Source organism: Marmota monax, unplaced genomic scaffold (assembly GCF_021218885.2).
Source record: "Marmota monax isolate L192 unplaced genomic scaffold, Marmota_monax_Labrador192_F-V1.1 WCK01_AAM20220418_F8-fsc00043, whole genome shotgun sequence".
Classification (NCBI taxonomy): Eukaryota; Metazoa; Chordata; class Mammalia; order Rodentia; family Sciuridae; genus Marmota; species Marmota monax.
Genome location: NW_026691982.1, coordinates 8018460 through 8090548, shown reverse-complemented (window position 1 = coordinate 8090548; position 72089 = coordinate 8018460). Strand labels below are relative to the sequence as shown.

Genomic DNA, 72089 nt, shown 5'->3' with positions numbered 1-72089 from the left:
TGCCATTCATGGTGTTTTTTGACAAATTGTCATATTTTCATGAGAGGCTGCGCTAATTTGCAATTCCAACAACATTTTTGAGTGCACCTTTTCCCCCCAACATCCTTCACCAATCTTATTATTATTTGTATGCTCAATAATTTCCATTTTGACAGAATTGTGATGAAATCTCACTTTAATTTTGACTTGCATCTCCCTGATTGCTAAAGATGTTGAGCATATTTCATACATTTGTGGGCCAATTATATGTCTTTATTTGAGAAACATCTGCTTAGATCATTTGCTCATCAATTGATTGGGTTATTCCTAAAGAAAATGTGGTATCTAAACCTAATGGAGTATTAGTAAACCACAAAGAAGAATAAAATTATGGCATTTTCTGGTAAGTGGATGGAACTGGAGACTATCATGCTAAGTGAAATAAAATAGGTTTGAAAAGTCAAAGGTCAAAAGTTTTCTCTGACATGTGAAAGGTAGTCCAAAATAAAAAGGGGAAAAGGGAAAGTGAGAAAGAAAGAAAAAAGGTATGTGTGGGGAGGAGGATTCCATGAAAGTAGAAGAAAGATCCATGGATTAGATGAAGGGGCCTGGGGGTAGTGGAGAAGATGGGATAAGGGAAGTAAAGCAGAATAAATCTGACATAAGTTTCTCATGTCCATATATGAATATACCACAGTGAATCTCAACAGTATATATATTTGCAAGACAATAATATAAACAAACAAACAAACATAGTCAGGTGTGGTAGTGCATGCCTGTATCCCAGTGGCTCAGGAATAGGAGATGGAAGGATGGCACTTTTGAAACCAGCCTGAGCAACTTAGTGGGAGTGAGAGTATAAGCAACCTAGTGAGATCCTTTCTCAAAAAGTAAAAATGCTGGGAATGTGGAAATCCCTAGTACCACAAATAAATAAATAGACAAGGTAAACAAATAAATGCACAAAATAATAGAATAAAGGGGGGGAAAAGGAGACCTAGGAACAGGGGAAGAAAGTCAAAAGGTAAAAGTAAAGTACAGGGACACGAACTAGAGCAAAAAAATATTCTGTAATTTCGTAATTGTGTCTAAATGAATCCCAAGTTCATGAAAAAATAAAAACAGCCAATAAAATTTAAAAAAATAATAGAAGACTGATGGTGAATCTTAGTGGCAAAGCAGCTATTTAGTTTGCAAAATAAATTGTATCAATCCCCACCATAGAAATCAAAAAACAAAACAAAGAAGTAATGACAAAAATGAGAGGAAAAACATTAGTGGTACACATAAGTAACTTTGAATTTATCACTCATGGTCACTACTCAATGACATAAATGATTGTTCTCTACAAAATACAATACAATTTTAAAGGTCTGAGAAAATTAAATAGATATATACAATATGTTATTTGATTTTCTAAATGCAGTCCTAATCACATAAGTGTTATGAGCATCACATAAAGTGTAACACAATATACAACACCCCAGTGCAATTACTCAATAGGCTGGATGTTATAATGGAAATAAAATCAGTTATTTAAAGAGATAAGTTTTCCTGCTTCAATCTCATGAGAAGCTAGGATTACACTAGGTCTCACTGCCTACCCAAATGTTAAAAATATTTCAACATGGAGAAAAATATTGGCCCAATAATACACCTTTGTGAAGCACTAAAATGTGTAGTGACTTCAATAGCAGAGCTTAAAACATAAATATCTGAGATAAATGTTACAACTTAAAAATCTTTCTTATGCTTATTAATATCTACTTTTTATCATAGGTGCCAACATAGGCACTGGTCATGATTGTGCAAAATCATCATTTCAAATGTGGGGAAAAAAGAATTAGGAATAGAAAGAGCATACCAATTCACATGTTTTAATATAATTCATTTTAGAGAATATTTACTGTGAAATTTACTGGGTTTGAATGACCTTATATCCTTGATCCCTACTGCTACATTTGGAAAAGAATCTTTCGTGGAAGTGGTAGACTGGATGTGTTTTAAAAAAAGATAGTAAATATTGCATTCTTCATACCATGTGCAATCACTAATTCAAGATACAAATAAAAATTGAATTACCTTTACCTTAGAAAATTTCTCTTGAGACACTGAAAAGCAAAAGGGACATATATCACTAAACATTAATAGGACAAAAATCACTCCTCCATTCCTGCTGAATTAGTATGGAGCTGAATCACTGTGCTTAGGTGATATAATGATTATTATATTTTTGGGTGTGTCTCCTTTTGGGGGTTGGTAGAGTCACATGACCTAAATGTACTGAAGAACACCAGGAATACGTAGTTAAGTTTCCAAAAGTGAGATTATGTTTCCGATGACCAAAATCAATTAGGAATGTATGTTTACCATTCTAAATATGCAGACTGATGGAGAGAAACTTGACCTCTAATCAGAGGACAAAAGCAGGACCTTGACAGGCTAAATGTGAAAGTGATTTCAGAATGTAATAGCTTGTATCTTTAATGTAACACAAAAAATTATTTAATCCATTATATTATATTTGTGTGTCATGTCCCTCCATTTATTCTACAAGTTTAGTAGTACAAAGTTGTCATAAAGGTCCAGGGAATTGTACAATTCACTGCTAATCAAAGGAAATTCTCTGCATTGATCAGCTCAGACATTCTTTTAGAATGCCAGCTTATGAAAATATTCTTCTTTTTCCATACATATATGGGAGACATAGGTACACTTATAATTCTTATTTCCTCTATTTTAGCCATGTTATCATTACTTGATCCACTCATGAGGGAAGAAATAGGACCCACATCTGAGAAATAAAGTATAATAAGCTTAAAATACTAAAATGTGGAAATCACAAAGAAGAAAGCATGTGTCACAGAATTATCATATATCAAGAACAATTATGATTCAAAATCATTATATTTAAAATGACAATTTTTGTGTTCAAGGTCTTAAATCTACAAAGTCTTCTGCTTAAAAAATTAATCTGTTTTGGTACATCATGTTAGTCTTTAAAGGATCTTATCAGAAAATTAGCTATGTAAGAATGAGAATGTCAGTCACAAAAGAGTATAACCATAGCAGGCCCAAGGCCATGGGGTCAGTTCATAGTACCATCACTACCCAAAATGAAAAAAATAAGCTATCTTTAATAAGATAACCAAAGTTTCTGAAATGATATGTATCTCATGTGAACAAATACATGATGCAACACCCATTCCCAATGGCTGGTCATTAAAGCAAGAGGAATGAGTAGCTGTAGATTACACAATATTAGCAGCCCCACCTCTTCCAATAACTCAGGACCACTAAAATCTCATCTTTTATTGATGCAAATATACTGAAGCCACATGAAATTCATTGTCTCAGTTTCTTAATTTTGTCTTCCTTCTCACCTGTCAAGAGACATACTTAGATTATAAACAAGATTGATGTTTCCCCATGATCTGAACTATATCCTGAACTATGATTCAATGGTCCTTACTGACAATCTCTCAAGAGAGGTCCATTCCCTTGCTACCCGGTATGTGGTCTAGGGAGCTGGAACATTGGAATCACCTTATGTTGTATCAGAAAAGGTAGAATCAGAACCTTCTGAATCTGAATGTATATTCTGGACATAGTCCCCAGATGATGACTCATTAAATGTTGAGACTCTTGGACTATACTGATTCATTTCCAAGTTCTCTACCTCAAAACTTCAAATAAATTCTTGGGGAGACACTAGATGTTATCAGATCAATGCACACAAGCATCTCAAAGATTCACCACTCAAGACAAGTGGAAAGTTCTCAGAAACAAAATACCATAGAAACATGAAGATCCACACAGTTTACTATGTTCTACCTCAGAATATTAACTTTTAAAAAATCCCTTTCATCACCAATTGTTTTCAAATTGACAGATATTTCCACCCCTTTATCAATGATTACACTGTCCTTTATTTCTGAAATAATTTTGTCCTCTAATATGAAAAATTTCCTTTCTTCTTTAGGACTCTTGTCTGCTTTAGAAAGTCTTCCTTGAGTATGTCTATCATTCTTTCTTAAAAAGTGGTGTTTCTTTTCTTCACGTTTCCTTATCACTTTATCTGTTTTCTACTGTACATGTATGACTTAAACTGTACATTATTTATTGCATGTAAATCTCTCTTGATTGTGAACAGGAGACAATCAATCAGCCACTTTTCTCCAAAAAGATTTTATTGTTGGATGCCATAATTATTCTGTGAGTTTCTAGTAAGTGCTAATGTAGATAATGGTGTTGGAGATGACTTTTCTAGAAATAATAGTGACCTGAGAGTTCAAGTATGAGGATAGCAAGTAGAAGGAAATAAAGAATGAGCAGATGGAAGGCAGTTACAAGATAGGATAGCATCTCTAAATGGGGTCTGTATTTGTCTAAAATATTGGGATTGGTGAGGAGGAATGCCAGACAATTGGACAGACTGAGGAAAGGGATAAAGATAGTTGAACAGAACTCATCCTATCAAAGTTTTCTGCTCATGATGAAACCAATCAAAGTTATCAACTGAGATGGAGAATGAACTCCAGGAACTGTTTATGAGGATTGTGTTCACCATGTAGTTCCACATTTACACATCTTTCTATGTTAAGGGAAATCATGTAGGTATTTTATTTGGAACATTATGAGAGTAGGATATATGAGACTCCTCAACCTGTAAGATAAGTACAGTGGTAAATCTTACTAGTTAAGCAGATGCTTAGCATCTGGGAATGGGATTCAGTTGTCACTGTGTAAACAAAAATCAAACAAGGAAAAAAAAGATACAAAATAAGAGAAAAAAGGAGCAGAACACATAGGCTACTTGGGATATATCAAGTCACTACTCTTGGAAACGAATAATTGCTGCCTACAAAATACAATGCCAATTCATTCTACTGGAACACAGTGGAATGAATCTGACATAGCTTTCCTATGTGTATATATGAATACATCATAGTGAATTTCAATGCCCTGTACATCCACAAGACTGGGTTTCCAATTAGAATATGGTATCTTCCATCCTTTTATAAATATATTCAGATAGATTCTACTGCCATGTGGAACTGAAAATATTAAATAAAATGAAAATAATAGCAATATAAAAAGATATATAACAATATATTGTTTGATGTTCTAAAAGCAGTCCTGATCACACGAGTAATTATGGGTATCAAATAATCTTTGACTCAACATACAACACACTCAATGCAATTGCTCAATAGGCTGAGTGTCATATTGGAAATAAAATTGATTATTTTAAGAGATGAGATTTCAATATTTCCCAGATTGACATTGAACTCCTGGGATCTAGTAAAACATTTGTCTCAATCTAATTTGTAGCTGGGATTATAGTTTTGTACCACTGAGCATTCCATTTTATTTATATATATATATATATATATATATATATATATATATATATATATATATAAATTTATATATAATTATATATAAATTATATAAATCAATTATATAATTATTATATAATTATTTTTTTTGCATCAGGGATATAACCACCCAGGGGCTCTTCACCACTGAGACATATGTACAGTCTTTTTTTTTGTTCTTATTAATTTGCTTTCTATTTAGATGAAACTGAGTGCTTTGAGGGTGCTATGGTGATAGGCTTGTATTCTCTTTAGAGACAGAGTCTTGCTGAGTGGCTTAGGGCCTTGCTACATTGCTTGTAATTATCTGTTTTAATCATTGGTACCAACATTGACACTCGTCTTTCTTATGCCAAATCTTCCCCTCAAATTTTGAAGAACCAGAGAAGAATTAGTAATGTGATAATTGCTACAGTATCATACATTTCATTATCCCTCTTTCTAGAGAATTTTTACTGCAATATTTACCCGATTTGAGTGTCATTATATTCTTCTTCCTTACTACTTTATTTAGAAGGGAATGTGTTCATGTAGTGGTAGTCTATATGGGTTTGGAAAAAGATAGTAAATATATATATATACACACACACACACACACACACACACACACACACATACATTTCATTCAATATGCTTTTAATAATTCAGGATACAAATAGAAATGTAATTACCTTGAAGCCAGGAATTTTCTCTTGAGATAGTGAAAAACAAAAGGGACATACATAACCAAAGGTTCATAGGACAAATCCACTCTTATATTCCTGCTGAATTAGCATGGATCTGAAATACTCTGTTTAGCTTTGATAACGATTGTTTTTTGTGTGTGTTTGCTTAGTTGTGGTTAATGAAGTCATGACTAAAATATATTAAGGAGCACCAGTAATATGGGTTTCATACAGTTTGAAGTAATATTTCAAAAGTAAGATTATGTATTCAGTGATAAAAAATAAAATAGGAATATGTACACAGATGAAAGTAAACATGCAGATTAGTGGAAAGATATGTGACCTCTATTCAGAGAACAAAAGCAGGACCCTGGGAAGATAAATGTCAAACCTGATATAAAAATGTAACAGAATGTTTTTTTTTTAAATTTTTTATTGTTGGCTGTTCAAAACATTACATAGTTCTTGATATATCATATTTCACAATTTGATTCAAGTGGGTTATGAGCTCCCTTTTTTACCCCATATACAGATTGCAGAATCACATCAGTTACACATCCATTGATTTACATATGGCCATACTAGTGTCTGTTGTATTCTGCTGCCTTTCCTATCCTCTACTATCCCCCCTCCCCTCCCTTCCCCTCCCCTCTTCTCTCTCTACCCCCTCTACTGTCATTCATTTCTCCCCCTTGTATTATTTTTCCCTTTCCCCTCACTTCCTCTTGTATGTACTTTTGTATAACCCTGAGGGTCTCCTTACATTTCCATGCAATTTCCCTTCTCTCTCCCTTTCCCTCCCACCTCTCATCCCTGTTTAATGTTAATCTTCTTCTCCTGCTCTTCGTCCCTACTCTGTTCTTAGTTACTCTCCTTATATCAAAGAAGACATTTGGCATTTGTTTTTTAGGGATTGGCTAGCTTCACGTAGCATAATCTGCTCTAATGCCATCCATTTCCCTGCAAATTCTATGATTTTGTCATTTTTTAATGCAGAATAATACTCCATTGTGTATAAATGCCACATTTTTTTTATCCATTCGTCTATTGAAGGGCATCTAGGTTGGTTCCACAGTCTTGCTATTGTGAATTGTGCTGCTATGAACATCGATGTAGCAGTGTCCCTGTAGCATGCTCTTTTTAGGTTTTTAGGGAATAGACCGAGAAGGGGAATAGCTGGGTCAAATGGTGGCTCCATTCCCAGCTTTCCAAGAAATCTCCATACTGCTTTCCAAATTGGCTGCACCAATTTGCAGTCCCACCAGCAATGTACAAGTGTACCCTTTTCCCCACATCCTCGCCAGCACTTGTTGTTGTTTGACTTCATAATGGCTGCCAATCTAACTGGAGTGAGATGGTATCTTAGGGTGGTTTTGATTTGCATTTCTCTGACTGCTAGAGATGGTGAGCATTTTTTCATGTACTTGTTGATTGATTGTATGTCCTCCTCTGAGAAGTGTCTGTTCAGGTCCTTGGCCCATTTGTTGATTGGGTTGTTTGTTCTCTTATTGTCTAATTTTTTGAGTTCTTTGTATACTCTGGATATTAGGGCTCTATCTGAAGTGTGAGGAGTAAAGATTTGTTCCCAGGATGTAGGCTCTTTATTTACCTCTCTTATTGTATCTTTTGCTGAGAAAAAACTTTTTAGTTTGAGTAAGTCCCATTTGTTGATTCTAGTTATTAACTTTTGTGCTATGGGTGTCCTATTGAGGAATTTGGAGCCCGACCCCACAGTATGTAGATCGGAGCCAACTTTTTCTTCTATCAGACGGCGCGTCTCTGATTTGATATCAAGCTCCTTGATCCATTTTGAATTCACTTTTGTGCATGGCGAGAGAAAGGGATTCAGTTTCATTTTGTTGCATATGGATTTCCAGTTTTCCCAGCACCATTTGTTGAAGATGCTATCCTTCCTCCATTGCATGCTTTTAGCCCCTTTATCAAATATAAGGTAGTTGTAGTTTTGTGGATTGGTTTCTGTGTCCTCTATTCTGTACCATTGGTCCACCCGCCTGTTTTGGTACCAGTACCATGCTGTTTTTGTTACTATTGCTCTGTAGTATAGTTTGAAGTCTGGTATCGCTATACCGCCTGATTCACACTTCCTGCTTAGCATTGTTTTTGCTATTCTGGGTCTTTTGTTTTTCCATATGAATTTCATGATTGCTTTCTCTGTTTCTACAAGAAATGCCGTTGGGATTTTGATTGGCATTGCATTAAACCTATAGAGAACTTTTGGTAATATCGCCATTTTGATGATGTTAGTTCTGCCTATCCATGAACAGGGTATATTTTTCCATCTTCTAAGATCTTCTTCTATTTCTCTCTTTAGGGTTCTGTAGTTTTCATTGTATAAGTCTTTCACCTCTTTTGTTAGGTTGATTCCCAAGTATTTTATTTTTTTTGAAGATATTGTGAATGGAGTGGTTGTCCTCATTTCCATTTCAGAGGATTTGTCGCTGATATACAGGAATGCCTTTGATTTATGCGTGTTGATTTTATATCCTGCCACTTTGCTGAATTCATTTATTAGCTCTAATAGTTTCTTTGTAGACCCTTTTGGGTCTGCTAGGTATAGAATCATGTCATCTGCAAATAGTGATAATTTAAGTTCTTCTTTTCCTATTTTTATGCCTTTAATTTCTTTCGTCTGTCTAATTGCTCTGGCCAGTGTTTCGAGAACTATGTTGAACAGAACTGGAGAGAGAGGGCATCCCTGTCTTGTTCCAGATTTTAGAGTGAATGCCTTCAATTTTTCTCCATTCAGAATGATGCTAGCCTGAGGCTTAGCATAGATTGCCTTTACAATATTGAGGTATGTTCCTGTTATCCCTAGTTTTTCTAGAGTTTTGAACATAAAGGGATGCTGTACTTTGTCGAATGCTTTTTCCGCATCTATCGAGATGATCATATGGTTCTTATTTTCAAGTCTATTGATGTGGTGAATAACATTTATTGATTTCCGTATATTGAACCAGCCTTGCATCCCAGGGATGAATCCTACTTGATCATGGTGCACACTTTTTTTGATATGTTTTTCTATCCGATTCGCCAGAATTTTATTGAGGATTTTTGCATCTAGGTTCATTAGAGATATTGGTCTGTAGTTTTCTTTCTTTGAAGTGTCTTTATCTGGTTTAGGTATCAGGGTGATGTTGGCCTCGTAGAATGAATTTGGAAGTTCTCCCTCTTTTTCTATTTCCTGAAGTAGCTTGAAAATTATTGGTATTAGTTCCTCTTTAAAGGTTTTGTAAAACTCTGCTGTATACCCATCCGGTCCTGGGCTTTTCTTAGTTGGTAGTCTTTTGATGGTTTCTTCTATTTCCTCAATTGATATTGGTCTGTTTAGGTTGTCTATATCCTCCTGACTCAATCTGGGCAGATCATATGATTTAAGAAATTTATGGATGCCTTCACTATCTTCTAATTTATTGGAGTATAAGGATTCAAAATAATTTTTGATTATCTTCTGTATTTCTGAAGTGTCTGTTGTGATATTGCCTTTTTCATCCCGTATGCTAGTAATTTGAGTTCTCTCTCTTCTTCTCTTCCCTAGCATGGCTAAGGGTCTGTCGATTTTGTTTATTTTTTCAAAGAACCAACTTTTAGTTTTGTCAATTTTTTCAATTGTTTCTTTTGTTTCGATTTCATTAATTTCAGCTCTGATTTTCATTATTTCTTGCCTTCTACTTCTTTTGCTGTTGTTTTGCTCTTCTTTTTCTAGGATTTTGAGATGAAGTATGAGATCATTTATTTGTTGGTTTTTTTCTTTTTTTAAGGAATGAACTCCAAGCAATGAATTTTCCTCTTAGAACTGCTTTCAATGTGTCCCATAGATTCCGATATGTTGTGTCTGTGTTTTCATTTATCTCTAAGAATTTTTTAATTTCCTCCTTGATGTCTTCTATAACCCATTGATCATTCAGTAACCTATTGTTCATTCTCCAAGTGATGTATGCTTTTTCCTTCCTTCTTTTATCGTTGACTTTCAGTTTCATTCCATTATGATCAGATAAGATGCATGGTATTATCTCTACTCCTTTATATTGTCTAAGAGTTTCCCTGTGACATAATATATGATCTATTTTTGAGAAGGATCCATGTGCTGCTGAGAAAAAAGTGTAACTGCTTGATGTTGGGTGGTATATTCTATATATGTCAATTAAGTCTAGGTTATTAATTGTGAATTATTGAGTTCTATAGTTTCCTTATTCAACTTTTGTTTGGAAGATCTGTCCAGTGGTGATAGAGGTGTGTTGAAGTCTCCCATGATTATTGTATGGTGGTCTATTAGACTCTTGAACTTGAGAAGAGTTTGTTTGATGAACATAGCTGCACCATTGTTTGGGGCATATATATTTATGATTGTTATGTCTTGTTGGTGTATGGTTCCCTTAAGCAGTATGTAGTGTCCCTCTTTATCCCTTTTGATTAACTTTGGCTTGAAATCTATTTTATTTGATATGAGTATGGACACTCCTGCTTGTTTCCGAAGTCCATATGAGTGATAGGATTTTTCCCAACCTTTCACCTTCAGCCTATGTATGTCTTTTCCTATCAAATGCATCTCCTTAGGCAGCATATTGTTGGGTCTTGTTTTGTGATCCATTCTACTAGCCTGTGTCTCTTAATTGGTGAGTTTAAGCCATTAACATTTAGGGTTATTATTGAGATATCGGTTGTTCTTCCAGCCATATTTGTTTATTTATGTTACTAAACATGGTTTGTTTTCCTCTTTGATTATTTTCCCCCCTTTAGTGTCCTACCTCCCACTGTTGGTTTTCATTGTTATTTTCCATTTCCTCTTCCTGTAATGTTTTGCCGAGGATGTTTTGAAGAGATGGTTTTCTAGCTGCAAATTCTTTTAACTTTTGTTTATCGTGGAAGGTTTTAATTTCATCTTCCATCCTGAAGCTTAATTTCGCTGGATACACAATTCTTGGTTGGAACCCATTTTCTTTCAGTGTTTGAAATATGTTATTCGAGGATCTTCTAGCTTTCAGAGTCTGTGTTGAAAGATCAGCTGTTATCCTGATTGGCTTACCCCTAAATGTGATCTGCTTCCTTTCTCTTGTAGCTTTTAAAATTCTCTCCTTATTCTGTATGTTGGGCATCTTCATTATAATGTGTCTAGGTGTGGATCTCTTATGATTTTGCACATTCGGCGTCCTGTATGCTTCTAGGATTTGGGATTCTGTCTCATTCTTCAAGTCTGGGAAGTTTTCTCGTATTATTTCATTGAATAGACTGCTCATTCCTTTGGTTTGGAGCTCTGTACCTTCCTGTATCCCAATGACTCTTACGTTTGGTCTCTTAATGTTATCCCATAGTTCTTGGATGTTCTGCTCATGGTTTCTTAACAGTCTTGCTGAGCTGTCTATGTTCTTTTCCAGTTGAAATACTTTGTCTTCATTGTCTGATGTTCTATCTTCTAAGTGTTCTACTCTGCTGGTAGTATTCTCCATTGAGTTTTTAAGTTGGTTTATTGCTTCCTGCATTTCTAGGATTTCTGTTTGTTTGTTTTTTATAACCTCTATCTCCCTGTATAGTTGATCCTTTGCTTCCTGGATTTGTTTGTGTAATTCATTGTCGAAGGGTTCTTTCATTGTCTGATTTTGCTGACTAATGTCTTCCTTGATACTCCAGATCATCTGAAGCATGTATATCCTGAATTTTTTATCTGACATTCCATCTGCTGCAGCTGTTACCTCTTCTAATGTTGAGTTGACCTGCATTGCTTGTAGTCCTTTCTTTCCTTGTCTTTTCATACTGCTTGCGTTTCTTTCTGCTTGGTGAAACTGTTGTGTTTTTGAAATGTTTTTTCCCCGTATATATTTATATTGCTCTCGTATAGTTGAAAAGTCTCCCTTGCAGGGTCGGGCGGCGGTCTGCCTACCTTGCAGGCGCGGGCAGGGGCTCTGCTCTGCCCCTCCTCCAATTGGTGTGAGGTGTCTACCACGCCCGCGGACCCCTGGGCCTGTTCTGCCGGTCATTCGCAGGTCTGCCTACCTTGCAGGTGCGGGCGGTGGCTCTGCTCTGCCCTTACTCCAATTGGGGTGTCGTGACTACCACACCGGCAGGTCACTGGGCCTGTTCTGGGCGCGGGCGGTGGCTCTGCTCTGCCCCTACTCCAATTGGGGTGAGGAGTGTACCACCGGGCCTGATCCGCCGGTCGGTTGCAGGTCTCCCTACCCTGCAGGTGCGGCGGCGGCTCTGCTCTGCTCCCCCCTCCAATTAGTGTGACTTGTCTACCACACCCGCGGACCGCTGGGCCTGTTCCGGGCGCGTGCAAAGGCTCTGCTCTGCTCCTACTCCAATTGGGGTGACATGTCTGTCGCACCAGCAGGCCACTGGGCCTGTCCCGCTGGACCTTTCGGGCACGGGTGGCCAATCTGCTCTGCCCCTACTCCAATTGGGGTGTCCTGACTACCACGCCGGCAGGTCGCTGGACCTGTTCCTGGCGCGGGCGGCGGCTCTGCTCTGCCCCTACTCCAGTTGGGGTGACGTGTGTACCACGCTGGCAGGCCGCTGGGCCTGACCCGCCAGTCTGTCGCAGGTCTGCTTACTTTGCAGGCGCGGGCGGCGGCTCTGCCCTGCCCCTCCTACCATGCCCGCGTACCACTGGGTTGCCGGTCTGCCCACCTTGGGGGCGCGGGTGGTGGCTCCGCTCTGCCCCCTCTCCAATTGGGGTCACGCGACCACCACGCTGGCGAGCCGCTGGGCCTGCTCCGGGAGCGGGCCTTGGCCCGGCACCTCCCCTCTGGCTCGAAGACAAAGCGAGAGAGACTCGGGTGTCTGTGACTCACCCTTCCTACCAGGAGACCAACTGTTTCTGTCGCTGCTGGTATTGATGAAGTTCTCTCATCCGCCGCTTTCTGATGACATCAGATCTCTGCCATGTTGGTATCCTATGCGAATGGCAGCACTTCTTTCCCTTTGCCGGGTGACCAAAGCAACGGGTGAGTCCTGACCGGCCCTCACAGGCCCCGTCTCAGTCCTGTTGCCACTGCCCACAAAGGCTTGGTTGGTATTTACCTCCACAGTACTCAGCAGGACCCGGACCAAGGAGCAGTTTCTGCGGGCTCCTTAGCCCTGGGCCAGAGCAGTTCCGGGAGCCGGAACTCAGCCGCTCCGTACTCGGTGTATGCTCCAATAAGAGCAGGCTCCAAGAAGGAGTCTCCGCGGGTCATCTAGCACTGAGCCTGAGTAATCTGTCTGCAAGCCGCAGGCGAATGGCAGCCTGAAATTACCTGTTCTATGGCTGAATGAGCTGCGGTCAGTCGAAAACAGGGATGGTGACATCAGCTCTCCAAGATGGTGGCCGCTGGCCTCCTCTGTGATCTGACCGGTGTGGAGAACCAAATTGGACCGCTTCCTTCCCCCATCTTGAACCCAGAATTCAGCACTGGGTACGGTGCTTGCACGGCTGGCAGAAACTGCAGCGCTATATCCCTGCGTCGCTATCTCTTTGTTTCCCAGCGTGTGCTGCAGACTCTAGCCGCGGGGCGATTTGCTGAATAAGCAGTGTTACCCTCCGTGCGACAAATCTCTCGCGTTTGAGTCCCCGCAGCCGATCCTCGTTTGATGGAAATCCTTCCTCCAGGTTCCAGAGCACCCCACTATTGCTGGAAATTTCTAACAAGATAGCCTTTAGCAGTCCTGACTCGTCATTCTCCCACACAGTGACGCGGTACATGGGGGCAAAGCACTCCCCTCGCCGCCATCTTCCCCTGGTTCTCCTTACATGTTTTAGTGTGAATATCTCTCAACGATAATTTGATGAAGAGGAAAGAAACAGAGATAGGAAAATAGAAAATGTTTGCAATTTTATGTGGTGATTAGGGCAAATGAAGTGGTGATATAGGATGTGTTGATTATGAGGATGAAAGAATATATAGAGAAATAAAAATTTCAAGGAAGAGTTAAAGAGTATAGTAGAATTTGGCTGTTAGCAATGAAAGGAGAAAGGGTGTGAAATAGAGAAGTGAAATAGACAATACAAAACTAAATCAAAATTTATTAATTGAAAATCCTAGCCCTCAAAATGCAGAGTAAGAAAAATTGACTTCTTTCATTAAAAAAGCCTAGAAATGGGAATATATATATATATATAATATCTATCCTATGTATATATATGACACACTCAAAAAATAAAGAACAATGAAAAAAAGAAAAAAGTGAAAATGTTTTTGTTTTAATTGATTATAGATAACAGTATAATGCATTTATGCACTTTGACATATCATACAAAGATGGGATATAATTTCTCATTTTTCTGAGTGTACATGTTGTATAAACACATTGGCCATGTAAATATATATATATATATATATATATATATATATATATATATATATATATATATGTATATACATATATATACACACATATATAAATTATATATGTATAATTATATATATAAATTAATAATATCTGCTTTGTTCTACTACCCTTTATATCCTCTCATCCCCTTCCCTCCCTTTACTCTACCCTCTATCTAATCTAAGGAAAATCTATTCCTCTCTAGTGCTGTGCCCCACTTTACTGTGAATTAACATCTGCATATTAGAGAGAACAGTTGACCTTTGGTTTTGGGGGATTTAATTTATCTTGCTTAGCATGATATTCTCCAACTCTACCATTTACTGGCAAATGCCATAATTTTATTCTTCTTTAAAGCTTAGTAACATTTCATTGAAAATACATACCACATTTTCTCTATCCATTCATCTATTGCAGGGCACCTAGGTTTGTTCCATAGTTTAGCTATTGGGAATTGAGCTGTTATAAACATTGACATGGTTGCATTCCCATAGTATGCTGATTTTACATCCTTAGATTATAAACTGAAGAGTAGGATAGCTGAATCAAATGGTGGCTTTATTCCATGTTTTCTGAGGAATTTTTTACTGCTTTCCAAAGTGGTTGTACCAATTTGCAATCCCACCAGCAATACATGAGTATACCTTTTTCCTCACATGCACATCAACATTTATTGCTGTCTCTATTTTTGATGATTGCCATTCTGACTGGAGTGAGATGAAATCTTAGTGTAGCTTTGATTTGCATTTCTCTAATTGCCAGAGATGTTGAACACTTTTTTATATATTTGTTGATTGATTGTATTTTTTCTTCTGTGAAAATCTTGGTAAAAAGTAAAGGAGTATTTTCCATTACAGTAGTTAATATAGACAATAAGAATATATGTTTACTGTGCACAATTGATTTTCTTTTTATTTCTTCTTGAGGCATAAACTGAGCATGTGCATAATGGCTGCAGGCTGTCAAGTCCTTCCTTTTTATTATTAGTGTGGCATGGAATAGGAAGAGTTAAGGGCTTCACTATCTGTAGGTGTTTGCTGCTGGGTTCTGTGAGAAGAGTTCCCATAGATGGTGTTCTAAGCGATGGGATTTAGGTTTAGTAAGACTCGAGGTGCCTTATTGCATGGCACATTGTCTGTTGGGGCTGAATCAATCCTCTTCCAGAGATCAGTAGACACTGATATTTCTTTGGGGACACTGTACCCCACGAATTTCCCCAGGGTACTAAATATGGGACAGGGGGAGCTATCATTTGCCATTTCTGTTGCTCTTGGCCTCCTGGAAGAGGAGGATCCAGTACTGAGTGGTGGGCCGAGCACCAACCACCTTTGCACCCACTTCTTCAAATACTTAACCTACTTTAGTTGACCTTGTGGCCACCTTCAAACCTCCTGACTGAAAGGATTGGAAGGAACTGGGTTCTCCACAGCATCCTCAGCTGGTATTTCTCCAGGAAAAATGCTCTTATTTTCTGATTGTCCCTGGGTTGGCAAGGCTCAGTTAACCTTTTGCTAGGTTCAAATAATACCAGAGGAAAACAGCCCTGAATTCTTGGATCTAAGTTCCCAGTTGTCATTAGCACCACTTGCTGGTAATCCAAAGATGGCACCTGGCTCAACTTTCTGTTGACTGCTGATAAATTTGGGGTGTCTTCTGTGGACCCTTTTAGTGAGTTGAACAGACTCTGGTTCTGCTAGGGCTGCTCCTCCAGTCTAAGTATTTTCCAGGCAAGGCAGCTAGTAGTATTTCTCCACTTTTTCCATCCTTGTGTCAAATTCAACTCCTCCAGCAAGCAGCTTATCTCTAATTATGTCCTCTTTCCTTGTTTAATTTAGCCAAACTTTTTATTTTTCTAAGGCTTCTGTCCAATATTGAATATTAGTGAAATACTTTTTCACCCACCTCAAGGAGAAGGAGTAATCTGGTTGCTTGAGTCCCAGAGAGCTGAGCTACAAGAAATGCTGCTTTATGCTAATCCATCCTCTTATATCCATCTCCTCTGTTTTTCTTTGGGATTGCCACATTTTAGTATTTGAAGCTTATTATTTATTATTTCACAGATGTGGTTTCTATGTTTTCTCACATGAGTGGATCAAGAAAAGATATAGTGTCTAAACCAGAGGATGCAAGAGTTGTCACTGTACCAGTGTCCCAAATAAGTATGAAAAGACAAGAATATTTGTATAAGCTGTCATTCTAAAAGTATATGTCTAAGCTTATTAGTGCAGAGAACATCCTTGGAAGAGAAATAAACTGTACAAATCCCTGGGCGTTATTACAACTTGATATTTGTTAACTTGAAGAACAAATAGAGGGACAAGGCACATAAATATAACATTATGGATTAAATAATTCTTATAATGTTACATTAAAAATACATTCTGGAGAGGGAACTGTGACCACGCACAGAGCAGGCCCAGCGGCCTGCTGAGGGGCAGAGCCGCCCCCTCCCCCTGCACCGGCAAGGTAGAAGGAACTGTGACCACGCACAGAGCAGGCCCAGCGGCCTGCTGAGGGGCAGAGCTGCCCCCCACCCCCCGCGCCTGCCAGGTAGGGGAACTGTGACCACGGACAGAAAAGGCCCAGTGGCCCGCGGTGGGACAGAGCTTCCAATCACTCCTGCAAGGTAGGCGGGCCTGCGACCCACCGGCAGAAGAGGAGCAGCGGCCTGCTGAGAGGCACAGCCGCCCCCTCCCCCTACACCGGCAAGGTAGAGGGAACTGTGACCACGCACAGAGCAGGCCCAGCGGCCTGCTGAGGGGCAGAGCCGCCCCCCACCCCCCGCGCCTGCCAGGTAGGTGGAACTGTGACCTCGGACAGAAAAGGCCCAGTGGCCCGCGGCGGTACAGAGCTTCCAATCACTCCTGCAAGGTAGGCGGGACTGCAACCCACCGGCAGAAGAGGAGCAGCGGCCTGCTGAGGGGCAGAGCCGCCCCCCACCCCCCGCGCCTGCCAGGTAGGGGAACTGTGACCACGGACAGAAAAGGCCCAGTGGCCCGCGGCGGGACAGAGCTTCCAATCACTCCTGCAAGGTAGGCGGGTCTGCGACCCTCCAACAGAAGAGGAGCAGCGGCCTGCTGAGAGGCAGAGCCGCCCCCTCCCCCTACACCGGCAAGGTAGAGGGAACTGTGAACATGCACAGAGCAGGCCCAGCGGCCTGCTGAGGGGCAGAGCCGCCCCCCACCCCCCGCGCCTGCCAGGTAGGTAGACCTGTGACCACGGACAGAAAAGGCCCAGTGGCCCGCGGCGGGACAGAGCTTCCAATCACTCCTGCAAGGTAGGCGGGCCTGCGACCCACCAGCAGAAGAGGAGCAGCGGCCTGCTGAGAGGCAGAGCCGCCCCCTCCCCCCCGCGCCTGCAAGGTAGACGGAACTGTGACCACCATCAGAACAGTCCAGACCTGCAACCGAGAGAGAGAACAGGCCCAGTGGCCTGAGGAAGGGTAGAGCCCCCCCCGCCCCGCACCTGCAAGGTAGGCGGACCTGCGACCCACTGGCAGTACAGCCCCAGAGGCCTGCAGAGGGGCAGTGCTGCTACCTGCGCCTGCAAAGTAGACAGAACTGTGACCTCCGACAGAACAAGCCTAGCGGCCCGCAGAGGGACAGAGCCGCCGCCCGCGCTTTCGAGGGAGACTTTGCAACTATACAAGACCAATATAAATATATAGGGGGAAAATTCAATAGCACAACAGTTTCACCAAGTAGAAAGGAACGCGAACAGTATGAAGAGACAAGGAAAGAAAGGACCACAAGCATTGCAGGTCAACTCAACGTTAGAAGAGGTAATAGCTGCAGCAGATGGAATGTCAGATAAAGAATTCAGGATATACATGCTTCAGATGATCTGGAGTCTCAAGGAAGACATCAGACAGCAAAATCAGACAATGAAAGATCACTTCAACAATGAATTACATAAACAAATCCAAGAAGCAAAAGATCAACTATACAGAGAAATAGAGGTTATAAAAAACAAACAAACAGAAATCCTAGAAATGCAGGAAGCAATAAGCCAACTTAAAAACTCAATTGAGAATACTACCAGCAGAGTAGAACACTTAGAAGACAGAACATCAGACAATGAAGATAAAGTATTTCAACTTGAAAAGAACATAGACAGCTCATCAAGACTGTTAAGAAACCATGAGCAGAACATCCAAGAAATATGGGATAACATCAAGAGACCAAATTTAAGAGTCATTGGGATACAGGAAGTGACAGAGTTTCAAACCAAAGGAATGAGCAATCTATTCAATGAAATAATATGAGAAAACTTCCCAGACTTGAAGAATGAGACAGAACCCCAAATCCTAGAAGCCTACAGGACGCCGAATGTGCAAAATCATAAGTGACCCACACCTAGACACATTATAATGAAGATGCCCAACATACAGAATAAGGAGAGAATTTTAAAAGCTACAAGAGAAAGGAAGCAGATCACATTTAGGGGTAAGCCAATCAGGATAACAGCTGATCTTTCAACACAGACTCTGAAAGCTAGAAGATCCTCGAATAACATATTTCAAACACTGAAAGAAAATGGGTTCCAACCAAGAATTGTGTATCCAGCGAAATTAAGCTTCAGGATGGAAGATGAAATTAAAACCTTCCACGATAAACAAAAGTTAAAAGAATTTGCAGCTAGAAAACCATCTCTTCAAAACATCCTTGGCAAAACATTACAGGAAGAGGAAATGGAAAATAACAATGAAAACCAACAGTGGGAGGTAGGACACTAAAGGGGGGAAAATAATCAAAGAGGAAAACAAACCATGTTTAGTAACATAAATAAACAAATATGGCTGGAAGAACAACCCATATCTCAATAATAACCCTAAATGTTAATGGCTTAAACTCACCAATCAAGAGACACAGGCTAGTAGAATGGATCACAAAACAAGACCCAACAATATGCTGCCTACAGGAGATGCATTTGATAGGAAAAGACATACATAGGCTGAAGGTGAAAGGTTGGGAAAAATCATATCACTCATATGGACTTCGGAAACAAGCAGGAGTATCCATACTCATATCAAATAAAATAGATTTCAAGCCAAAGTTAATCAAAAGGGATAAAGAGGGACACTACATACTGCTCAAGGGAACCATACACCAACAAGACATAACAATCATAAATATATATGCCCCAAACAATGGTACAGCTATGTTCATCAAACAAACTCTTCTCAAGTTCAAGAGTCTAATAGACCACCATACAATAATCATGGGAGACTTCAACACACCTCTATCACCACTGGAGAGATCTTCCAAACAAAAGTTGAATAAGGAAACTATAGAACTCAATAACACAATTAATAACCTAGACTTAATTGACATATATAGAATATACCACCCAACATCAAGCAGTTACACTTTTTTCTCAGCAGCACATGGATCCTTCTCAAAAATAGATCATATATTATGTCACAGGGCAACTCTTAGACAATATAAAGGAGTAGAGATAATACCATGCATCCTATCTGATCATAATGGAATGGAACTGAAAATCAACGATAAAAGAAGGAAGGGAAAAGAATACATCACTTGGAGAATGAACAATAGGTTACTGAATGATCAATGGGTTATAGAAGACATCAAGGATGAAATTAAAAAATTCTTAGAGATTAATGAAAACACAGACACAACATATCGGAATCTATGGGACACATTGAAAGCAGTTCTAAGAGGAAAATTCATTGCTTGGAGTTCATTCCTTAAAAAAAGAAAAAACCAACAAATAAATGATCTCATACTTCATCTCAAAATCCTTGAAAAAGAAGAGCAAAACAACAGCAAAAGAAGTAGAAGGCAAGAAATAATGAAAATCAGAGCTGAAATTAATGAAATCGAAACAAAATAAACAATTGAAAAAATTGACAAAACTAAAAGTTGGTTCTTTGAAAAAATAAACAAAATCGACAGACCCTTAGCCATGCTAGGGAAGAGAAGAAGAGAGAGAACTCAAATTACTAGCATACGGGATGAAAAAGGCAATATCACAACAGACACTTCAGAAATACAGAAGATAATCAAAAATTATTTTGAATCCTTATACTCCAATAAATTAGAAGATAGTGAAGGCATCGATAAATTTCTTAAGTCATATGATCTGCCCAGATTGAGTCAGGAGGATATAGACAACCTAAACAGACCAATATCAATTGAGGAAATAGAAGAAACCATCAAAAGACTACCAACTAAGAAAAGCCCAGGACCGGATGGGTATACAGCAGAGTTTTACAAAACCTTTAAAGAGGAACTAATACCAATACTTTTCAAGCTACTTCGGGAAATAGAAAAAGAGGGAGAACTTCCAAATTCATTCTACGAGGCCAACATCACCCTGATACCTAAACCAGACAAAGACACTTCAAAGAAAGAAAACTACAGACCAATATCTCTAATGAACCTAGATGCAAAAATCCTCAATAAAATTCTGGCCACTCGGATACAAAAACTTATCAAAAAAATTGTGCACCATGATCAAGTAGGATTCATCCCTGGGATGCAAGGCTGGTTCAATATATGGAAATCAATAAATGTTATTCACCAAATCAATAGACTTAAAAATAAGAATCATATGATCATCTCGATAGATGCGGAAAAAGCATTTGACAAAGTACAGCATCCCTTTATGTTCAAAACTCTAGAAAAACTAGGGATAACAGGAACATACCTCAATATTGTAAAAGCAATCTATGCTAAGCCTCAGGCTAGAATCATTCTGAATGGAGAAAAACTGAAGGCATTCCCTCTAAAATCTGGAACAAGACAGGGATGCCCTCTCTCACCACTTCTGTTCAACATAGTTCTCGAAACACTGGCCAGAGCAATTAGACAGACGAAAGAAATTAAAGGCATCAAAATAGGAAAAGAAGAACTTAAATTATCACTATTTGCAGATGACATGATTCTATACCTAGCAGACCCAAAAGGGTCTACAAAGAAACTATTAGAGCTAATAAATGAATTCAGCAAAGTGGCAGGATATAAAATCAACACGCATAAATCAAAGGCATTCCTGTATATCAGCGACAAATCCTCTGAAATGGAAATGAGGACAACCACTCCATTCACAATATCTTCAAAAAAAATAAAATACTTGGGAATCAACCTAACAAAAGAGGTGAAAGACTTATACAATGAAAACTACAGAACCCTAAAGAGAGAAATAGAAGAAGATCTTAGAAGATGGAAAAATATACCCTGTTCATGGATAGGCAGAACTAACATCATCAAAATGGCAATATTACCAAAAGTTCTCTATAGGTTTAATGCAATGCCAATCAAAATCCCAACGGCATTTCTTGTAGAAACAGAGAAAGCAATCATGAAATTCATATGGAAAAACAAAAGACCCAGAATAGCAAAAACAATGCTAAGCAGGAAGTGTGAATCAGGCGGTATAGCGATACCAGACTTCAAACTATACTACAGAGCAATAGTAACAAAAACAGCATGGTACTGGTACCAAAACAGGCGGGTGGACCAATGGTACAGAATAGAGGACACAGAAACCAATCCACAAAACTACAACTACCTTATATTTGATAAAGGGGCTAAAAGCATGCAATGGAGGAAGGATAGCATCTTCAACAAATGGTGCTGGGAAAACTGGAAATCCATATGCAACAAAATGAAACTGAATCCCTTTCTCTCGCCATGCACAAAAGTGAATTCAAAATGGATCAAGGAGCTTGATATCAAATCAGAGACGCGCCGTCTGATAGAAGAAAAAGTTGGCTCCGATCTACATACTGTGGGGTCGGGCTCCAAATTCCTCAATAGGACACCCATAGCACAAAAGTTAATAACTAGAATCAACAAATGGGACTTACTCAAACTAAAAAGTTTTTTCTCAGCAAAAGATACAATAAGAGAGGTAAATAAAGAGCCTACATCCTGGGAACAAATCTTTACTCCTCACACTTCAGATAGAGCCCTAATATCCAGAGTATACAAAGAACTCAAAAAATTAGACAATAAGAGAACAAACAACCCAATCAACAAATGGGCCAAGGACCTGAACAGACACTTCTCAGAGGAGGACATACAATCAATCAACAAGTATATGAAAAAATGCTCACCATCTCTAGCAGTCAGAGAAATGCAAATCAAAACCACCCTAAGATACCATCTCACTCCAGTTAGATTGGCAGCCATTATGAAGTCAAACAACAACAAGTGCTGGCGAGGATGTGGGGAAAAGGGTACACTTGTACATTGCTGGTGGGACTGCAAATTGGTGCAGCCAATTTGGAAAGCAGTATGGAGATTTCTTGGAAAGCTGGGAATGGAGCCACCATTTGACCCAGCTATTCCCCTTCTCGGTCTATTCCCTAAAAACCTAAAAAGAGCATGCTACAGGGACACTGCTACATCGATGTTCATAGCAGCACAATTCACAATAGCAAGACTGTGGAACCAACCTAGATGCCCTTCAATAGACGAATGGATAAAAAAAATGTGGCATTTATACACAATGGAGTATTATTCTGCATTAAAAAATGACAAAATCATAGAATTTGCAGGGAAATGGATGGCATTAGAGCAGATTATGCTACGTGAAGCTAGCCAATCCCTAAAAAACAAATGCCAAATGTCTTCTTTGATATAAGGAGAGTAACTAAGAACAGAGTAGGGACGAAGAGCAGGAGAAGAAGATTAACATTAAACAGGGATGAGAGGTGGGAGGGAAAGGGAGAGAGAAGGGAAATTGCATGGAAATGTAAGGAGACCCTCAGGGTTATACAAAAGTACATACAAGAGGAAGTGAGGGGAAAGGGAAAAATAATACAAGGGGGAGAAATGAATGACAGTAGAGGGGGTAGAGAGAGAAGAGGGGAGGGGAAGGGAGGGGAGGGGGGATAGTAGAGGATAGGAAAGGCAGCAGAATACAACAGACACTAGTATGGCCATATGTAAATCAATGGATGTGTAACTGATGTGATTCTGCAATCTGTATATGGGGTAAAAAAGGGAGCTCATAACCCACTTGAATCAAATTGTGAAATATGATATATCAAGAACTATGTAATGTTTTGAACAGCCAACAATAAAAAATTTAAAAAAAAAAAACATTCTGTTACATTTTTATATCAGGTTTGACATTTATCTTCCCAGGGTCCTGCTTTTGTTCTCTGAATAGAGGTCACATATCTTTCCACTAATCTGCATGTTTACTTTCATCTGTGTACATATTCCTATTTTATTTTTTATCACTGAATACATAATCTTACTTTTGAAATATTACTTCAAACTGTATGAAACCCATATTACTGGTGCTCCTTAATATATTTTAGTCATGACTTCATTAACCACAACTAAGCAAACACACACAAAAAACAATCGTTATCAAAGCTAAACAGAGTATTTCAGATCCATGCTAATTCAGCAGGAATATAAGAGTGGATTTGTCCTATGAACCTTTGGTTATGTATGTCCCTTTTGTTTTTCACTATCTCAAGAGAAAATTCCTGGCTTCAAGGTAATTACATTTCTATTTGTATCCTGAATTATTAAAAGCATATTGAATGAAATGTATGTGTGTGTGTGTGTGTGTGTGTGTGTGTGTGTGTGTGTGTATATATATATATTTACTATCTTTTTCCAAACCCATATAGACTACCACTACATGAACACATTCCCTTCTAAATAAAGTAGTAAGGAAGAAGAATATAATGACACTCAAATCAGGTAAATATTGCAGTAAAAATTCTCTAGAAAGAGGGATAATGAAATGTATGATACTGTAGCAATTATCACATTACTAATTCTTCTCTGGTTCTTCAAAATTTGAGGGGAAGATTTGGCATAAGAAAGACGAGTGTCAATGTTGGTACCAATGATTAAAACAGATAATTACAAGCAATGTAGCAAGGCCCTAAGCCACTCAGCAAGACTCTGTCTCTAAAGAGAATACAAGCCTATCACCATAGCACCCTCAAAGCACTCAGTTTCATCTAAATAGAAAGCAAATTAATAAGAACAAAAAAAAAGACTGTACATATGTCTCAGTGGTGAAGAGCCCCTGGGTGGTTATATCCCTGATGCAAAAAAAATAATTATATAATAATTATATAATTGATTTATATAATTTATATATAATTATATATAAATTTATATATATATATATATATATATATATATATATATATATATATATATATATATAAATAAAATGGAATGCTCAGTGGTACAAAACTATAATCCCAGCTACAAATTAGATTGAGACAAATGTTTTACTAGATCCCAGGAGTTCAATGTCAATCTGGGAAATATTGAAATCTCATCTCTTAAAATAATCAATTTTATTTCCAATATGACACTCAGCCTATTGAGCAATTGCATTGAGTGTGTTGTATGTTGAGTCAAAGATTATTTGATACCCATAATTACTCGTGTGATCAGGACTGCTTTTAGAACATCAAACAATATATTGTTATATATCTTTTTATATTGCTATTATTTTCATTTTATTTAATATTTTCAGTTCCACATGGCAGTAGAATCTATCTGAATATATTTATAAAAGGATGGAAGATACCATATTCTAATTGGAAACCCAGTCTTGTGGATGTACAGGGCATTGAAATTCACTATGATGTATTCATATATACACATAGGAAAGCTATGTCAGATTCATTCCACTGTGTTCCAGTAGAATGAATTGGCATTGTATTTTGTAGGCAGCAATTATTCGTTTCCAAGAGTAGTGACTTGATATATCCCAAGTAGCCTATGTGTTCTGCTCCTTTTTTCTCTTATTTTGTATCTTTTTTTTCCTTGTTTGATTTTTGTTTACACAGTGACAACTGAATCCCATTCCCAGATGCTAAGCATCTGCTTAACTAGTAAGATTTACCACTGTACTTATCTTACAGGTTGAGGAGTCTCATATATCCTACTCTCATAATGTTCCAAATAAAATACCTACATGATTTCCCTTAACATAGAAAGATGTGTAAATGTGGAACTACATGGTGAACACAATCCTCATAAACAGTTCCTGGAGTTCATTCTCCATCTCAGTTGATAACTTTGATTGGTTTCATCATGAGCAGAAAACTTTGATAGGATGAGTTCTGTTCAACTATCTTTATCCCTTTCCTCAGTCTGTCCAATTGTCTGGCATTCCTCCTCACCAATCCCAATATTTTAGACAAATACAGACCCCATTTAGAGATGCTATCCTATCTTGTAACTGCCTTCCATCTGCTCATTCTTTATTTCCTTCTACTTGCTATCCTCATACTTGAACTCTCAGGTCACTATTATTTCTAGAAAAGTCATCTCCAACACCATTATCTACATTAGCACTTACTAGAAACTCACAGAATAATTATGGCATCCAACAATAAAATCTTTTTGGAGAAAAGTGGCTGATTGATTGTCTCCTGTTCACAATCAAGAGAGATTTACATGCAATAAATAATGTACAGTTTAAGTCATACATGTACAGTAGAAAACAGATAAAGTGATAAGGAAACGTGAAGAAAAGAAACACCACTTTTTAAGAAAGAATGATAGACATACTCAAGGAAGACTTTCTAAAGCAGACAAGAGTCCTAAAGAAGAAAGGAAATTTTTCATATTAGAGGACAAAATTATTTCAGAAATAAAGGACAGTGTAATCATTGATAAAGGGGTGGAAATATCTGTCAATTTGAAAACAATTGGTGATGAAAGGGATTTTTTAAAAGTTAATATTCTGAGGTAGAACATAGTAAACTGTGTGGATCTTCATGTTTCTATGGTATTTTGTTTCTGAGAACTTTCCACTTGTCTTGAGTGGTGAATCTTTGAGATGCTTGTGTGCATTGATCTGATAACATCTAGTGTCTCCCCAAGAATTTATTTGAAGTTTTGAGGTAGAGAACTTGGAAATGAATCAGTATAGTCCAAGAGTCTCAACATTTAATGAGTCATCATCTGGGGACTATGTCCAGAATATACATTCAGATTCAGAAGGTTCTGATTCTACCTTTTCTGATACAACATAAGGTGATTCCAATGTTCCAGCTCCCTAGACCACATACCGGGTAGCAAGGGAATGGACCTCTCTTGAGAGATTGTCAGTAAGGACCATTGAATCATAGTTCAGGATATAGTTCAGATCATGGGGAAACATCAATCTTGTTTATAATCTAAGTATGTCTCTTGACAGGTGAGAAGGAAGACAAAATTAAGAAACTGAGACAATGAATTTCATGTGGCTTCAGTATATTTGCATCAATAAAAGATGAGATTTTAGTGGTCCTGAGTTATTGGAAGAGGTGGGGCTGCTAATATTGTGTAATCTACAGCTACTCATTCCTCTTGCTTTAATGACCAGCCATTGGGAATGGGTGTTGCATCATGTATTTGTTCACATGAGATACATATCATTTCAGAAACTTTGGTTATCTTATTAAAGATAGCTTATTTTTTTCATTTTGGGTAGTGATGGTACTATGAACTGACCCCATGGCCTTGGGCCTGCTATGGTTATACTCTTTTGTGACTGACATTCTCATTCTTACATAGCTAATTTTCTGATAAGATCCTTTAAAGACTAACATGATGTACCAAAACAGATTAATTTTTTAAGCAGAAGACTTTGTAGATTTAAGACCTTGAACACAAAAATTGTCATTTTAAATATAATGATTTTGAATCATAATTGTTCTTGATATATGATAATTCTGTGACACATGCTTTCTTCTTTGTGATTTCCACATTTTAGTATTTTAAGCTTATTATACTTTATTTCTCAGATGTGGGTCCTATTTCTTCCCTCATGAGTGGATCAAGTAATGATAACATGGCTAAAATAGAGGAAATAAGAATTATAAGTGTACCTATGTCTCCCATATATGTATGGAAAAAGAAGAATATTTTCATAAGCTGGCATTCTAAAAGAATGTCTGAGCTGATCAATGCAGAGAATTTCCTTTGATTAGCAGTGAATTGTACAATTCCCTGGACCTTTATGACAACTTTGTACTACTAAACTTGTAGAATAAATGGAGGGACATGACACACAAATATAATATAATGGATTAAATAATTTTTTGTGTTACATTAAAGATACAAGCTATTACATTCTGAAATCACTTTCACATTTAGCCTGTCAAGGTCCTGCTTTTGTCCTCTGATTAGAGGTCAAGTTTCTCTCCATCAGTCTGCATATTTAGAATGGTAAACATACATTCCTAATTGATTTTGGTCATCGGAAACATAATCTCACTTTTGGAAACTTAACTACGTATTCCTGGTGTTCTTCAGTACATTTAGGTCATGTGACTCTACCAACCCCCAAAAGGAGACACACCCAAAAATATAATAATCATTATATCACCTAAGCACAGTGATTCAGCTCCATACTAATTCAGCAGGAATGGAGGAGTGATTTTTGTCCTATTAATGTTTAGTGATATATGTCCCTTTTGCTTTTCAGTGTCTCAAGAGAAATTTTCTAAGGTAAAGGTAATTCAATTTTTATTTGTATCTTGAATTAGTGATTGCACATGGTATGAAGAATGCAATATTTACTATCTTTTTTTAAAACACATCCAGTCTACCACTTCCACGAAAGATTCTTTTCCAAATGTAGCAGTAGGGATCAAGGATATAAGGTCATTCAAACCCAGTAAATTTCACAGTAAATATTCTCTAAAATGAATTATATTAAAACATGTGAATTGGTATGCTCTTTCTATTCCTAATTCTTTTTTCCCCACATTTGAAATGATGATTTTGCACAATCATGACCAGTGCCTATGTTGGCACCTATGATAAAAAGTAGATATTAATAAGCATAAGAAAGATTTTTAAGTTGTAACATTTATCTCAGATATTTATGTTTTAAGCTCTGCTATTGAAGTCACTACACATTTTAGTGCTTCACAAAGGTGTATTATTGGGCCAATATTTTTCTCCATGTTGAAATATTTTTAACATTTGGGTAGGCAGTGAGACCTAGTGTAATCCTAGCTTCTCATGAGATTGAAGCAGGAAAACTTATCTCTTTAAATAACTGATTTTATTTCCATTATAACATCCAGCCTATTGAGTAATTGCACTGGGGTGTTGTATATTGTGTTACACTTTATGTGATGCTCATAACACTTATGTGATTAGGACTGCATTTAGAAAATCAAATAACATATTGTATATATCTATTTAATTTTCTCAGACCTTTAAAATTGTATTGTATTTTGTAGAGAACAATCATTTATGTCATTGAGTAGTGACCATGAGTGATAAATTCAAAGTTACTTATGTGTACCACTAATGTTTTTCCTCTCATTTTTGTCATTACTTCTTTGTTTTGTTTTTTGATTTCTATGGTGGGGATTGATACAATTTATTTTGCAAACTAAATAGCTGCTTTGCCACTAAGATTCACCATCAGTCTTCTATTATTTTTTTAAATTTTATTGGCTGTTTTTATTTTTTCATGAACTTGGGATTCATTTAGACACAATTACGAAATTACAGAATATTTTTTTGCTCTAGTTCGTGTCCCTGTACTTTACTTTTACCTTTTGACTTTCTTCCCCTGTTCCTAGGTCTCCTTTTCCCCCCCTTTATTCTATTATTTTGTGCATTTATTTGTTTACCTTGTCTATTTATTTATTTGTGGTACTAGGGATTTCCACATTCCCAGCATTTTTACTTTTTGAGAAAGGATCTCACTAGGTTGCTTATACTCTCACTCCCACTAAGTTGCTCAGGCTGGTTTCAAAAGTGCCATCCTTCCATCTCCTATTCCTGAGCCACTGGGATACAGGCATGCACTACCACACCTGACTATGTTTGTTTGTTTGTTTATATTATTGTCTTGCAAATATATATACTGTTGAGATTCACTGTGGTATATTCATATATGGACATGAGAAACTTATGTCAGATTTATTCTGCTTTACTTCCCTTATCCCATCTTCTCCACTACCCCCAGGCCCCTTCATCTAATCCATGGATCTTTCTTCTACTTTCATGGAATCCTCCTCCCCACACATACCTTTTTTCTTTCTTTCTCACTTTCCCTTTTCCCCTTTTTATTTTGGACTACCTTTCACATGTCAGAGAAAACTTTTGACCTTTGACTTTTCAAACCTATTTTATTTCACTTAGCATGATAGTCTCCAGTTCCATCCACTTACCAGAAAATGCCATAATTTTATTCTTCTTTGTGGTTTACTAATACTCCATTAGGTTTAGATACCACATTTTCTTTAGGAATAACCCAATCAATTGATGAGCAAATGATCTAAGCAGATGTTTCTCAAATAAAGACATATAATTGGCCCACAAATGTATGAAATATGCTCAACATCTTTAGCAATCAGGGAGATGCAAGTCAAAATTAAAGTGAGATTTCATCACAATTCTGTCAAAATGGAAATTATTGAGCATACAAATAATAATAAGATTGGTGAAGGATGTTGGGGGGAAAAGGTGCACTCAAAAATGTTGTTGGAATTGCAAATTAGCGCAGCCTCTCATGAAAATATGACAATTTGTCAAAAAACACCATGAATGGCATATGATCCTGCTTTCCCTCTCCTTGGAATATATCCAAAATGTCTAAAATCAGCATACCATAGGGAAATAGGCACATAGTCTTTACAGTAGCACAATTTATAATAGTCAAGCTATGGGGAATAAACCAAGGTAACTTTCAAGAGATGAACTATGATTCAGCCAGACTTCTCTTTAAAGTTGGTGAGTCTCATAGATCTTCAGTATCATGATATTCCACTTAGTAAATGATTTCCCTCAACATAGGAAGATGCATAAAAGTAGAACCACATGATAAACACAGCTACTTAAACACTTAAAGGAGTTCATTTGATATCTCATTTGATACATTTGGTTTGTTTAGTCATGAGCAGAGTCTCATTTTCCATGGACTCAGATTGGTAATTTTATTGATTTAGTGAAACATAATCTTCCCTGAGGACTGAATATGTAGGATCCTATGTGATCCTGAGAATGTTCCCTCCATTTAGGCCCCTGTCATCTTTATGTTGAACCTTTTCCTTATATTTATTCATCTCCTTGTATTTATGCATATGCCCTTCATTTCCATTCTGCTCAACAACATTAGAGTGATTTTGTTCCCATGCATGTATACCTGTGAACCACTCTTGAGAGTATTCATGTCTAAGCACCTTAAACTTACCTAGAAAGCATTGATAGAATGAGTTCTGTTCAACAATTTTTAACCTTTTCTACATTTTTTACTGTCTTCTGCCATTCCTCCTCACCATCCCAATATTTTAGACAAACATAGACCCTATTTAAGACTTGCCACCCTCTCTTGTAATTGCTTTCATGCTCTCATTCTTATTATCTCTCTGGATAGTATGCTCATATTTTAACTCTCAGCTTAGGACTACATCAAGCAAAATCATCTCCCCACACCATTTATCTACATTTTCACTTACCAGGGACTTAAAATATAATTAAGGAGTCAAAGAAATAAAGGCTGAGTACACAAAGGTGATTGAAAAGATTTCCTCCTGTTCACAAGTAAAAGAAATTTACATGTAGAGAAATAATTTACAGTTTAAGCCATAAAGGTGTAGACAAATGCTAAAGTTTTCCCTTAGGAAAGAAGCTCCTTTTTATTGAGAGAACAATAGCCCAAATTAAGGACCAATTCGGAGAACACCACATCTTTAGAGTAGAAAAGAAATTTGTCAGAAATGTGGACAAACAAAAGGGACAGAGTGTTCATTGTAAAGGAGTAAAAAGTACCAGTCACATTGGAAACCATTAAAGATGCACAGGGCTTGGTTAAAACTTACTATTAGGAAGTAGAGAATAATGTAGAGTGTGGATTTGTATGTTTCTATGGCACTGAAAAGTTTTGTTTCTGAGGATTTGTCATTTTATGTTTAGTGGGTGAATTTGTAGATGAAATTTTGGGGTATTTGTTGCACTGAAGCTAACAATATCCAATTCTCCTCAAGGGTTAGTTGAAGTTTGGGGTCAGTAGAAATATCTTCTAAGGAAGTCAAGTCTCACTGGCTCAGCAGAGCACATCTGTATAGGCCCAGGTGTTCAGGTGGCTGAGGCCAGGTGGATGGCTGGTTTTAGGCTATTCTGGGCACCTCAGAGAGACCCCATCCCCAAATAAAATCAAAAATACTAAAGCAGATGAATCTCAGCAGTTGAGAGTGTGCTAAGAATGCAGTGGAATGAATGTGACATAGTTTTCCTGGGTATATATGTGAAAACACCATGGTGAATCTCACCATTGTATACATAAACAAATTGACATCCTAATTAGAATAAGATATAGCCCATATTATTATATAATAAAATAAATTTGCCTGAAAAAAGTATGCACAAGGCATTGGTTTTAGTACAAAGTACCACATTATAAATAATAACTGTGCAAGTGATGTTTAAATTCAATTTCTAATTAATAAAATAAATGCTACTGTTATTATTAGTACTAGGCATTTTCTTTTTACTCTGATCATTCTTCTAACTGTTTAAAGTAGTGTAAATAGACATATACATTTTTTTGGCAGAATCATATTTAAAAGTGAAAAAAAAGAAGAAAAGAAAAAAGTGCTTGATTACTCTGAAAATAATCAGCCACAGGTATGCAATCATGTATATTTCTCACGCATTTTTTATGCTATTTTCCTTGCTTCAACAATTTAGATTAATCCAAATGAAATGTCTTTCAGAATAGTCCTTTAGTATCCTAAGATAAATGAAAGCTATTGAATAGTGAAGAAAGAAATTGTTTGCTATGGTAGCCATAGGATCAAAAATTCAATACAATTTAATGCAATTCACATCAAAACACCAATCCTGTTTTGCACAGAACTATAAAAAACATTTAAATTCATGTGGAAGAAAAAAGGACTCAAAATAGTCAAAGAAATTCCAAGTTAAAAAAGCAATGCTGGAGGCATCACAATACCTGACTTCAAATCATACTACAGAGCTATAGTTAACAAAAAATGATGGTACTGACATAACAAAGATACATAGATAAATGGTACAGAGGAGAAGACAGAGACAAACCCACACCCATGCAGGCATCCAATCCTTGACACAGGTGCCAGAAACATAGCCTTTTTATCAAAAGGTACTGTGAAAACTGTTTTTCCAAGAGTAAAAGAATGTGACTAGTAACTTATTTCACAGCCTTTCCCCCAGATCAACTCAATAGTGGATCAGAGACCTAGGAATTAGAACAAAACCTATGTAACTTCTGAAAGAAAACATCAGGTCAACACAAGTAGAAGGTAGAAGATAAGACATAAGGTCTGAGTGGAAATCAATGAAATTGAAAATAAGTCCCTATGACTTTGGCATATGTACATTGCTTAGAATTGTGTACAGTCATTTCATTGTAGGTCCTGAAAAAGAACACTATAATTATTGCAACAGGTTTTCCATCCCATAAAGATTTAAGTACTCTTTTACAAATGGGGTTTAGTAACTTGTATGAATTTTATTTTTTGGAAAATGACAATAACAAAATCATATTTCTATCAAATAATGCAAGTGCCATTATTCATTTTGTTTTCACTGTAAGAAGGCATGATCTAATTAGTTCTTTGTTTTGAGACTATTATTAGTATTGTTCTTGATTTCTTAATATTGTATTTTTGTTTACACTTGAATCCCTATTGTGGAACATGGACATAAAATTTATGGTTACAAGAAATAAATTTAAAATATGGAGATTTTTATATATAAAAGATAATAGTCTTGTTGCATTTTACATACTTAGTATTTGTCTGAAAGAATATTATGTGTTTCTTTTTCTCTATTAGGCACACTGAGAAAACATCTAATTTAAAGAGCAAGGTATTGTTACAAATAATACAAGATAATATTTATTGATAAAATGCATTATGAAAGTCAAAGTGATACAAACAAAAATATATTGTAGAAGGTAAAGTGAAAGAATGGATAATTTTTTTGCTATGTACAGCTTTTGAATTTGAAAATTAGTAAGACAAAATAACCATTGATAAAGATTTTTTGTTTTTGTTTTTGTTTTTTGACAGAAATTACTTCTTTGAAAAACTACCTGTGCTTTTGCTTATATACCATGGTGGATAATTGTCACCTGTATGTATTGAGTCTATGTTATATGTATTTGGGGTACATTTTGATATTGGATTATTGTTTTATAGGTCAAAAAATGCTATGGAAGACCTTGATGAATCAGAGCCAACTTTAATAGCCTCAATGGCCTTTCAAGTGACTTGCCCTAATTATAAGGATATATGGGCATACATTGAAAAACCAAGCATTTCATATGAAGGTAGGACCTTTGCATAATGATGTACACTGTAGTAATAGATACACACATTACTTAGCACTGAACCATAGAACACTGATGTGTTACAGTACTGTTCATTTCAGAAAGGTGCTTTGCATTAAAATATAATGAGAAGTGTGATAAACTCTCAAGTAAACACCTGGATCACCTCCACTGCACTTTTCTTTGTGAATGGCACCCTACTCCTTTTGTTGGCTCTGTTGCTCCCTTGTGCCTGGAGGATGATCATATCAGCTTGCCATTATCTCTACATGAATTCTGTAGTAACCTTAGACCTCCTTTCCCTGCTACCCACCTCATCAAACTGTTCTTTTCTGCAACCAAATCATATACTTTAAAAAATTCAGTTCTGATATTGCTTACCCCTTCCTTAAAACCCAAGTATTACTTGTTTTTGCTATAAGATTAAAGACCTCAACCCTCTAGCTTTCTCCTGTGTCTGGATCCCAATCACTAAGGTGTTTCTTCTTACAATACAGCTTTTTGTTTTCAGAAGATTTAATGAGGTATTATTGACATAAGGTAAGCTGCACATATAAAAAATGTGCAATTTGACAAGTTTTGATCTACCTATTAAACACATGTTGAATAGCCATAATCAAGATAGTTAAGAAATCCTGTAAAAGTCTTCTCATGTTCCTTTATATGCCCTTAATAAGATACTGCCAACTTATTTTTCAATGTATTTCTACCATTTTCCATGCTAATCAACATGGATTAGTTAGATGGTAATCATAGTCAAGTAGGGTGTGCTTTGAGGAAGTGGGTCACTTGGGGACTACCTGTTGAGTGAAGCTCTAACTGTTTTCTAGTAGGTGGCTCATTTTGAACTGCTTTCCTTTGCGAAGTCTTTCTTCCATGATGTTCTGCCTCACCTTGGGCCCTGAGCTGTGGAGTCAGCTGTGTATGGACTATGACTTCTGAAACCTTGAGCCCCAAATACATTTTCCCTTCTCTACATTTTTCACATCAGATCTTTGTGTCACAGTGAGAAAACCTAAATAAGACAATTCCCAGGAATTTTAATTTTTTTTTTAATTTTTAAAATTTTTCTTAATTTTAATGGGATAGATTTCTTCATTTTTTGTCTTAGCAGAAGTATTTTTCATGTACAGGAAAGCTGTTGATTAATGATTGTTGATCTTGTTACCAGCTGTTTTGCTGAATTCCTTATCAGTGAATAAGTCCTCTCGTGGAGTTTTTTTGGGTTTTCTAGAATAGGATGATGTCAATAGCAAAAAGATAATTTGAATTCTTCTTTTCCTATAAATAGCCCTGTAATGTCCTTCTCTCGCCTGATTGTTCTGCCTTGAGTTTCAAAACATACATTGAATAGGATTGATAAAATCGGACATCTTTTCTTTGCTCCTAATTTTAGAGAAAATGCAACATAATGTTGGTTTTGGCTTTGTGATATATAGGCTTTATACTGTAAGTTTCCTCCATGCCTAGTTTCTTTATCATTTTTAATATGAATGGGTGCTAAATTTTTATCAAAGCCTTTTCTGCATCTGTTGAGATGATCATATGATTCTTGTCCTTAATTCTATTTGTGTGGTGAATTACATTTATTGATTTGCCTGTGTTGAACCAACCTTGCATTGCTGGGAGTAAAACAACTTTTTCATGGTATGTTAACTTCTTGATGTGTTTTTGAATGCTATTTGCTAATATTTCATTAAAGATTTTTACATGTATGTTCATCAGGGATATTGTTCTGTAGTTTTCTTTATTGAATATGTCAGGATTATACTGGTTCCATAGAATGTATTTGGGAGTGTTCCTTTCCTCTAAGTTTTGTGGAAGAATTTGACAAAAATTTATGTTTGTTCTTCACTAAAAGTATGTTAGAACTCAGCCGGGATTTCATCTGGTCCTGGCTTTTCTTTGTTGAAAGACTATTCTTTGCTGTTTCAGTTTCATTACTTGATATTGGTTTGTTTTCATTTGGATATATTCCTGGTGCAATTTTGGCAGCTCATATGTGCCTAGAAATTTGTTAAGGTTTCCAGATCTTCCAGTTTATTACAGTACAAACTTTGAAAGTAGTTCCTAATGATCCTCTGGATTTTAGAAATATTGCTAATGGTATCTCATTTTCATCCACAATTTTGTTGATTTGTGTCCTTTTTTGTTAGTTTGACTAAGGGTTTATTGAATTTATTTATCTTTTGAAAAAGCTGCCTTCGTCTCTTTGATCCTATGCCTTTTTTCTTCTCAACTAATTTCATCTCTAGATTATTTCCTATATGCTACTTATTTGGGAATTAGTTTATTCTTCCTTTTCTAAGACCTTGAAAGGTGGAACATTATTTTATTTATTTGGAAACTTTCTGTTTTGTTAGTGAAGTCATTCAGTACCATGAATTTTTTCTTCTCAAAACCGACTTCATGATGTCCCAAAGATTTGGATATGTTGTATTTCTGTTCTGATTTCTTTGTAAATATTTCTTTGTTTATTCTCTCATTTCTTTTATACTCCACTCCTCTTTTAAAAGAGTATTTTTTTATTTTGTTCTGTTTATGTTATTCCTCTTATTTTCCTTGCTATTGACTTCTAGTTCCATTTCATTATGATCTGATAGAATGTGTATAATTATATCAGGTTTATTTTATTTTTGCAATGACTTACATTGTGACCTAGAATATGGTTTATTTTTAAAAAGGTTCCATGCATTGTTAGGAAGATAGTGAATTCAGCTATTTTGTGGTGAAATATCCTGTAGCTATTAGGTACATTTGAATGATAATATTATTTAGGTCAAAATATCTATTTTTACCCTTGCATATTCTGTCTATTGGTGACAAGGATATTTTTAAATTCCCTAGTGTAATTATTTTGGGTCTATCTGATTTTTAATGTCAAGAAACATTATTAGTTTATTTATGTATATATTTATTTATTTAGGTATATATGACAGCAGAATATATTTAATTCACTGTACACAATTGCAGCATGAGTTTTCATTTCTCTGGTTGTACATGATGTAGTGTCACATTATATGTGCAGTCATACATGTCCCCAGGGTGATGATGTCCATCTCATTCCACCATCTTTCCTGTTTCCATGCCCCCTCATCTTCTGACCCTCTTGTTTACCCAAAGATCCTCCACTTTTCCCATGTCCCTCCCCCAATTAAGGATTAACATCCACTTATCTGAGAGAACATTCAGTCTTTGGGTTTTTTTTTTTTTTGATTGGTTTACATTGCTTAGCATGATATTCTCCAACTCCATTCATCTCCCTGAAATGCCATAATTTTATTCTCTTTTAATGCTGAGTAATATTCTATTGTGTGCATATACATTCATCTATTGAAGTACATCTAGGTTGGTACCAGAGTTGAGCTATTGTGATTTAAAGAAGCATTGTTTTTATGTAATTAGAGTCACTATCATTTGAGGCATACATAATTTCTATTGATATATTTTCTTGTTGAATTGAAATTTTACTAGTATAAAATAGCATTCCTTGTCTCTTGTGAGTTTTGCTTCAGATCTGCTTAAATTTTGGAATTTAAGAATGGAAACATTTTCCAGGAGTTTACTTTCAGTCTATTAGTGTCTGTCATGGTTTGGATGTGAGGTGTCCCCCACAAGCTCGTGTGTGATACAGTCTAAGAAGGTTCAGAGGAGAAGTGATTGAGTTGTAAGAGTGTTAACACAGTCCATGATTGAATCTCCTGATTGGGATTAAGTATTTGGTAACTGAAAGCTGATAGGGTGGGGCTGGAGGACTTGAGAATTGGGGAGAGTGGCTTTCAGTATATATTAGTAGGCAGCAAGTGGACTCTTTCTGCTTCCTGATCATAACTTGAGCTGCTTCCTTTCAACACATTCTCCCACCATGATACTCAGCCTTGCCTCAGTCCCCTACGAATGGATCTGGCCTTCTATGGTCTAAGATTTCAGAAAATGTAAGCCCTCAAATAAAACCTTCCTCCTCTACAGTTGTGTTGGTCAGGTCATTTAGTCAGAGCAGGGAAAAAGCTGACTAATACAGTGGCTTCGCATATGAGATGAGTTTCTTTCAAACAACATCTAGTTGGATCTTGTTTTCAAATCCATTCTACCAATATGTGTCTTTTATTTGGGGAGTTTAGAACATTTACATCAAGAGCTATAGAAAGATGTTTGCTAGTTTCTGCCTTTTTCTTTGCTATATTTTATTTTGTCTTGGTTTCCAGTAGTTGATTGCTCTTCTATGTGATAATCCAGAGTTCAAACCTGTGTTATGCAAGGGTCACCATGCTCTTTGGTTACTTCAGTTTGCCTCCTAAAAGTGCAATTTGTTTTGAAAAAATATCTTTCAGGCCTCTTCTGCTTTTTCATTATATTTTGGAATTCAGTTAGGTTACATATAAACAGCTTGACCCTTGATGATCTTGTTTTTATGCTTTGTTAGATCATCTGTCTAGGCTGAATTCTGTACTGTAAGTCTTCTCCACTAGACTTTAAGCTAAAGGAGAGCAGGGTTCTCAGCTGGTTTATTTGTAGAACTTAGTATAATGGCTTCCATGTCATAGGTACTATTTACACATTTGTTCAGTGTATGAGGGAGTGCATGCAGAGATGTAGAATCCTTCTCAGATGAAAATACTCAAATATTTTATTTCTGTCTTGTTTTCTCCATGATGCAGATCCTCATAGCCTACCAAAAATCCAAAACGCATTTGATTCATGTCAAAGAATAATAGAACTTGACAAAAGTCACTGTTCACAGTGTTTATTACATATGAAAGAAGTGGCAAAACTGGAAAATAAACTTTGTGGAATGAAAGAGAAATTATCAGAAATGGAAAATGTGAAATCTAAGTTAGAGCAGAGAGAAATAAGATGGAAACAAGAACTCTGCCACTTGAGGTATGATACCCTCGATTGAAAGAAAGTTTGAACTCTTTTTCTTCACATTAATAAACATAGGGAATTTTTGTAATTGCTGACTTACCTGCTGGCATTTTTCAAGGGAGAAAACTACTTATACTTGTAGAGTCTGAAATCCTTACAAAAAGGTGACATATTGCTAACCATGATTACTTATAATAACCAAATTCATGTTATTTCCAATCATAAGATCAATGGCTATATAGAAATCTCACTATAAAAGGAATCTCACTATTGATTTAAAAAGCAGAATTTGGGATTGTTTTTCATTCATATTTTTATTTTTTGTATTACAATCAATGTTTCACTGAAACTCATTTACAAAAGTTATTATTTCCATATTTTTATTGAGTCATTACACTTGTTTAAATGGTGGGATTTTGTTACATATTCATGTGTACACACTATGTAACTATATAATTTGGTCTATATTATTCCCTACCTTTTTCCTTTCCCCCCTTCTCCCTCTACTTCAATGAGCTCCTTTGATCTCCCTGAGACCACCCCATGCCTTTCTTTTACTCTGCCTTTCTAGTTTCCACATATGAGAGAAAACATATGAAGCTTAACCTTACAAATTTGACTTAATTTGCATAAAAATTGTCTCATTTTCCATCCATTTCCTGAATATGACCTAATTTCATAGAAATTAATGTTTATTTTTCTTTAGTTAGAATACATTTTTCAATATAGAATTATTTGGGCAAAGAATAGTAACTTCATGAACAGATATTTGATCAATATTTCTAAATTGCTCTTGGGACAGTTTATAGTAATTTATATTTTCACCAAAGAGGATGAAATGGCCATTTTTAAAAAATTTGTTCTAATTAGATACACATGACAATAGAATGCATTTTGAGACACTGTACACAAATGGAGACAAGTTCTTCCTATGGCTCAATGTGCCATACCAGTAATGTAATCATACATGTATATGGAGTAAGAATGTCCAACTGATTCCACCATTATTCCCATCCCTGCAAACCCTCCCCTCTCCTCACTCCCCTCTACACAATCTAAAGTTCCTTCATTCTTCCTCACACACCCATTCTCCATTATGGAATAACATCCACTTATTAGAGAAAACATTTGGCCTTTGTTTTTTGGGGTTTGCCTTATGAAAAAGTAATTTTGTGCACCCCAAAATGTGTTTTTAAATATTTATGCAGTTTTTTTTTCTTTTTTTCTGGTGCTTGGGATCAAACCCAAGGGTTGGCACAACTAAATGAGTATGCTTCTGCACCCTGGGCTATGGATGGAATCCTAACATCTATTAAACAAAATGTGAAATGGAAAGTAATAATTTTTTTAATTTCTCCCTCATTTGTAATAAAATTTGTTTAAATTTCTATGTTGAAAGGACATGTATTCTTTATCATTGGAATAAATATTAGGTTATGCCTTGTTCCAAAGGGGATTGTGAGTTGTTTATAAAATACATAATGGTAAACAAGCTAAATTGAAGTGTTACCTAAAAGAAACATTAACAGGTGGAACTACAGGAACTGGACCCCTTAGCCTGGTCTTCAGTTATGGTAATGTGCAGACATATGCTATCTAAACAACTTCTGAAGGTGGTATATTACAATGGCAATCAATTGCAGTAGTTCCTATTTTATTCATGAATATAAAAGCTAAATACTAATGAATTTATAAACTTGTTAGTTTTTAAAACTCTCTTAACTAAGGAAGAATTATAACAATGCAAAAACGATCTTTGTTTTTTTTTGTTTTGGCAATGTTTGGGATGGAACACAGGAGCCCCAGCAGGCAAGCACTCTGAGGATTCCCCACCCCAAATTATTTCAAACACTCAATTTATGGATACATTTCAAGAGTCCCTTTCCATAATATCTACTGAAGTAACTAGTAACAGCCTTTTCCCAACTGACAGAAAAATCTTTCATTATTAACTTTCATGTATATATGTTTCCAAAAAGATTGAAGGAGAAATTTAAAGAGGTGAGAACTAGAAGGAAAAGAATCATAAAACATAGAATTTTTATTAGCCTAATGAATTAACCTATGAAGAACAAGAACACAAAATGCACCTTTTTGTTTTCTGATTAAAATCATTTTAAGATAACCATATTTAACTGCAGGCATGATTTAAAAGAAAAAGAGAAGAAGTTAAGAGATTTTGATCAGCTTTTGGAAAAAATGAATAACCAGTTAAGAGAAAAAGATGAGAAACATAATAAACAAATTGAATTGAACAAAGAATTTCAACTGTCTTCTGGGAAACTGAAGGCAGAATTAAAGACTGCAAGAAGTAACTCAAATCTGGTAAATTAGTCTTCAGTATAGCATCAAATTTCTTACATTATTTATAATATCCCTTTAACATAATATGTGTGGTCATGTTTCACATAATGATGGGGACATGATGTGAGAAATGTGTTGTTGGCATTCACTATGCAATCATTGTAGGTATGTGCTTATACAAAATGCCTATATCTTCCACAAACTTCTGGGACCACTATTAAAATATGTAGTCTGTTGTCTCACAAAGCATTGTTACACAGTGTGTGACTCTCTATTATTTGGATTTCAACCAAAATTTCATATCTCCCTAAGATGAAATCATAACATTTATGGCTAAATTTATTCATTGCTTATTTTGGCATCTTATAGATGATCAGCATGTTTTCTGAATGGAGGAATAAAAGGTGAGTTGAGTTCAATTGGTAGCAAAAATGTTAATTTAGGGATATTTATGTTCAGATACAGGATAAAGAGCTTTGAAAATATCATGGGACAAGTTAACTGAGTTTAAATTTTTTTTAATTCTATTTTGTTTTCTAAAAATTTTTTCTCTGACAAATTTACCTGTCATTTCTACAGTTGAAATTTGAGTAATTCATGTGGAATAAAGGTCTGTATAGTTTGATCAACTACTTGTTTTTAGTATTTTTTTTAATTTAAAGATACTGCTCTTGATTAAGCTTTTAGACTTTCTCCCCACTTACTGAAATGAATCTTCAGGTGTAAGCAGAACCTAAGGACACCCAGAGGCAATATATATTTGAGAATATAATGCCAGAATTTAAAAGATAGAATTCTGTCAAATCATCTTTGCAAACAAAAGGAGAGAGGCATGGCAGGAAAAAAAATGTTTCTTAAATCATTTTCTGTTGTTTTCAAATGCTTGTTTCTTTGTGTGAATGTATTGCATTTGTGTGTGAACATATATGGAACAGTAACTAGATCCACCAAGGAAAAGCATAGAGAATTTTAAAGCCATACATGTATATCATTAATGTACCTATTTTGGGGTTGAGAGTGGCATTTTTGTCTCATTGGCCTAATTAATGTTCTTAATTCAACTTCATTTGTCAGCAGCAGTACAGTAGTGACTTTCACACTGGCCATATCCAGAGAAAAGGCTTTTAAAAATGTACACAGGAATTGATGACTTTCCCATAATCTCAAAACCCTTGTTACTAACATAACTTCTCTAGTTTGGGGCAGTGATTTCACCCTCTTGGTATATTAATATGGAGGTTAGCTTATTATTCCCACCATTCAGTAAGCAGGCAAAGCATAACCAGCAGAGACTCTATTTAGGGCAGCATTTCCTCATGTAGGAGAAGAGGAACACTTTTCTCCAAGTAATCTTCTATTTCAGTACAAAAAACATTTGGAGACAATGATATACTATAATACTTTATGGTAATTATGTCATTTGTAATAAATTAAGTCAGTTTATTTCCATTATTTCACATTTACTCATGTTTCAGACTTTACAAAAAAAGAAAAAAGAAACAAATCGTACTGAGCAGCAAAAAATCTCAGAATTTTCTGAGAAGAGCACAACAAATAGGATCTTTACAAATGGTATTATGAAACACAAGCCTTCTTTTGTGTTTTATTTTTACAGCAGAGAAATAACTAGGTTGGTGGAAGAGCACTAGAAGCAGCTTGCTTATATTTATATCATTCCATGTTGCAGATGGTAATAGAAAGTTCATTGGTATATGTAAAATGCTTAATTAAGTACAGTGCCTGGATTTATCATTTATCAATAGCTACAATTCTTATAACTGACTGCAAAAATGTTGAAATAATAGAATACATGTAGAATACTTTCAGGAATAGGGAACTTAAAGAACTTTGGAATATTTTATCTATCCAAATGTGTGTAGAGCTAAGACACTTATTATGGATTGGCTGGCTGTATACATGAGTTATCAGTATCAGAGTGCAGAATTTATTTATTTTGTATATTTTAGTTGTTGATAGATCTTTATTTTATTCACTTATTTATGTGTGGTGCCTGGGATTGAGCCCAGTGCCTCACACATGCAATGCAAGCGTTCTACTACTGATCCACAACCATAGCTCTCAAACTTTATGTTTTAACACGGCCAAAGTTCCTAATCTTTATGTCTTCAACCTGTTGTAATTTAGAAAAAGGCTTTTTCAGTTTTAAAATTCTTTATAATTAGCATTTCTTATGTTCCTAGATTGATTTTCTTCAATATATCTTGCTAACTCTTGGGAAGTTTTACTTCTCTAAGCTCTGAAATTTACATCTAAATTTTCTCCAGTTGGATATCCATGTATTGCAACCCTTCCATTGAATAAATGTACATGTTCAAACTTTGGCTTCAGAGGTAATTTTGACACATACTTCATTGAGTGTTAGCTAAAGGTCTCCTTGATTTTTCTTAGGTTTCTACCAGGAATGAAACAGAGAAAGTGCTCTTCCATAAATACCACATGTTGAAGGATAAATGTGATATGGTTACATATTGTACACATGTTTTGAAGTAACACACTTTATCTGATAAATATGTAAAATTGTGTGCCAATTAAAAACAAAAAGTTTAGCCTTGCATGAAACTGATTTTAAAAAGGGGGTGGGGGACATTTAAAGCCTTGAAACTGCAGATGAGTTATTTTGAGTAAAGACATTATGTCTTTTCTAGGCATTGTTTCTTTACATAGGAATGAAGTTTCAAGAGGATAAGTCATAGATTTTTAGTTGAGATATGCTGATATTGATGATTAATAATGTAGGATTAACATTGCTGAAACAATATCTGCTTTTGGTGTTGAGGATGGAATCAATGGACTTGTGCAAGCTATGCCCATGTTCTAACACCAGGAGTACACTCCAGCACTCAATACTAACTTGAAAGTCTTTATGTTGCCATACTTTTTAAGACCATGATTTAACACATAAATGGAAATGCTCATATCTAGTTTAAATTCAGTGGGTTACTTTGACAATCCATTCCAAGTTTCCCAGCTGAAGTGAAATGTAGATGATATTGTTTTTAATTGACTTCTTTCACTAGCATTTTATACATTTCTAATTGGTAATTTGATTTTATAAAGCTAAATTTGACTTAATTCTGAAAACAACTTGCTCAATTTTTTTATCCTCATCTCCTTCCAACACAATTAAAGGATCTACTGTCATTAACATAATTTGGGACAAATGTATTGCATTGCAGCAAAACCCATGTTGATTTAATTTTTCTGTTGTCTCTGGAATTTATTGCCTATCTTCACAGATAACTTGCTAATACTTTTCATTTCAAGTTTCAAATGCTGTCATGTAACAGATAGGAACTGTAGTACAAAGATAATTGCAGATACCTCATTTATTAATTTGGCACTGAATTCCCATTTTCAACAAAGTTGTTTAAATTCCCATTTAAACAAGTAGATTTTTGTACTGTGAGAATGGGGTGAGGAGGGGAGACAGTTGAAGGAGTTGAAGAGAGGGAGGGAGGTGAAGGTCAGATTGCATTGGGTCTTATTTTTTAAGAGACAGGAATTTATGGATCTGTGCAGAGGATTGAATATGTTTAGAACTCAGTTTTTAAGTTGAGCTTCTGTTAAAAAAAAAAAAAAGGATGATTTTCTGTATAGTATTCACTACTCCTAGTTGGACCTGCATAACCATTTCTGTTGGAGAATTCACTAGGTTGTGAAGCATTTCATGAAGTGTGAAGTAGATACAGGGCTAAATCTATTGTCTAAGGGATATGATAGTAACTAGGCAGGAAGAAAGCACCTTCCATGTCCTTGTTGGAATTCAGAAATAAACAGAATTTTATACACATGAGGAAAAGAAAATGGATTAATGATAACATTTCTCAGAGTTCCTTTCAGTTTTAAATATTATTAACAGTGAAGTGATTTACAAAATATTTAACAGACATATCTCCTCAGGTAGATGTGAGACAACTTCCACAAGAACTTACTGATAACCTGACAGAGCAACCTATGTCAGAGGATTCTCTAGAATACTCATCAAGTAATTACCTTGAAGTAGAAGATGAGGTACAGGGTTTGAAGAAGAAACTAGATCAAATCACAGGGGAAGTATGTACTAAATTGTATTTGTCAACCATTGATCTGTACCTGTTTAAATAATGTTAAATGTTTTAGGATAAAAATGTCAGTGGACAGAGTTCTTTGAAATTTTATTATAATTAATTTTATTACATTTTAATTATCTTTATAGTGCATTTGTTCATAAATTCTGAATTTCATTTTTTATAATATCATGCATTATTTCTCACTTGCAATCCAGTGACTTGGAAGACCAAGGCAGGAAGATCACAAGTTTAAGGCCAATCTCAGCAACTTAGCAAATCCCTGTCTCAAAAAGAAGTGGGGATATAGCTCAGTGGTTAAGCATTCCTGGGATCAATCAGTGGTTAAGAGAAAACGAACTAAATAAATAAATAAAAATTAAAAAATAAACTACTTAAATACCCTCCGGAATGCTGAGAATTGTACATCTATCCTCACATGTGTTGAGAGATTTTTTTTTTTTTTTGGTTAACTAATATTTTTTTTTTACTGCTACCTCCATTGCCATGGTGTAGCAAGGCAGATTAAATCAGAGAATACCATTTCATGGAATGTTCCAGGGAATTGAATTATTTCATACCTTCATTTCTATGATTGGATACAGAATCTGTGTGTAATTGTTAAATGGATTTCTAGATAACTTGCACAGAAAGGCTATTATGCTTTCCTCAAATTTCAGGTTAATTTTAAAATAATGGGTCAAGTCAGTGTTTTTTTTTAATTTAAATAGATTATTAAACTATACAAATGTTTCAATCATGTCTGGTACCTCTATCCAAAGCAGAGAATGAAGAACTTACATAGGTTTTCCAGTAGATCTTTGAAAAGGCAATTTTACTAGGATTTGTTAGACAAATTTGTGCTCAAATATTCTCAACATGCTTCTTTTATTATGAAACACTGTTGTTTTATTCATGCAGGCCAATAATCTCAATACAAACCTAGAAGCTACATTTTCAAAATATTCACACTTGGATGGACAATTTGAACTTGCTTTTAAAAGCCTACAAAATACATGTGAAGAAATACAGAACAACCAAAAGAAGTTGGAAGAAGATTTTGCAAACCTCAAAGTATATGTGCAAGACTATAAAATTAAAAATGGTCAAGGAGAGCTTCATAGATGTGAGATCAGACAAAGAACAAGAGAGATTTTAGAGGAAAACCCAAAACGAGCATCTCTATTTTCAGAGGTTATTTTATTTATCTGTAATGTGCTTTAATTGTTTTCACTGAAAATTTTATTTTGGAAATTTGCATTTTATGTGGGTCATCTACATTCCTTGAGGAAACTTCTTTTGTAGAATTTTCAGAGTAAGATGGCATTTTTAAATATTTCATTTTCCATCATTGTAAAAACTGACTTTATCTTTCAGAAAAATGACTTTATCAGAGAACCATTCAATATTTAAGGATAGTTGTATTAATAAGACAATTAGCAAGAACCAAAAAAATGTGAAGTCAAAGTATACCATATTCTTGAATTGTTAAATAATTTTTTTCAATTATGAAATAAATTTACAACTTTTTACATTACTGATACTAACATGGCTGGAGCCCTAGTCATTGGAATATAGTTTGTGTAGCCTTTGCAAGGCCCAGGGTTCCAACCCCAAAGAATATACAAAAAGCATCTTTTATACACATATTTAAAATTTCTCTCTGAGTTATTGATTCTAAACTAAAGAACAAAATATAAAAGTGATTATTTGGGTAACAATTATTTTAAAAATATGTCACTTCGGGCTGGGGATATAGCTCAGTTGGTAGAGTACTTGCCTAGCATGTGTGAGGCACTGGGTTCAATCCTCAGCACCACATAAAATTAAAATAAAGACATAGTGTTCATATACTATAAAAATATTTTTAAAATATGTTCTTTCAATTTTTTTAGACATTCAATAGAGCTTCAAAAATTTTAGAGGAGTTGAATGAAAATAATGAGTTTTCATTAATGAAGTTGATGCAATTCAGAATTGGCAAGGTAGAATCTCAAGTGTTTGAAACTCCAAATGAAATTTGTGATGAAGTACAAAGGTAAGAATATAATGAACTCCATATAGCAGGATAAAAATTCCTGAAGTATGTCCAAATGTACACCAACAGAAAATAACTTAATCTCCTTAATTTGTCTCCAATGCATACATTTTAGTGAGAAAGGTATATGAGATTAGTAGGATCTAATCAGATAATACAATTTTCAGGAGTAATTTTAGTAAATGAACTTATTTAGTAAATGAACTTACTTTTGAAATATTGGTTTAGGAAGTTTATATCCCTCATGTATTTTTTTGTATCTGTATGGCTTTCTCTCCTTTCCAGACTTTCACCTCAGTACTTTTGAAGCTTTATAATTCAGTTATATCGTGACCAAGTTACTTACAGGCCTTTCTTTATGTAGAAGAGTAAAAAAAATAATTATTGGTTGAAAGTGTTCAACTTAAACCCCAAGGATACTGTATTGCTAGTACTACCCTCTTGGCACATTCTGATACTTAATAAATTAACCATTTTTAATTGTGACATTTGATGATACCCCCAGATGGTGCCTAGAGACAAACTGAACTTTGCCTTGTTTCCTCTCTACATAAGGTCTACTTTTCATGTAGGGAAAGAATATCACAGGGCTGAAAGGAAGTATACTTTGCAATGTGGTTAAAAATAATTCCATGGTCAGTGTTGGGGGCAATTAAAATCAGAATTGACAGGTCCCACCTCTGATACCTCAGTAACAAAATTATGAGCTGATTGTCTTCAATTCTTAATCACCAGCTCAGCTATCATGTTCTGCCCCAGTGATTGTTGCTATGAATTATTTCTCAGTGCCCAGTGCTTGATTCCTCCAGGTGATGGTTAGAATGTGTAGATTGTGAGAGCAAATGCTTGCCAATGTCTTTAAGGGATGGTTTTTAAATTCTTCAATTGGTTTAATAAGTATTTCTAGCTTAGCTTCACTCTTATTTTCTAGTTGTATATGTTTAATTAAGGAGTACATGATGCTTTAATATACTTTAGCATAGTGAAATGCCTTTGTAGTCAAATTAACTAAGGTATCCATCATCTCACCTGATTACTATTTAAATACCAGGATTTTTAATGGTGTCCTCAAAAAGCCCTTAAGGAGAGCCTTTCAAGAAGGCCACAGTGTTACCCTTTAAGTCACACATCTCCACCTGCATTGTTTGAATTTCTTGTTTGTTAGCAGGCCCCAAGAAATATGGATACATCTTCAGAACTCTTTAAAACCTATAATTGTATGCCCTACTCTATTTTGTTAAGAATCATACTGTATTGTCATCTAAAAATAGGAGTTGAATTGTTGCCCATTAGTTATCTAAAGCAGCACCATCTGAAATGACTTATATTTAATAGACCAGTGTGGATTGGGAAATTTAACAGCATTGTGCATACATATTCTCTGTCTAAACTTAAAATAAGTAGGACTTTTATTTTGTTTGTGTGATTATTTTAAGCCATCTTCCTGTTAGTTCTAGTCCCTTAAAGTTGTATTGAAAAAGCTACATTTTCTAAGTAATGTATCATTTTCATGATAATCTCTGATTAAACTAAGCAATGTAAATAATAATTGCCTTATTTCAGATGAATGAGAAGTTGGCCAGGGGTTTTATCAAGAAAAGCTAAAGCAGGTATGTTGCCAAATTACTGTTGAATTTAGATTCATTAATTGATTTCTGAGAACAAACAACATAGCAGATGGCATAGCTTTACTTGGATTGGTGAATAGATTTTACATGAATTAAATTGTTTTTCTTGCAAGCAAATATCAAATGAAAAATTTGAAAAAAAATCCCAATGAAGAATACACTCATTCATCATTTACCCATGTTCATGGCCTGTAAAGGCTCAGACTGTCTGTACATAACTTTTTCTAGATTTACTTTTTTTTTTCACTTCTGCCACCTCTATGAAAACAAAGGCATCACCCACTTCTATCTGGTCAAGGGCCAAAAGCCCAAACTCATCTAGGAACACTTGGCCAAGCATTTCAAATACCCTGACATTGACTTTGTCATTGGTTTTGCTCTCAAGAAAAGTTCCAGCTTTCCTAGCAAGGAATTCAGATATCCAAATAAATTGAATTCTCATTAGGTCATTCAGCTTATCTCTTGCACAAACCTACTCTGCCCCTCTGCTCTAGCTTCAAGTCATGCTATGATACTTCTATTCCTCACCTCTCACTCTTTGCAGGCACCTCTTCTCTCTCTGTGTCAAACTTCCTTTTTATCCTTCAGGTCTCATCTCAACTCCAAAACTTATGCCATTGACCTAAAACAGGGAACAGAAGTCTGTTCTGTGTTCCAATAGTGCCCTTGTTTTATACCTCTCATAGCACCCACGACTCTCTAAGAAAATATCCTGTCCTGTGTTGTTCAATTTAGGTGATCTTATTGGGAGGGGTGGCTTTCATCATCTTCATCTTCTCACTCAGAGCTTGCCAAATGCTTTAACATAAGGCTGTTGAATTCCTGAATGCAGGATGGAAAACCTGAAGTTCTGATCCTCAGCCACATTGATAATTCAGTGTGCAACTCTGGACAAATTTTATTTCAAAGTTACCTTGTAGTTTTGCACACATGGTTTTCACTCTTATTAACATGGATAAGTTATTAACTTTTTGTTTACTGATTCTTGCTTAGTTAACTATGAAATGTTGAGATGAAGAATATAATTTTTTTCTTTCCACTTGCTACAGAATTTGTGTCTTGACCCACTTTCTGCCTTAAGATCTTCTAATAAGCCAAGAAAAGATCTAATTTTGGAAGCACCACAGGAATACACAGAAGTTTTAAGGGGAAATATTTGATATTAATGATAGCATTATATCTATCAGACCATTGACATTTTAATTCTTTCCCACTAAAAGTATGATGTGGAAACTTTATTGAAGGAAAATATGTTTGTCACATAGATATGTGAGAAAATTCATACAATATTTGAAACTTTCTTTGCATGTATTACTATTGGAAGTACAAGTATTTCAGATGTTAATGTCCTCAAACTGTCCAAATGCAGATATTTCAAAGGCACCTAATCAATTGAGTAATCAATATTACCTCTGTGGATCAAAATGTAACATTAATGATGGATTATTTGTATCACCATATATGGACCTAGATATTTAGACAGACAATAGTTTGGTGGGCCAGTGCTCTAGTCAATACCAATGCTTTAAAGTATTACAATTATTATACTGTCCTCAAACTAACATACTTTTAATGGTTTATGCATTAACTTATATCCCTTTCCTGGTGAGAAACAAAATTCACTTAAGGCTTTTCACCCTTTCTCTTTGTTCATTTATATGATTTTGATGTTTGGTTAATAGTCTTAATATTAAAGAAAAGTTCCAGCCTCTAGCATAGGAAACATTTCCCCCCTGAGACATTTACGAGTAAATTTCTGACATACACAACCATTTGTGATTACTTTAGTATTTCCTACAATTCAGAACATGCTACAAAACTACAATATGACCTTTGTTGCTGATATGTTAATGCTAATACATTCCATTATAATATATTCTACCATCCTGAGATTCTTTCCAGTTTTGCTACTTTCCTTGTAATGTGCTTTATAACAACAGTATCCCATTCAGATTCATGAAATGCACCCAATTGTTGCATTTTGTTGACTCCTTCAGGCTCAAACATTCCTTAGTCTCTTCCTGGACCTTCATGATCATGAATCTGATAAGGAAGAATGCTCATATAATGTTCCTCAGATGTGCTCTTCTGTTTTTTGTTGTTTTTTTTTAAGGATTGGAACCACATTACATGTTATTTGGCAAGAGTATTGCTGAAATGCTTCTATGACTTTCCCCTTGAATCCCATTACTGATGATGTTAGCATTGATCCCTAAAGGTGGTAGGGTTTCTGTTCTGTAATGTTGCCTTTACTCTTTGTAGTTATTTAGCATTTTATATGAAGATAATTTGAGACTGTTACATATATCCCTATGCCTCATCCAACTTTCCCTTTATTCAATTAATAGTATCTATATAGATCTATGGGTTATTTTATTGAGTGTAATGTCAAAAATTTATTTTTCTCTTAGAAATATTCTGTTTTGATGATTCTAGACTTCTTAGATGTTTTGTAATATTAGAACAAAGTATTCCTAGAAAACATTCCCAAAATGTTAACATTTTACTACCTTTGCTTTATCCCTTGTCCTCCTGTCTTTCTAGATAAATATAAATATATAACAAAGATAATTTTATCTCAGCCATTTGTGAGTTGGAGACATGATACCTCTGTTTGACAAAATACTTGTATTTTCTAAAAACCAAATTATCTTATATAACTATACTATAATGACCAATATAAAAAAATAAAACTTTGTTAAATGTTAATATGTAATCTACAAAACTTATTTATAATTTGCTAATTATTTCAACAATTCTCTTTATACCAAAATAAAACCTAGCTTGGGGCTTTTTTGGATCCATAATTCATTGTGTCCAGTGTTCCTGTTTCTTTAGTCTCCTCTATTCTGGGACAGTTCCTGAGTCTTGCTGTGCTTCTAAGTTGTTGCTGACATTTAAGTTGTTGAATGGTATATGTTAATCCTGTAGCATTGTCTTCAGTTTGGGATCAGATGATGTTACCTCATGACTGGATGCAGGATATGCCATTACACAGGAATGTCATGCATATGATGCTGAGTTCTTCCAATGCAGTAGATTTCAGCTACACTGACAGACCCTGCTGGATTGACATGGAGGAAGTCCACAGGCCCAGACTTGGGTGAACAGCATCTAGGAAAGGCAGGCATTCTCTAAGACCTAGTCATAGTACAGATTCTTATGTAGCCATTAATAGTTAGGCTCTTTGGCTGGGGTTGTGGCACAGTTATAAAGTTCTTGCCTCCCATGCGTGAGGCACTGAGTGTGATTCTCAGCACCACATATAAATAAATGAATAAAATAAGGCTCAACAAAATCTAAAAAAATTCTAAAAAATAGGTTCTCAAAAATGATTTAAAGAAAACAGACTATGTTCAAATTATATTTCCAAGCTTAAAAAAGAATTACAAAGAAAGCATGAACAATAAGATCACAGTTTTAATTGTGATTACAATACTAAATTTCCTCTATATATACTAAGGTAAACAGTGGGAGGAATTAATAGAATGAAGTTCTATTTAATGGCAGTATTAAAGTTTTTAATTTATTCATTATAATGTTGTATATTTTACAAAATTTCTATAGCTTTATTTATGAAAATTATTTTGTGCTTTTATTTTAAAGAAATTTTAATTATTAGAAGTCCACAGCCTCACTACATTGGTGATGATGTATAAAGAGCCTATGGTAAAATAAAATAACTCATAAAGAATAGAAAAAAGATATGTGTGTATATGTGTGTGTGTGTGTGTGTGTGTGTATATATATATATATATATATATATATATATATATATATATTTGATGGAAATCAGAACAGTGGAACTAAGGCAACAGATGCAGAAGCAGAGTGAAAAATTATAATAAAGAAGCACATGGATATTTAGAACACGTTTTGGGAAGGCTTTGGATGGGAGACACAGACAAACATGCACAGATGTCTCATTCCGCAGTTCTGATTTCCTCACTCTTAACAGATTACTAAGTTTCTAAGTAGGATTCCAGTTCAGGAACATCTACCATACTAGATGTGTATAACCAATTATAATAAACATTCAATTGCCCAGAGTAAGCAACCATCTTGGTGGTATTGAAATAGAAAAGCATGAACAGTGGAGGTAGGGAAGGGACAGTAAAGGTCAACAAGAAGGCAAGCCTGAGGACAGCCATTTGAACAATCCCTGACATGTTATGAGACAGTTTCTGTTTCTCAGAAAGGGCATAAGTCTCCACTGTTCAGAAAGTGACAGCGTAATCCATAATCCATAATCTGTAACCTGGCCCATGCCCACTGCAGGGCAACTGAAATATCAAAAACCAATCAAGAGGAGTTTATCAACTGCTCCTTACATGCCATATTAGAATTAGCAAATATTGCCATGAATCTACAAAGCCCACTTATACAGTGCTCATTTTATAACAGATCATCTGCTGGACATATCATAGCTACAAGCAAGAGTTCACTTTCCTCTGCACACCCTCTATCAGTGTTCTCTTCTTCAAAGAGTGAGACAGCCTTCTCTAACCACCACTGGTGGGAGAAAATACCAGTAAGACATGAAAGGACATATAGAAAGTCACAACCCAACATTTTCGGCATGTCCTCCCTGTCAGGTGACAATGATCTGGAATGGTGAAATTCCTGGCCTTCAGGTGTTTGGCATTGTTTTTTGAAAAGCACACAACTGAGCTTTCATAAGGGAAGCAATAAGGAATGGCAAGATGTTGAAAATTTTGAAAAAGCTTAAGGCTGTGATCATGAGAAGGAACTCCAAATGCCACTCACAAGGGTTATGGTTCTGATAGGCTAAAGTTGTTGTCCCATGAAGAAAGTGTGTATCATTTGATGAGTCTGTACCATCATGTACAACTGAAGAATGTGATAATTGTCATTCTTACTGGAGTGGGGTGAAATCTCAGGGTAGTTGTTGTCCCATGAAGAAAGTGTGTATCATTTGATCAAAAGTTGACTTTTGATCCTGGCACAGTAGAAGATGGCTTAAGTTTAAGCTGGGCCACCCTTTCTATGTTAAAAATAAAGGTTGGTCATAATTTTCTCCAACCTTGACTGTGGTACAGCATGGAATTCCATGTTGTGAAATTCATACTGACGATGTATGTCTGCCTCCTGGTCATGCAGATGCCATTAATTTTGATGAGTCAGTTGTTTTTGATACATTTAAAATATATGACTTTACACCTATGGATTCCTCTGCAGTTAATGTGTTAAGTAGTATGGCTCATAAGCATCATGCATCTTTGTCTTGTGGAGGACCTTGTGGAGACTTTGCACAATTTGGATTCAGTAAAAATTATGGCTCCCCTAGATCATCACAGCTCTCTTCTGATTATTTGTATGCTAAAGATGTCAAAAAACACAGCTCAGGGACAGTGAGGGCCACTTCTCCTAATAAGTGCAAAAGACCAATAAATGCCTTCATGATTTTTGCCAGAAAATATATATTTGAATATATTTATATGTATCCAGGGAAAGAGAGCCATAAGTGTAATCTCTGGTGACAGGTAGAAGGAAATGAAGAATGAAGAGAGGAGGACACATATATTAGAAGCAAAGGCTTTGGCTGAAGAACAAGAATGTACTGACTGTTGGAAAAGGAAAAGAACCAATACAGGCTCACAAAAGCATTAAAGCAGGATGCTTATGTTCTTAAGTCTATAGTTACATAAACATTGACTCTTGATGGAAAGACTTAAGAAGATTCAGGACTTTCCATTTGTCCTGAATTTGTGTGACCATAAGATACTGATAACACTTAGTCTTCAAATGATTTAACGATATGAGTGTAACTTTTCCCCCACATTCTTATCAATGTTTATTGTTGCTTGTATGTTTTTTCAAAATACTTCTCCAGTTTTAGATGAACACAAATCTTTTATTTATTTTTATTGGTGCTGAGGATTGAACCCAGTGCCTCACATATGCGAGGCAGGCACTCTGCCACTGAGCCACAACCCCAGCCCTTGCTTGTATTCTTGATAACTGTCATTCTTACTGGAGTGGGGTGAAATCTCAGGGTAGCTTTGATTTGCATTTCTCTAATTCCTAGACATGTTGAACATTTTTTCATATATTTGTTGATCTAGGGTGTATCTTCTTCTGAGAAGTATCTGTTCAGTTCCTTAGTCCATTTGTTTATTGGGTTTTTTTTTTCTTTTGGTATTAAGTTTTCTGGGTTCTTTGTATATCCTGGAGATTAATGCTATATCTAATGTGCATGTGGTAAATATTTTTCCCCATTCTGTAAGCAAATTGGAAAGCAGAATGGAGATTTTTTAGAAAACTTGGAATGGAACCACCATTTGACCCACCTATCCCACTCCTCATTTTAAACTCAAAGAACTTAAAATCAGCATACTACAGTGATACAGCCACATCAATGTTTATAGCAACTCAGTTCACTCTAGCCAAACTATGGAACCAACCTAGATGCCTTTCAACACATGAATGGATAAAGAAACTGTAGTGTATATACATAATATAATATTACTCAGCCTTAAAGAAGAAAGAAATTCTGACATTTTTAGGTAAATGGATGGAGCTGGAGAATATCATGCTAAGTAAAATAAGCCAATACCCAAAACATTGCTGAATGTTTTTTCTGATATATGAATGCTAATTCATAGTAAGGGGAAGGAAAGCTAGAGAAAAATTGAGGTACTTTGGATTAGGCAGAGGGGAGTGATGTGAAGGGAGATGGTATGGGTGTAGGAAGGATAGTAGAATGAATTGAATGTTATTAGCCCATGTACATATTTGATTACACAACCATCATGTACAATGGAAGAATGAGAAGTTACACTTCATTTATGTACAATGTGTCAAAATGTATTCTACTGTCATGTATAACTAATTAGAACAAATAAAAAATAATATGTGTGAGGATTTGCTTTCTTCATTAGAGCATTACTGCTAAAACTATACACTAGAAACCAAATTGCCATATTGTCCTTCCAAACTTCATACATGTCTAACAGGTAATATAGGCTAGAAAATTGATATCCTGTGGTGCTAAAGTACAGTGGAAAGAGAGGAGAAGTGCATACTTCTTTAATTTTAAGTTGTATGAAAGGGGAATTTGAAAACATGTATCTGCTATTTATACATTGGTTCCTTAGTGCTTATTAATCTGTATTGTAAACAAGATGAAATGAAGCAGATGCTGGTATTGGCCTTTCTGTGAGCACCCACTATGTGGCCTGATATCTGTGCCAAATACAGGTGCTCTTTGTCTGGCCAATGTCAAGAGAGTGCATAACATGTGGAAGGTTGTTGGTGTGTCTGTCCCACTGCAAAATGCCACCAGCTGCAGTTACCACAGGCATGCTGAATTCATGCAGCAAGTGGCAGCCTTCATTAATTATTCCAGTGGAGGCCTAGCCTGGGCCAAGTAAAGTTGGCTAATAGCAATGCATATGATCACTGTAATGGTGCTATTAATAGTCTGACACCATTGTATTTTTAACTTTGTGTCATATATCTCCTCAGCAATGTATCTTAAATATATTTTCTCATCATCTTTATAGTGGAGGCACACTTTGAACTTATTGCAACACTTGCACATTACTTTTCCTCCAACTGTCCAAAATTAGAGCAAATACATCTGCAATACAGGAAATACAGCTGCTTTAGCTCTAAGCTACAATCATGACTTTTTGTGTTACTTACCAAGTGGTGTTTCCTTTTAGGAATCACAACTGTAAAATTGATTTCAGTTCATTTACATTTCTTAATGATGATGCCCCTCAATTTTGTACACTATATTGTTATATATTATTTCAAATAGAATTTTTTTAAAGTTAAAAAAAAATTCAGGGAGATTGTATAGGGCACCAAGGATATTAAACAATACTCATCTTTAACTTCTTTAAGTTTTCAAGTCATAGTTTTATTTTTTATACAAAAAAAGCTACTCCATACTTGCTCAGGTACTTCTCAGTGTTGGATTATATGGAGTTCTCCTTAATTTTGTTAAGATGAATTATTAAATGTTTGAGGAAGTGCGACTTAACATAAAGATAAAAATATAAGACTTTAATGTCAATCAGCAAAGTCCCTTTTCTCTGTACAATTTCCTTTTCTTTTGTCAAATCCTATGTTCCCTCCCTTAAAGTAAACAGGAGAAAAAAGAATTGCAAGAACATACCTCTCTGAACATAATAAACTACAAAATTATTAACATTATTAATATTATTCAAGTGATATATAAAACTCCTATGGGAGAATTTTTTCTCATTTATTGAAACAAATGTAGTTTATAAAAACTGTTTTCTATACGTAATTATTTTCAGTTGTATTTTTTTATTCAGAAGTTTCATTTGGAAGTGTTTCATAGCAAAAATGATGGAACCAAACAATATGAGCAAAACTCTGGTATTTTATGCAAGTTGCAATTATATCAGCAATATCACTTTAAAGTATGAAAAGTGACGCTGTGACTGACATTTGGACCAATCAGATGGCAGCTGAACATCTAACCACATGGCTTCTCAAGCTCTGAATGTTTGGTAACCAAACGCAGGAGTAACTAATGTGGTCTGTTTTAAACAATAAAGTTTAAATTACCTGTGGTTAGTAATAAATAATAATATAATTACCAGATATCAATTACAGAGATGTTTTTGAGTGGACAAAAATGACATAAAATTCAAACTAGGTTAAAGTAAACACAAACGTGGAAAGTTTGGGAAGTATGTAACTAGATCTATGATGTTACCTATTTCAAAAGATACACCTGCATTTCCTGAATTTTGATCCAGAATAATTGGGAAGCAACTGAACCTGGGCATAGAGTCATATGCGAAACTGTGCTGCAGAGGTGCCATCTACATAATGTATGATTTGATTGGTGATTTACAGAGTTGGTCATCAGTGACCCCTTACGTGAATGGTTCACATTAGAGGCTTTCCCACTTACAAGCTACATAAATATGGGAAAAGTCTCTAAACTTCTGGTCTCAATGTTTTCATCTGAGAATGGAAATAAAATAGGAAAAACCTTTTTGAACCAAAATACATGGTGCTGTAGAAATGTCATTTGCCACAATACCATTTTTGTGTGTGTGTGTGTGCTGTTTTTTTTTTTTGTAAGGGTTGAGTGTATATAGTTTTGTGTCATCCAATTTAATAGCCACTAGTTACCTGCAGCTCCAAAGCACATTAGATCTACCTAGTCCAAACAAAGATGTACAAAGTATAAAACACACCCCTGATTTGAAGATTTAGCATGAAAAGAGAATGTAAAATATCTCAATAATTTTAATTTTCTGTTAAAATGATATTTTTATTATATTGATTTAATAAAATATGTTGGGCTGGTGGCAGAGCTCAGTTATACAGTGCTTGCCTGACATGCAAATGTCCTGGGTTTAATCTCCACTATCTGAGTGTGTATGTGTGTGTGTGTGTGTGTGTGTATAGGTGTATACACATGAATGTATGTAACATCATAGAGCTAGTTAGTTACATACTTCCCAAACTTTTCACATTTGTGTTTACTGTAACCTAGTTTGAATTTTATGTCATTTTTGTTTTTTTATTTATTTTTTAAATACAACTACACACACACATACACACACACAGAGTTAAAATTAATCTTATCTATTTCCTTTTACTTTTAGAAATTTAAAATTGCATATGTACTTCACATTTGTAGCTCACACTGTATTTCTATTGACAGAACTGCATAGGCTGATAATTGTAGTAGAAAAAAGGTAGATATGAGAATAGTATTCACTTAGAGTGTCAGATTTCATGTTTTTAAGGATTAAGTATCTTAGTACACAAGTAAATATAATTAATGAGAAAAGTAAGCCATAAATGAAAGACAAGCTTTTCTAAAAAGTAAATTCAATACTATTTTTTATTACATAAAGCTAACACAGTGTTCAGCTATTGTGAATTCATAGTTTGTCAGATCAGAAAAGAATTATGTTTACTAAGGAAAAATTAGAAACTAATCAAGCAAATCAAATATAATTAGGCATGCATTCAATTATGTGATGAAGAAATTAAAAACTTTCATTTGTTGTAATTTTAAGGCATTTCAGACTTTTAAAAATGAACAATCACAAAATAAATCATAAAAAGACAATTAGTTCACACAAAATTATGATCTCATATTTAAAATATGATATCTTCTTTCTGAAATAACTTCTATAAAGCTATATAGTGTATGCAGTAGACTCAATACTATACCACCCCCAAAGATATTCACACACCAATATTTAGAATCTGTATTTTATATCATATGGCAAAAGAAATTTTGCCTATGTAATTAAGTTATAGGTGTGAAATGCTAAGAATATTAGCATAATTATTCTGTATTATTTCAGCTCAATGTGTTCTTTTGAGAGGAAAGAGGATCAGAGTGGAGGAAAGATATAATAACAGATGCAGAATTTAAAAAATATGCACCCTGAAGAGGGAGGATGGGGCCATAAGTTAAGGAATGTAAGTGAACTCTAGGAGCCACAGAAGGCAAGAAAATGGGTCTTTTCATCTCCAGAAAAAAATGCAGCTCTGTTTATCAGATGCATTCTGCCTCACAAGACCCATTTTAGACTTCAGGCCTCCATAACTGTAAGAAAATAAATTTGTGTTGCTTTAAGCCATTGCTAGTGATAATCAATTGGAAATAACACAGTGAATAACTGTTGCTAGTTGATTTGAAAGTTCTAATTATTTGCACATATACAATGTCTTTCTCAAATCGAAGATGCTTCCTGTCTTCTTCATAAGGTCCATGTGAATATATTATAAGATAAAATACAATGAATGCTTTAAAAAGTATAACACATTATATAAATACATAATATTATCAATGTTTCATACAGAGCATGGCTCTTTAGCTATGATGGTAATATATTTTAATAGTTGGGATTGTTTGGAACTTATCTGCTAAGAAAGAATACATTAATATGTATGTGTTAGTATGGGTTTACTCTGACGAAGATTTGCATACTAGTAGTTCATTTAAGAGGTCGTTCCCAAGAAATTTTCAAAGAGTAGGAAGTGACAGACTAGAAAAGAGGGGCAATAAAGTGTTGAATGTTTTTACCTAGGAATTTGTTACTTTGGTAACTGAAGCTTGTTTCCTCTGTGTAAACCTGAGAGCCACTTTGCAGCACAGTGCTTCAAGTGGTTACTCCTCTAGAGTCAGGAAACTGAGGTATTTGTATATTAGTATCTGTCAGTCAATTGTTGAGGGCTATTCCCAGAAGCAGTTAGTTCTCTGGTGCTTCTGGCCTGCTCTAGGGACAGATTACAATAATCCTTTCTTTTTCCAAATGTTAGTCAGGACTGTTGCTCTTCCTCATGACCAAGCCTCAGCCTTGACCTATTGTAGCAAGTCTTGCTAAGCCAGTTTAGGGAGAATCTCCTTAATCTTTTATATCTACCCAAGTTCCTCTTGTTCCTGCCTTGATACCTGACCAAATTACTCTTAGTAATTTTCATCCATTGACCCCTTACACTGCCCATTGGTTATAAATCCCAAGATGTCCTTGTTGTATTTAGAGTTCAGTTGTTGTAATAGCTGTGACCCTTGCTGCAATTGCTTCTTTAACTCTCTTTTGTGAATTTTCTTGGACACAGGCATATGAATCTCAGGCTTCTAAGAGAAGCCCACAGGCAAAGGATTGCAGGTATTAACAATGGGAAGTTGTGCCTTTGGTAAGTGAGAGGATATGTGCAAGAAACTAACACATTATTCTCTGTGTACCCTTGGCTTTAAGTATAGCATTCCTTTCTTTAAATTAACAATTTATATAAATTTCAATTTTCTCTTCTGTAAAATGGAGATAATAGTTGGACACAGTGGAGCATGCCTGTAATACCAGTAGCTTGGGGGGTTGAGGCAGGAGGATCCCCACTTCAAAAGAAGCATTAGCAAGTTAGCAAGATCTTCACCAATTCAATGAGACCCTTATGTCAAAATAAAAGAAAAAAAAATAAAAAGGGCTGTGATGTGGCTAAGTGGTTAAGTGCCCTTGGGTTCAATACCTGGTAATAAAAATAAAAAGAGGAAGAGGAGGAGGAGGAGGAGGACGACGACGATGACGATGACAAAAGAATGTCCACTGCATAAGATTACTGAGAAAAATAAATTAAAAATGCATGTGAATGCTAATCATTTAAAGGTATTCTAGAATGTTTTAATTTAAAGTTTTTTTTTAGTTAAAGGATTGAAAAGCCAAATGATACATCAGTCAGAGATCTTACTGGTTTTAAGTTTTACTAATAATTTCATGGAAATATGCAATTATGAGGCAGAGGAGAAGCAGGTAAATTTTGGTACACCTGCCTACTCAGGTCCTTCTTGTATCAGGTACATGTTCTCTGACTTCTAGTTCTCTAGGAAGTCCCTAAAGAGTACATGGGTTACTTATACACCAGGGAACATTCTAGAATGCTTTAATAGATTATGAAATATTTCCTTTTCACATGCTAGAGAGTTGTAGAGATCACATGATTTTCTCTTAGGAGCCATAAGCAATCCTATGGCAATGATATATTATTAAGAGCATTCCATAGATAAGGATATGCCTTCTAGTATCTATTTTTGAATTGTTTCCCTAGAGACCTAGTTATTCTATTTCTAAGGAGGCAATATAGGCTATTTGTCTACTTTCTTAGTTCAGGAATATTAACATGGTAATCAGGAAAGAAGTAGATCACAATCTACCTGCCTTCCTTAGAACAGGTTATGTTTAGGGGAGACCTCTCTGGAGTGGTGACAGGAAGCTTTGAACAACAAAGAGGAGCCAGTATATCAAAGAAGCATAGAACCTAGAAGCATACTGGGCAGCATGTGGTGTAAAGATCTTGAGGAGTCTTCTTAGCATGTTCTAGAAACAAAAACAAGGCTGAAAAGCCTCCAGGGTAACAGGCATACAGGTGGGGCAGAATGCAATTCACACTGGGCTAGGAGATTTGGGATTTTTTTCTTAATATATTGGGAAACCATGCTACAGTAGGGGCTAGCTTTTGAAATGGTGAACATTGTAGAAGATCATTCAATGGGGACGTGGAGAATATGGATTTGGGGAGTATCAATTAAGGACTGAGTTTAGCTGCATGTAATAAAAAATCTAATAACAGTATCTTATGTAAAACAATTTTCTTATTCTCATATAACATAACATCCAGAAGCAGGCAGTCTGAGTTGTTGAAATCAATTCCTTGGATCTTTTTCTTCATGGTCAATATTAGCTCCAGATATCTGGTCTTTTAAAACTTTCAGTAAAAAGAAAAAGGGAAACCCAAAGAATAGGAAAAGCTTCTGTCAACTGACTCACGACCTTTTTGAACAGTTTATTCAAGACATATCACATAAATTTTTTTTTTCACAACTCAGGGGTCAGTACTGTGTATACTGCCATTGTTATATTGAAGGAAGACTATTTTTGGAATGATATAGGCCAAATTATGTGGTTATATTGTGTGCATGTTCTAATGTGTCACAACAAACCCCACCATTATGTACAACTATAATTCACCAATAAACCTTTTTTGGGGGAAAAAGACTATTTTTGAGTTTTGAGCTACACATAGTGATTCTTCCATCAGAATCATGTTTGGTTACCATGTCACTTCTGTTTTCTTGGGTATAAAACAATAACAGTACCAATAGTGACAACTAGATATCTCATTGTGCTGACTTTTAAGGTTTTAGTGAGATGATGCTAAAAGAACATTTAGTGCAACCATGGCATGCAATAAATAAGCAGTAAGTACTAATAAAATGTAAATTTCATGAAGGTGAAAATCAAGTCTGTCTCAAGCAAGAACTCAATAAATATTTGCTGGATGTGAGGACAATCTGATGCAACATCTGTCACCTGATTGATCACCAGGGTTGATTCAGCATATCTGGCTGGCTAGGTGTGTGTCCCCATCCTCCCTCACCGCTCCAAGTGCATCCCTCCAAAAGCTGAGTGCTTAGTTGAAGAGGATGACCTTCCCCAGTAGAAGAGGACCATTGTTTCATCAAGGATATACAAGTAGCTGCCCTCTCTTGCTAGAACCTCCAAATAGGATCTCAATAAATATTTGTTAGGAATGTTGAATAAATAAATAAATGAAAGCAGTAAATCCTCATGAAATTTAGAGTGTATAACTGTGGGTTGTATCACAGGAGGTAGAATGTATGCATCAGTGTTAAAAATAAATACCTTTGGGCTGGGGATGTGGCTCAAGCGGTAGCGCACTCGCCTGACATGCGTGAGACCAGGGTTCAATCCTCAGCACCACATACAAACAAAGATGTTGTGTCCGCAGAAAACTAAAAAAAATAAATATTAAAAAATTCTCTCTCTCAAAAATAAATAAATAAATAAATACCTGAGGAAAAGAACACCAGCAGAGTGGGTTTTTAAAAATATTTATTTATTTATTTATAGTTGTACTGGAATGTGAACGTCTAGAGCGTTCGGGTCCCTGGGTAAGGGTCGTGAAATAACCAGGACACAGGGGATGCAGAGCCAAGGCAGCAATCGCAACTGCATGCTGAGGTTTATTTGCAAGTTCCTTTTATACACTTCTTCTAACAAAGCAAGCAATTCTTTAATATCACGTTGCCCACATTGCCCAAATATCATGCCTCAGCGGATACACAGAGCTAGATTCAGATTGTTCCTGTTTGTTTGATAAGTACCCTCCTAAAGTTCTTTGTAGACATTATCTAGTCCCCTGAGGATGCATTTGTTTCTTTAGAATGTACTGTTCCCAGGATAAGTATGCAGGAAGCTTCTTCCTCTTGGCCAAACCATGCAGAACTTGTGCCTTGCGATAAGGGGAAGAGAACGTTTCCTCCTCCTAGCTGAGGTTTGCCTCAGCTGACCTAAATCACAAACACAGCTCTTGCAAAAAGTCAGGCCTGAGGGAGCTAAACTCTGCACACTTAAACCCCAACAGTGGAAGATAATATCTTTATTTATTTATTTTTATGTGGTGCAGGGGATTGAACCCAGGGCCTCACTCGCCTAGCACCAGTAAGCTGAGCCACAACCCTGCCCAGTAGAGTGTTTTATAAACATATAATTAACAGAGGCCAGATTAAACTCACATTGTATTCTCTGAGTTTCTGGAAGAAATATCATTGCTGGTAATGTTTATCCTGGAGTAGCATCAAGATTCAAAAGTATCAAATTGTTGGGGTAAGGTTGCAGCTCAGTGGTAGAGCACTTACCTAGCATGTGTGCGGCACTGGGTTTGATCCTCAACACCACATATAAATAGATAAATACAATAAAGGTATAAAAAATAATAACATTATAAAAAAGTATAAACTTGGTTCAAGTGATATTCTGTGAAGAGGAGAAATAAGTTAACTCTTAAAACTTTAGGGTTTTGAGTTAGTTTAAAAACAAAAGACAGAACCTCTGTACAATTTTAGAATTTTTCACTTTAGAGGAATGATTTATAATCAATTTAGAAAAAAAATGAACAAACTGATACTAATCCTTTTAAAACTGGGAATTACATTCCAAAGTGGTTATTTATTTTTCTTAAGAAACATCATTGGTTCTTTAATTATCAAGTCATTTAATGAGGCCTTAGAATTTCTTCTATTGAATAACTGCATACTAAAGACTGCCTGCCATATGCTATATTTTTTTTAAATCTATGTATAATTTCAAGCTCTATTATTTTAGTTTCACTTTCTAAAAATAGTTTCATGCCATTGCAAATTAATCTTATAGAAAAATGAAAATTTTTATATGAGCAATTTTGAAAAAATTAACTTCAGGTAAGAAGATTGAACTTAGCAGAGCTTTACCACTGAGTTACATCCCCAGACTTTTTTTTTTTTTTTTTTGACACAGGTTTTTGGTAAGTTGCTGAAGTTGACCTCAAACTTGCAATCTTCCTGCTTCAGCTTTCCTAAGCTGCTAGAAATAGAGGCATGTGACACCGAGCTGGACAAAATAATTAACTTTCTAAAGTTCAATGACTACACATGAGTTTCTGAAACAGAGGAGAAAAAGTATAAGCATAGCTCTCTTTTTGGTTGAAGCCAGAAAGTAAGTCAAGTATCTTAGCTCTTGGAGTTCATGCAAATGTATATAGAGACTATTGATGACCATGAGGAGCCATTGAAGGCTTTCTAAAGGGGTAAAATGTGTTTCATGTTTAGGTTAGAAATATAATTCTTCCTGCAGGTTGTAGATGGATTGAGGGAGTTGTGTGATAAAAATGGTCAGGAAGAAGGATACTGAACTGGTCAAGAATGGTGTAGTTCTTGTTTAGAGTCCCTGCAGTACTTTGTGTGTGAAATAATTCATTTTATTTTAAAAGTAGAACCAAGGATATTTAACAGAACATGGATATGGAGAAGTAAGGAAGAGGAGGTACTGGTTATCCTCAGAAGACCATTCAATTGGGCCATTAACTGAATTGCAAAGACAAGAATATTTGGGGAGATATAAGACTAAATTTTAGATATGTAGTGCAGCCCCTGATGTCTCATTAGATGTTGAAGGTACAATGAGAGTATTAGAGTCAACTAAAAAGAGTACAGAAAGCCAAGTTAGCAGAGCACAAATAAGTTTCAAATTATAGAGCAAAGGGAGCCTCTGGCAGAGGTGACTGAAAAACTGACCTGTCAAATACATGGGCACATAGAACAGTGGGTTGAATGTGGGAAATTGGGGAGTTTCATGCCCAAGTATTGTAACAATAAAGAGTTGGGCTGTGTTCGCATTTGAAAAAGGGAAATCTGGTGCGTTAGCTATCCCAAAGAGCCAAGGCTTTATCTCACACTTAAAGGGAAACCAATGAAAGTTTTGTAGCAGAAAGCAATATGATTCCATCATACTGGTGGCAGTTATGACAGATGGTATGTCAGGAGTCTGGCTGGAAAGAGGGAGACTAATTAGGAAGCTCTTGCAATCATTAGGTGTGAGATAATGAGAGTGTTTATTAAGATAGCAGTAGTAGGAAAAGATGTGTGGACAAAGATATATTTAGAGCTGGATGTATATTTAGAGCAGGATGGCCAAGAGGGCAGAAGGAAAGTGAGGGGTCAAAGATTTTCCCTGGTGTTCTTATTTGCGCAGCTGGAGAAGTAAAACATAACAATTGTGGAAATCGAAGGAGAAAAGGAAAAAGAGATTGAGAAGATAGGGCCAAATAATTAGGAAGCCATATGGAAAGAAAGGAGCATGAAGTCTACATTAAAAGCATATCAAGAGGGTAGAGAGTTTAAAGAAGTCAAAATAGTGCCAAATGCTTTTATCTGTCAAGTAAGTTAAGAACCAAAATTTCCCCCTGTGATTTACTGACCAAGAAGACAGTCTCTGGGTGAAGTTTCAGTGGGGTGGTACAGACGGAAACCAGACTGCTGTGGGAGGAAGATAAAGAGAGGAATATAATAAACACATACAAATATATGTGTATGACATGTCATTTCTCATCAAAACATATGCTAATCTCTATTTGCCTATAGGTTAAATTTAATGATTCAATATACAATGTGAACTAATTTAAATTATACAATTAGAAGATGAATAGGATTATCGTCATTTAATATTGTAGTGAACAGTTTTAAATAAAGCTGGATCATGAAAATAATAATATTGAATGTCAAAGAATCATTGTATTATTGTTTTACATTTTAAAATATTTTAGTTAAATATTACTTACTTTGTCAACTAAAACATTAAAGAATACAATACTGCTTAAAAAGCAGAAGTCTTTCCCCACTGTTTACATTTTCCATGTTATTTATTTTTTATAAATAGGATAATTATTACCAGGTTCCCATTTAACTCTCAGGGTGTCTGGAATGTGTCTTTACTTGGGCTTTTGTCTTATTGTTGTGGTGCTAAGTATTTTTTTTAGAATAGGATTTGTATAATGAGAGTTAACATTCATGGAACAGCAGAGCTCTCTCATCAAGCAGAACACAACTGCAATAACTTCATGGCCTTATAAAACAAAAAGTTTTCCCCTGTTTAAAAAGAGAAAGTATCATCTATGATAGAATGAATGATGTTCCTGCATGATTATGTTCTTAACCATCTTTCAGGGGATTTATTTATTCATTAATTCATTTATCACATAATACTTAGCATCTGTGTCTTCTAGGTGCCAGGCACTGTTTAGGTGCTAGAAGAGGCATCAAAACAACATATAAAATTCCTTAGTTTTGTAGTTTCCAGAGTTCTAAATCACAAATATGATCCCTAAATCTAGGTTCTGCAAGGCTGCCTTGTATACTCAACTCAAGCTCTAATGCTCCACATCATGTTGCCCCCACCAGGGTCTGGCATCTCACACTGAATTATGATGTCCTTTTCCATATGAATACTGTCAAGGAAAGGCAGTGTAAGTCAAAGTTAAAAGTTTATTCAGCTGGTGCATATCAGGAAAGATTTGAAGATCAAGTAACTCCTCTCACAAAGCAGGATAGGAGTTTTAGGGTGCAAGGGAAGGAGAGGTGTATTGTACATGTGAGTCTAGCCCAGTCTGAGGTAATCTTCATCTTTAACTTCTGCCTAACTTCCAGGCAAGTTGATTGGAGATTGTCCTCACTTTCATGCTTCTTGCTTGGGATAGATCTTAAAAAAATTCTATCCCTCCTGACAACTGTCAGAACAGTGCTTTCAAGAGCTTTTTTTTTTTTTCCTCAATCTTTGCTGTTTTTCAAGGTTGGTTGGGCAGCAAGGAGATAGCTAAACAGTAGAGGAGGGATAAAAGAAAAGAGGAAGAGAAAACAGCAGATGAGGTTGAAGCATGCAAAGCAGGGGTCTGTTTTTATTCACTTACCAGCCCTCTTCACCCTGGTCATGTCTGACTCTTCATGCAGGGAGCTTCTCTGTGGATGTGTCCTTTCTTCTGAGTTCCAGCTCCCTAATTTGCTCTGCCCACATAGGCATAAGCATTAGGATGAATTTGTTCTGAAAGTAAAAAGAAGGAAAGGAAAGGGAGAAGAAAGGAATTAAAGGAAAAAGGAGGAAGGCAAGAAGATTCTCATTTCCTTTCAATTCTCCTACCACTAAAATGTCTCTCCCATCCATAAAACTTCAATGATGACTTGGATTTCACAATACAGAGTTATTTGTTAATATCAAAGACTATGCAGTCAGAATTATTATATTCTATATTCCAGTTAATTATTTCAATTACTTACAGATATGGCCTTGGGGAAAATACTCAATCTAACAATCTATCAGTTAAATATATATGATTGTAATAGTGGAAAAATGTTGATGCAATTGGCAGAAATCTAGGACCAATCAGTTTACTCAGAAAATGTATTGGGTTTATAGAATTTGAACATGGGAAAGAAGAGCTAATGTCAGAAAGGATGGAATCTGTTATGGTTTGGATGTGAGGTGTCCCTCAAAAGCATACATGTTAGACAAAGTAAGAAGGTTCAGAGAAGAAAAACTGGGTTGTGAGATCCTTAACCCAATCAGTGTATTAGTCCCCTGATAGGGATTAACTGAGTGGTAACTGAATGCTTGTAATGTGTGACTGGAGGAGGTGGGACATTGGGGTGTGTGGCTTTGGGGTATATATTTTGTATCTGGTGAGTGGAGGCTCTCTCTCCACTGTCTGATCATCATGTGAGCTTCTTGGCTTTGCCACACTCTTCTCCCATGATGTCCTGCCTCATCTTGAGCCCCAAGTAATGGAGACAGCCACTTAGGGACTGAGACCTCTGAAACCATAAGCCCCTGAATAAACCTTTTCTCCTCTACAGTTGTTCTGGTCAGGCCTTTCAGTTGCAGCAGTGAAAAAACTGACTAAACAGAAATTGGTACCAAGAAGTGGGGTTGTTGCTTTGACTAATCTGACCATGTTGTTCAGAAGCTTTTTAATTTTTTTTTTAATTGGTGGGAGGAATTTTAAGATGTTTAGTAGTGCAAGTTAGAAATGCTTTAGGTTGTTGTAAGTGGAGCTTAATGGCCAATTCTGGTGGGAACTTAGAAGATCAGAATGCCAGTCACAACATGAACAATGAAGAGAGGGCTCAAGAGGGTTCACAGGAGGACTCTATTAGAACATGGAGTAGAGGCTATTTGTGTTATGTTCTGCCTAAGAAGCTGTCTGCATTTTTCCCATCTCCCAAGACTTTCTGTGAGGTTGATTTTAAAAGACAAGTACATGGTAGGAATAGAATTTTATGAAAGTTATGAAAATGACTCTCATACAATTCCACAGTGAACATCTATGAAAGAGTCATATAACTCATTAGTAAGAGAACCAGCAGGATGGTAAAGCCAGTTCAAAGAGTATTTGAGAAACTATATATAGGTACTGAAGAAAAATATTCAAAACTGTATGGTAGATTGCATACAAAAATAATGTCCTAAAGATCAATAAAACTGTTACTTCAGAATTGTCTTTTATAGTAGACAGAGATAACTAAATCTCTACTGGACAAGAATCTGTAGGTAAACATGTAATTTCTTAGACTTGTTTGGGTTATTTTTAACTATGCATAGCATTAGGATTCATTTTGATATAATTATAAAAGTGTAGAATATAATTTGCTCTAATTCAGTCTCCAGCATCTCTCCTTTCTTTTTCCTCCTTCCTCTCCCTATTCCCTTTCTTCTACTGTACCGATCTTTCTGCTATTTACTTTTAGGCTTTTGTTTTTTATAGTTAGTGTCATTTGACACACTCTCTCAAGTCTGTTTTTTGCATTGTTTCTAAGTTTTATAAAATTTTTAGGTTCATGTAGGCTGTTGTCATCACTGAGAATATACTTTTCTCACATTGCAGCTCTGATTCTCAGAAAATCTAGTCAATTTCTGCACCTGCACTTACAGAAGCACATATTATGCTAAAATCTTAGACCCTTCTCAAGTGACCAGAAGTGGGAAAAACACCTCTTCCTCTCCTGGGGAAAAGCAGAGCAATGAGGAGGTGCCACATCAGAGACCTTGGAAGACTCCTCCAGTAGCCTCTTTAGCCCTATTGAATAGGAGCAGGAACACAATAGCTTTTGCCATCTCTTACTTTGCCCTGCTAATGTGTTGCCTAGGTCTGAGTACTTGCTACTCTTCCTTAAGTGTTTCTAGCAAAAGTTTTAGCCAACCAGAGATACATTCCACATCCCACATCTTCTTTATATATGAATATCTCAGTAGCAAGGCCAGATGATCCCGAGGGTGAATACCTCCTTCAAGTAGATGCTCTGAGAGCATCTACTGCCTCATCCTCATTCTACCCACTGTGCTCCTCCTCCACTAGAGCAGCTGTTGACATGGGCATTGTGGTTGAGAACATGCAGTTTGTGGTTAGGCAGAATTGAATCTGAATCAACTGTGTGAATCATCATTTGGTACCTAAGGCAAATTACTCAACCAATGAAGTCTTCAGTTTCCTTATATCTACAATAAAGGTAATAGAAACTTCTTGATACAGTGTTATAATATTAAAAGAGAAAATGTACTTGAAATACTTAACATATAGTGCTTGCTCCATAAATAATGGGTACCCTATTTGTGACTCTCAATCCTCCTATTCTTGGTTATACCTTCCTGTTCTGTATGATGCTAGATTGGGAAACTATTGTCAAATAGTCTTTTTCAAATTAGCAGATAGATATCTTACAAGTAATTGGTTCCTTTAATAAGCATAAATAGTTATTAATTTATGCAGTGTTATCAAAAGCAAATATATAACATACACAAAAGTATTCATATACTATCCTTGCTATGCAAATATGAATAGCAGGAATGGAAATGTTAACTGAGTAACTCAGTTTCTCAAAATAAATTATCTGATTCATCAGTAAAAAATCAAGAAGCCCAAGTGAGTAATTTTCCTTTTTAGTTCATAAATGAAGTGAGTAGTAAATACAGAGATGAGATTTAAGACAACTATAAGCAGACCATTTATAATCTTTGCTATACTTTACAAAGTTTACTCCCTCCATCTTTAATATTCTTTTATTTTCATTGAAAATTTGTAGCAAATTTTTTAAGGCACTTAAGGATCAAGATTTAATTTCTAGACCTTGTTCTGGCTGTGTGATTTTGCTCTCCAGGCCTCAGGTTCTCACATGTATATATAAAAGAAGTATAGTTGAATTCACCCAGTGCTTCCCTGAAAATATGATTATGTTACCTGTTATCTTCAAAGCACATACTAACACTCCATAGAAACAGCTCTGGAAATTATATCTTTCAAAAGCATTTTGGAAAATAAAAGTATTTCAATATATCAAACCAATAATTAAATCACATGAAGTAAAAGTAGGAAATAAAACTATTGGAATGACACAAAAGATGACTATAGTTTTCAGACATACTTTTATTCCTAACTTATACAAACAGAACCAGTTAAAAGTCTTATTTGAATGAAATGAAATTGAAGCTCAGTGACTTAGCTTTTTTTCTAATTTTTTTAGTTGTTTATGGACCTTTATTTTATTTATTCATTTATATGTGGTGCTGAGAATTGAACTCAGTACCTCACACATGCGAGGCAAGCACTCTGCCAGTAAGCCACAACCCTAGCCCTAGCTTTTGATTTTAATTGAGCAAAATACATAAGCATCATTTATTCATTTATTTTCTAATATTTATTTTTTAGTTATAGGTGCACACAATATCTTTATTTTACTTTATGTGGTGCTGAGTATTGAACCCAGTGCCTTACACATGCTAAGTGAGTACACTACCTCTGACCATAACCCCAGCCTTCATCATTTGTTTTTTAAAAAAAAATTTTTAGTTATTGATGGACCTTTATTTTATTTATTTATTTATATGTGATACTGAGAATCAAACCCAGAGCCTCATACACGCTAAGCAAGCATTCTACCACTGAGCTACAATCCCAGCCCCAAAAGTGTCATTTATAATAGCAACAAAAATATAAAAACATTTGGAATATTACATAATAAAATATGTGCCGGGGACTGTCAGGTTCAATGTGAGGACTGCTAAGAAGCTTTGTAAAAGGCATGATGAAAAAAAAAATGTGGTTCTGACATTCATATTGTAAATATATTGAGACATTGAAAACTTGTAGTTGTGCATTGTTTCCCATCAAATTTCAAGTGACTTTCTCAGAGGATAATTTGATGAAAAAGTCATCTTTACTATTTACTAAATTATCTAGATGTGGCAGGCACCTACATTTAAGCATTTTATATATGTTAGTACACTGGCCCCCTAATATTAAACCTTTGAAGAAGTATTATTATTACAATATCTTTCTTCAATTTAAGGAAATAAGCCTTGGCAATTTTGCAGCTGCTTCTAGAATGCAAAAAATTAATAAATGAAGCTTCCAAGATTTCAACACAACAATCTAAATTTACTGAGATTGAACACCTCTTCACCCAGAGCTCAGAGTGACAACTGCAAACCATATTTTCAGCCCATTTTGCATTTTCCATTTTGAGACAGGGTCGCAGTAAGATGCTGACAGCCCTCTCTAGGTTGGTGAGTACCTGGCTTGTAACAGTATTCTTAAGGGAGTAAGGAGGAAGGAATTACTTTATCAATTAGATAAATAAATAGGTTTATTTTATTTTGCATACCACAAATACAAAATCCAGATGAAATAAGAATCAAGTGAGAAAA

General features: G+C 35.6%; 1 pseudogene; it reads left to right on the top strand.

Moving 5' to 3' along the window:
• Positions 1-37528: 37528 nt before the first annotated feature.
• Positions 37529-54165, top strand: LOC124095177 (HMG box-containing protein 1-like; annotated as a pseudogene).
• The last annotated feature ends 17924 nt before the right edge of the window (positions 54166-72089 follow it).